Source organism: Leptosomus discolor, chromosome 16, assembly GCF_034619465.1.
Source record: "Leptosomus discolor isolate bLepDis1 chromosome 16, bLepDis1.hap2, whole genome shotgun sequence".
Taxonomy (NCBI): Eukaryota; Metazoa; Chordata; class Aves; order Leptosomiformes; family Leptosomidae; genus Leptosomus; species Leptosomus discolor.
In genome coordinates this window covers 6,028,205-6,081,597 of record NC_141406.1, presented here as the reverse complement: position 1 = coordinate 6,081,597, position 53,393 = coordinate 6,028,205, and the positions used below count along the sequence as shown (strand labels likewise).

Sequence of the window (53,393 nt, the reverse complement as noted above, 5' to 3'; positions counted from 1 at the left end):
GGGAGGGAGATGAGAGGTTTGGCTGCTCTGAGCAGAAACGAGCATGAGGAAAAGCATCGACCCACACCCTGAATTCCACAGCTTGGCTCCGGGGACAGGGGGAGGGAGAGAGGACAGGACGGGACATTGCCAGCAGACCCACGACTTGTTCGTAAAAGCCTCATCTCACCAGCCCTGCCTGCCTCCTCCCCCATCGCCTCCACCACTCACGCTGGGGTTTATTAACGCAGTCCCCCTTAGGCTAGAGGGAATCACATCCCAGAAGACATTCCAGTCTCAGCTCAGGGATCAGAGGGAGCCAAGGGTGGGGGGCGTTTCACCAGGACGTTTCATTTGTGGAGAGCTGGCAGGTCGAGAGCGCTGCAAGACAGCACTAGCAGCCTCCTTATCAGACACTGAGCAGCCGCAGGCTGGAGCCGAGTCTCTGCTCGGCTCTGTATCTCCCAGTCATTTCTGCTCTGTCCAGGCTGCTGGCTGGAAGCTCTGAACCTGCGCTCTGCCGGGTGCTGGGTTCACGTCTGGGCACAGAGAGTCTGGGCAGGGAATCTTGCCCTTTTGCTCAGGTGATGAACACAACTGTTGGTGACGTGCAGCCAGGTCCAGGCTGTCGCAGGAGCTCAGCCCAGGGTCAGCACCTTTCCCTGAACACCAACAAGGCCTCAGCCCAGGGTCAGCACCCTTCCCTGAGCACCAACAAGGCCTCAACCTCCAGCTCCTCGCAGCCGTCGCGCTCTGCACCAATCGGGGCTGACACCTCTCGCCAGGAATGGGAGCTGGCTCCCCAGCGTCTGGCTCCTCAGGTGAATTGTGGTGTGCCCTGAGCCTACGCCAGGAAAATGCCAGGAGATGAAACTCCTTCTCAGGCCAAGAGACACGAAGATGGATGTGTTTTCCTTGCCTGGCTTATCTCACAAGCAGTGCTTCCCACCGGAGCCCGGCACTGTTTGTGTGCGCTCGGCTCCTGGCACGGGGGCAGGAGATGATTAGACAACAAACACTGTGGCGTACCTCTCCCGGGACTGCAGCCTGCCCCTGCCCCGCCAAGACCATGGCCCAGCAGGGAGTTGCTTCCTGGGGGCTGAATCCCAGGGCTGGCTGCAGCTGCACTAGGGCTGCCGGATGAGAAGGGGAAGGAAGAGCAGCACAACCCCGCAGCTGCTCGGGCACCATGTGAGCTGCGGTGCGAGGGGACAGGGCTGCGGCTGCCTTAGCGGCTCCCCCAGGGACCCGCTCCTGGACCGGATCCGTGCGCAGATGCAGCGCACCTCTGCAAGGTGAGGGGCGGGACAGTCCTGCCACCATCTTGCTTCTTCCGAGGTTGGACGAGGCAGCGGTGCCAGCCCAGCAGCCCTGCAGGTAGTCGTGCACTCAGGCCAGGGGCTCTGCTCCGCTTGTGCCCCTTGGTTTCATAAGGGCAGTACACCAGGCAGATCCCAAACTCAGCAGACTCTGCCCCACTCAGCTCAACCTCAATTAAGGTCAAGGAAGTTTTTTTTTTTTTTTAAAGTAAAACCAAATCAATGCAAAATAAGTAGTAGTGGATCAAGCAAAACTTTCTGGAAGTTCACAGTGAGGCTGTTGCACTGACCTAGTTAAGCTAAGTCTAGGAAAAAAATCAAAACATTTTATTTTGGCATTTTCAAGGTGCACTGTTTGGATCTAGGACAGCCTGCGCAATTCCAGCCATTTTCATTCAGAAGATTTTAAAAAGCTAAAAAGAGCTTTCAAGCAAAGCGTTTTGCTGACCAACAGACATTCTTACACATTAATGTAATTTATGTATGACTTTACCTTTCTACTTAAGTCCAGGCCAAAGGCCAGGTTTGCCCTAACTCCATGTCCTCTTCTTGCCCCCTCCCCATGCCCATTCTTTGGGCTGCCAGCTGAGGAGGAGATCTGGGTAATTCAAGGCCTGTTCAAGAAATACTCCTGATCCCTGGTGTTTACAAGGGCAGTTCACTGTGCATGACCCCCAGCCTTGTTTGCATCTACTACCACCTGTACAAACACCCACTTTGGCTGCCCAGGAGAAAACAAGATGCCAGGGCCAAAGAAAAGGGGAATCACAAAACCAAGAAGGCGAGAACAGAGACTTGCCTGATATGGATGCATCCCTGTTTGTCACCCCCTGAGCAGTGATGCTGGAGACATTAATTCATGAGGCCATCACCTACAGAGAGAAGAAGAAAGACATTAGAGGAGAGAAATCAAAGGGGTTTCTCTGTCCTGGGGATTTGGCTCCTGGACCCTCTTCCAGCTGCTCAGGGAAATACCCAGGAGGTGTAAAGCTCCATGCTGGCTTTGCAGGGAACGTAAAACCAGGTCCCCAGCCACACAGAATACAGCTGTGAAAGTCACACCAGGGAGGTGGCAGGAAACAAAGGATTTTGGACAGACAGGCTTAATCCATTTAAACTCAATATCTCTTTCACTTCCCCCCCTTTCCCCTTAGCTCTCATCAGAGACCTCTTCCCCCATGTCCTCTCAGTCACAAGTGCCTTACAGGAATTTCACACCCAAGTGGCCCATGGACTGAAAAATTTATTCCACCCCTTTGCTGCCCATCACATAGCAGAATCAGAGCTGGTGTTCCCATCCTCCCTCTGGCACAGTCTTTCTCCAAACACCTGCTGGGGAAGGGGCTGCTAAGAGATGCGAGTCCCCACTGGTGATTCCTGTTGAGACTCACGTCACGATGCCGCTTCACCTGCCCAGGCGTTCCCAAGGTCCCTCCTTGCTGGAAGGTCTTAGGGGAGTGAAAGGAGAAGTAACGGTTGTGGCCAGAAGGACTTGGAAAACCCATGACAGCTCTGCCACTTACTAGGGCTGGAAGGCATTGAGGCAGATGCTAAGCAAGAAGAGCCACACATGGGGATGCTGTATCAGCAACATCAGTGACTGGTGGGACCTCCGGATCAGGAAGGCTTCCACTGAGCTCCTGCAGTCATCACGAGATCCCTGAACCCCAAATTTGGCTCCAGCCTGGCAGGAGCTGCAGGAAAGCAAGCAGACAGTGCCTGCACTGAGAGACATCAGGCTGTCAGTGCTCCGGGGCTGGCTGGGGTGGAAGCCCTGTGCTCCTCTGCCAGCAGCCTCTGTACTTTCAGCAAGCTGCAGACTGAGGTAGGGTGAGGGCTGCATGGACAGACAGTGGCTGAGAGAGCTCCCAGCACAGGAGCGCTAGCAAAAAGGACTTCTGCAGGCTGTGCACAGGGCCCTCTGCAGAAGTGGGCACGCAAGCCCCCAACCCACCTAATGGGCCGTTATCCTGCTGCTAAACGTCTACTTGCTTGGCTGGGAAATATCTGTAATCCCAAACACACCATGCACTTTCTTTTGTGTTAAGTGCCTTGGCAGGAGCCAGCAGTTCTCACACGCGGTCCCATCCCTGCAAGGACCGTGTTTCCCAGAACACCCCCTTCACAAGTCTCCCTTTATTAAGAAAAGCCAAACTGCCTGTCGCTGCCTCACAGGCTGCTCCCACGCTTCTCCCCGCTTCCCCAAGGCACCAGCAGGCTCCACTGGCATGGGCTGGAAGGCACTGAGCTCCCAGAGACACCAGCAGTCAAAGAAAAGACACTAAAGAAAAGAGAGACAAAGGCAGGAAAGCTTTTCTCCCTGGGACCCAGCTGTCTGGCTCAAAGCAAGGCAAGAAAGTAGGATCTGCTCTGCATTCCCAGGGCACAGCCAGAATAGCAGAAGGGTAAATTCCACAGTGTAAAGTCTGAGCCCCGTGAACACCAGCTCCTTGCTTCTTCCCTTTTGCTTTTTCCTTCCTTCGCTTTCCGCTCTTACAAGTAAGGCCTCAGAATATGCTCCAGTGCAAGGACATCTTGCTAACAGCCCGCTAGCTATGCACTGCAGCACCTTCCAAGCATGGCCACAACCAGGCTCTTTCTTCTCGCATCTGCTTACCGTACCCAGTATTTACATCTCCAGTATGGTTCCCATAAAACAAAACATGAACATCTGATCACAGACAAATAAAACAGTAATACAGTCCGGGATGTCAGGAAGCCTTACCCACTCCCTGCACACCAGCCCAGGCAGCTGGAGATCAAAGTTTTCTTATTTGCATACATTTCTTGAAACAATTTGCAGCTAAACTCAGTTTACTGAGGGGATGCTGACACAGTCCAGGCCTTCTCCCATAGAAGCAGGAACCGAGAAAACAGATCCGTGCATTGCTGCCTCCATCTCCAGGTGGCTGAGCAGATGGAGGCTTTGGCATCTCCAAAATGGGGGGCTGCTCCCTTCCTTCCTCTCCCTCAGCATCCCGCACTGGGAAAGCTTTCTTACAAGCGGGAAGGGAAGGGCTAGGCGCACACGGACGGCTTCAGCAGAGCCCTGCACAGGCAAAGCAGGGACGCAGACACATTTTGTGCGTTAAACCCAGAGATCAGTGGAGACGGAGAGGTCTCGGCGGGCACTGAGGGTCTGAGAGGACCGTGGTACCCCTACGCAGGTGAGGTGAAAGACACTTTTAGACCGCCCCGTTTAAAGCCATCCCAATCCGGACAGAAACCAGTTTGCAGGACTGGAAGCAGTGACACCCGAGCTTAGGTGACTCCAGCAGCTGATGCAAAAACCCGGCGACAAGGCAGAGTTATCCACCCCGCGGGGAGTCAGGCGCGGCTCCGGGGGGGGGACCTCCACAGCCTGCACCCGGTTACACGGAGACCAGGGGCCGGGTAGGCGCGGGAGGGGGGGGGTCCCGTCCGTCCCGCCCCGCTCCGCCCCGCCGCCCCGGCGGCGGGGCGGAGCGGGGCGGGACGGACGGGACCCCCCCCCTCCCGCGATGCCGCCGGGCCGTGTCCCCCCGGCCCGTAGAGCCGCGGCTCGGGGAGAACAAAAGGCAGGAGCGGGAGGAGGCGCGGGGAGGAGGGCAGGCGGCTACGGGGGGGGATAAAAGGCTCAGCGGGGACCCCCCTTGACTCCCCTCCGCCCCATGTCCGAGCCCGCTCCGCCGCCCGGCATGGCCCGTCCGCCGCTGCCCGCCGCCGCCGCGTTGCTGGCCGCCGCTCTGCTGCACTGCGCTCCCGCCGCTCCCGCCCGCCGACACAAGCCGGTGAGTCGGGACCACCCGGTGCTTCCCCGCCTCGGCTGTTCCGTGTCTCCAGCCGAATTCCAGCTCTTCCTTGCCCCGCCGGGTTCTCCGGTACAGCCCCGAGGGGAGCATCTCCCCTGGCAGACCCCCACGCTCCATCCCGTCGCCGCTCCGCCAAGCCGCCCTCGGGATGCCGGCAGGGGCAGCGATGCGCTGCCGGGGGTCACCGGCCAGGGGACGGCTGCCCCTGCCCCAGCGGTGCCCCCCACCCGGGCATCCTCGCTCCTCTCGGTGTGTTGGGGGAGTTTTCACAGGCGGGCGCCCTTCTGCGGAGCGAGCAAGGGAAAAACAGGGAGCGGGACGAGGAGGGTTTACGAGAGGACACGGGATCCCCCCTTCCTTTAAAGGCAGCAGAGCACTCGCTGCCTGCTAATAACACCTCCCCGCATGCTGCGCTGGCAATTCCGAGAAGTGTTAACGGGGAGACGAGACTAAAGGGATGAATCAAACGCGCAGGCAGGAGGGGAGCAGCAGGGCTCTTTCTTCCCGCACATGCCTGCCAGATCCCAGCACCTGGGATGGAGCTGCGAGCAGCAGGGACTGTCGCTGCCAGAGAAGAGCAGCGGCTTGCGAGGGATTCGGGGGACGGCAGACAGAGAGCTCCTTGTGCTGGGAATGTGTGCGTGCGTAATTGGGTTATTATATACATGCGCTTCGCTAGTGTGCCATAAAATAATGACAGAGCAAATGCCCGGTAGCAGCCCAAGGGGATTAGTTCAGGTTCTGTCGATGGTTTTATTATCAGCTCTGTCATCTGAGTACTTTCTAACTTGGCTGCTAAATACGCTGTGGGCTGGGACTTGGCACAGAGCAGCCTTGGCCCCCAAAGTGCTGGTATTATTCCAAACGAAATGTCACTGTGCTTGGCTCTGCTCTGCCTCTGAGGAAGGTGAGGCACTCAGGCGGTGGCACTCTGCACCTCCGTTATGACACTGCTTGGCAGATTTCACCCTCATTTGAACACATCAAGTGGTGGGCTGGGAGGGCAGAGCTCCACCTGTGTAAAGCTGGAAACCGCTGGTTCCTGCAGGGACATTGGCTGGGCTGGCGGGTGCCTCACACTCTGCTGTGTGCAAGCTGTGAAGCTGCTGCTCCTGGAGGGACCTGCACAGCCTCTGGTCCTGGTATTGCTGCCAGCGAGGACCTGGGCGGGATCCCTGGGGAAGGGAGAGCCAGCCTGAGTTTCACACTACCTGAACTTGGGTCTGGTCCAGCTGCGACGTGCACTGTTCATCTCATTTTGCCAGTGGCAGCAGCTGCTGACTGACTGCAGAGGTTGTTGGGGCTCATCTGCCTTGGCCAGTTCCCCTTGAATGGGGGAATACACCAAACTGCTGAAGAGCATGGAGTTAATGCAGGAGTCCAGGTCTGCTCAGGCTCCTGGTCCAGCTAATCTACCACCACACACTCGAAGAAGGTCTCCCCAGTTGGCAGTCTGCTGCCCAGAGATGGTTTCACCCTCATCCCAGGCTAATGCTCTGCATCGTCAGTGCTAATACTTTCCTCATGGCTGGAGTAACTCCAGGTGACGCTCCTACAGGTATGTTTTGCTCAGGAACGCCTTGTGCTTGTGTGTTTGACCAGCCATGTGGAGCTCAGGGTTTCAGATCGATGTATTTCATTTCGCTCAGTCTTTGCAGAGATGGTGGCTGCATTGGTTTGGGGTTGGAAATGGACAGATGATTTCCCATCCTTTCAAAGAGCAGTTCTCTCATCCCAAATAGCTGCCCTTTTGGGTTCCTTATCTGGTGTCAAGGCTTCTGAAGGTTATTCTGCTGCCTGAGGTAAAGCCAGCATCATAGTGGTTGCGCTCACACATGACATAAGTAAGTTGACAGCAGTGCACCCCATTGCTCTGCCGGTGGGGGTACGTCTGTCAGTGCAGAATGGCTGAAGTGGGATTGCTGGGCTGACGCCCGTGCATGCATTTCAGGCCTCAGCCCTTCTCTACCCTCTCTCACTAGAGAGCTCCACCATGCCATTGCATGTTCATTTCTCTGGCTACTTTGAGTCTCTCCGCACAAAGAGAGGTTTCCCTACATCTAACAGCAGCTGACTTCCTGACTGGGCACCTTTCGCTGTCAGATGATGAATGAGAAATGAGCCGAGGGGCTGAGCTGAGAAAAGAGACTCACACTCCGACAAGATAGACAACAGTGACTTCCTTGAGCTGTGCTAGTAGATGGGGTGGGCAAGGACCCCCCTAGGTGCAGCAGGGTGCTGCACTATGGCTGGCTGGTGCTCTAATAAGAAGTCACAACGGCAGTAGCGGAGAGGGGAGGGAATCAAGGGCTAAGATGCATTTTAAAGCCAGGCAACACAGGCCAAGTTGCAGAAGGACCTGTGCTCTTTGTAGCAAACCCTGTAGATCTCCTTCACTTTTACATTAATGCCTAAAGAAAGAAAGAGAAAACTGAGAGCAGAATACAGGCTGTGTCTGGTGTCCACTGTAAAACTTGAGAACAAAAGATCCGCAGTCCTCGGGGCGGTGCACGCACACGCACTGAATTCCTGCATTGCTTTCAGCTCCCCTGGGAAATTTAAGTCAGTCCATTTGCTGGGAAACTCTCTCTCAGTGGAGAAGTGACGGGCACCCTCCCAGCTGCCAGCATAATCCCTCGGGAGCTGTATCCTGCAGCTCTTGCCCTGAACCCAGCAGGTTCCCCGCTGGAAGCACGGTGCTGCCTTCCCCCGAGGCCGCCTGCCTCGCTCAGGGCGCAGACAGCTCCAGCAGGAAGGGTTTGATTTGGCTATTTAAATACTGCAGTGAGCATTGGGGTAATTTTAGGCATGTTTATCCTCTGCTCTGGGAGAGACTCAAGACACATGTAAGCAGTTATTCTCCAGCGGGTTTGTTGTGTTTGTGCTTTGACATGCAACGCACATGCAAACCCTGCAGTGTGGCAAGGCTTGGGGTGTGCAGCTGGCAAAGTGGACAGGGGAGGGAGAAGAGAGCAGGGACGAGAGAAGCACTTGGGGCAGCATCCCCCACTCCAGCTCACGCTGCACTTTACTTGCTTCCCCCATGTGTACCCTGCCCTGGCACCATAGCTTGGGGGGCTCAGCAGAGGAAGGGTGCACTGTATAGGTCTCATTTAAAAAGAATCTTCCGTGGAAAAATTGTCCTGCAGAGACTTTTCACACCAGAGACACGGTCAGCTCTTTCATACTAATCCCAAATATGCAGACAGGTAGATGAAAGTTTCCTGGATAATACTTACACTGGGGATAGCTCAGCCTGTAATGTGAATGGAAGCACTGCTGAGTCTGCATATAGCTGTCCAGCAAAATTAAAAGCAGAGCACTTCAGGGGTTCACTGAGGTACACTGACATGTTTTTAGAGGTTCCCTGAGATCCTGGTGCAGATGAGACCCACAAAGACAGACAGGTGACCAGACCTCCTCCTCTTAGTGGGATTTGGGCAGGCGAGAGACATCAGCACCTCGCAAAAGTGGCTCTGAAAATTAGCAGAGAGGGAAAAACCCCCAGACATCTCTAGGAGCTGGGCAAGGGGGACAGTGCTTGTCTTGTGGGTTTGGAGATCCCAGCCTGCACATCTGAGCAGTGTATGCTCCCTGAGGGTAGAACATCCCCCCTCAGCTCTGGAATGGGCGGCACTGTGCTAGGTGGCCGTACAAAGTGGGAGAGGTCCTGGCTGTTGTCCTTGGGCTGGGCACTGATCTCTCATTGCTCACTTTGGCTTGGATGTAATTACACAATGAACAAACCATCTCAACCCCCTTCCTCCTCTGCCTGGAGTATACCACATCCTAGAGCAGTTTCTTAGTTTCAAGGGGATTTCTAGGTCATCAGATTAGGGGCTCTTGAAACCTTTTGCTATCCCGCCACCCTGGGGCTTGTTTGCTTTTTAAGTACTCCTGTTTCTGCCAAACTGTTGCTTGGGTGACACCAGCAGCTTGCTCGTGGTGCTGTTGATGGACTAGACTCACAAACTGTCACGTAATTAAAGTGTCTGACAATAAAAATAGTCCTGCAGTGTTTATTCATTTGCTTTCTCTTGTTACATCAGAGCCTGGGTCTTCTCATTTTGTCTGTGGGCATAAACTTTTGCAGTCTGTAATGTTTCATGTTCCATGTTGCTTAGGAAAAATAAACATTTTCCTTTTTTCGTTGCCAACAACAACTACCACCAAATAATCCGGAAACAAACTGTCAGGCCCCAGGAGGTAGTGCATGATGGTGCCACGGAGTATGGGAAGTGAGTGGAGAGGAACCTCCAACTGTGCATGCACGGCCAAGCACTGCAGCACCTCCCGTTTGGCCTAAGTTTGGCCTCAGCCTTTGCGTTCTCCCTGTCTGTCTGCAGTGGGACCAGGCTGCAGCCCAGCTCAAAGGAGCCAGTCCTGTAGCTGAAGTATTTTGTGTAAGCAAAGAATTCATAGTTAGAGGGGTTGGGAGACTCTGCCGTGTTCTGGGAGAGGTAGGATCAATAAATATGGTGGCTTTGCCTGGGCATTGCTTCCACCAAGTTTCCATTGTTTCCTCTAACAGCGCCTTGACCAGGAGCACACTTGGCGCAGGGTCTGACCAGACCACAAACATCATCTGTTTCTGCTGTGAAATTTTGGCTGCAGCATTAGCACCTTCCAAGGCCAGTCTGCTTCTGGGATACAGCCTGACTAGAGTGAAGCTGGCTCCAGTTTTACCACTAACCATCAGCTGTAGCTGCACTTTCAAATCCAACCCCTGCAAATCCATGCTGGGCTGAGAGGAAGGCTGGCCAAAAAGGCCAGCCATGGTACTCTGTGCATCAGGACAACAGTGCTGATTTCAGGTGGGAACATTGCTGCAGCCTGTTAAGGGGGTTCAGAGCCCCTGGGGGGCACAGCCACCTGACAGTGGACAGAAATGGAGTGAGAGAACTGTCTTACATGAGAACTGCAGGAGAAAGCATCTCTGCTCTCCTTCACCACATGTGGAAAAAGGCAGGAGTTGCTCCAAGGTGCAGGCTCATAGGTAGGAGGAGGATAATGCTACTAGCCAAAGAGGCAACAAACACCAGGGCCTCGACAAATGCTCTGAGTAACAGGAAAAAGCAGGGAGAAATGGAAAAGTAGCAGCAGAAGGGACAGGGAGGTGGGGTGAAAGCCCATGAGCTCATCCTCTAGCAGAAGAGGAAACAGCCCCCAACGACAGGGGAAGTATCCAAGACTGATGGGATTCAGGTTGTAACTTGCCCAGTCACTCCCGTCAGATGGGGAGGGGGATCTCCTTTCATGTCTGTGCTGCAGAAGCAGGCAGGAGCCCAGGTAATTAGGTACACAACGGAGGAGACAAGTTTAAGTTCAGGGCAGGCAGCAGAGGCTGGACCCAGGCAGAGGAGAGGCCTGGGTTTGTCAGTACCAGGCACTGGCCTCACTCTTGAGGTTATTTATATACAGCGTTGCTGATACTCCACTGTAGCTGTGCTGCTCCAGCTGCTTCTCTTCCTGGGAGGCTCTGGAGGGTGAGTGCTGCCCAACACAATGAGGTTAAAGATGCTCCCGGCTCCTCAGGATGGCTGGGACACTTCCTGGGAAGCTTGGCTGGTGTTCATCTGGCCTCAGCAGACCCAAAAGTGATGGCTGTTGTATCGCAGAACTTGAGGGCTGATAAAGCTGCAAGGAACTGACTGGGCAGTCTGTACCTCCACTGTGGTTTCTGCTCTCCCGTGGGATCTGTCCTTTCCCTCCTGTTCCTTCTCAGCCTTTCAGTTACCAGGCTGCCGGAAGAGGCACTTTCTTTGCGAGGAGCTGTGGCCAGCCTGCAGCACAGCCCTCTTTCTGTGTAGCTTTGCTCCTCGACCCTTGGTTTCAGGCCTGGCTGCCCGTCTGAGCTCGTGTTGTGCAGACATTTTGCTGCTCAGTCTCTATTGCAAAGCCCTGGCATCTTCCCTTGGCTAAAAACTGTCTGTTCCCATGCACAGCAGCTACCCCTGACTGCAGGTTATAATGGCAAGGGCAGTGCAAGGGCTGCACGCACTTAGCCAGAGGCTCAGGTCTGGCTCTGCACTCAGCTGGTCTGAACACCTGCCCTGGGTTGCAGGGATTTTCCTTTGCTTTTGTCTTTGGTAATCCTTTCCCCTCTGGTTGTGGGATGGGAGGAGTGAGAATTCCCTGAAAGTTACCCAGCAGCCAGTGCCCTCCTCATCCTCTCTTCACAGGTCTGTACTAGCTTCAGAAGCAGCACAGCCCTAAACAAACCCCTAAGCATACAGTTGGGGCATTATACCACAGCTCGGGAGAACCAAGCAGGATCTCCCCAAGAGAGGGTGGCTTCAGCACTGGGTGGGAAGTATGCAGCCTTCAGCGAGAGGACACATTATCTAAGCCTTGGGAAGTGCCTGCAGTGAGGTGTGTCCAGCCAAGGAGACCAAAATCTCCAGCCTGACGTGTCTCCTGAGCATTGTTTGGCAAGTGGTTTCTGCCTGTCACATTTCCCCTTGTCGGCTGCGCCTGCAGTGGCATTTTCCAGCCCTTTCCTGCCATGGTGCTAATGTCAGTGCAGTGACGACAGGGAGAGACTCGCTGTTTGTCCAGGGGCACAGTGAACACACAGGGCAGCAGGGCAGGTCTTGCCTCCTGCCTCCACCCACAGCTGTTCACAGGGCCACGCTGTGTCCCCTCCCAGCGTCGGGTCTTGGCAGAGGGCAGGCAGGCAAGAGCAGGGAGAGTGCTGCCTAAGGCAAGGTGGGGTTTGGATGGCTGGAAGCTGGGATTCATGACCATGGCCTTAAGCTAACCAAAAAGGAAAGAGAAAACCTACCTCTGGTCTGCCTCTGAACATGGGATTCCTTGGGGTGAGAAGGAAACAGGCAGTTCCTCCTCTCTCTGCTCCTACTTGGAGGAGAGTGATAATACCCAATTTATGCCAGTGCCCCCAGCCAGTAAGGCAACAGCTGGCCTTCCCAGGAGACCGTGGGGATGTACTTAGCATAGCCAAGACAATAAAACCAGGAGTAAGCCCATCTGGGTCACCTCAACCCGCTCACCTACCTGGGTAACTCGCGAGGGTTTCCCGGTGCTCCCAGTTCCATAGCGAGGGCTGTCCTCAGGGTCCATCTCCACTCTCCCCACGGGCCTCGCAGCGGCTGTCTTGCACCTCCTGGTCCTGGGAAACCAGACACATTCATCACCCCATGTTCTCAGGCAGCAGGACCTGCCTCTGGTGGCAGCGGGTGTTCTTGAGTGCACCCAGGAACAAGGAGGCGAGCTGCCCTCCAGGCTGGGCTTTGGTAACACAGCTGCCATTGTGTGCTTGGCAGAGGGTCTCATCAAGGCTGGGAGCAAGATGTTGACCAGGACATGAACCTGATCAGCTCCTCCTGCCAGCTGTCCTTTGCAGGCACTAGCTGCCAGCCCAGGTAGGGTGTCCAGCGGCTCTTAGAGAGACAGGTACCTCTGACCTGGCAGGGCTCCAGCATTCAGCAGGAGCAGCCCGGTACAGGCTCCTCTGGGACAGGCCAGCCCATGCTCCCTCCTTCCTCTAAAGGATGGATTCTCTATGCCATGGTTGGTGGCTTGGGTAGGCTGTGCTGTTCAGGTAAACCAGCTTTCTCTCGTTGCACTTGTTGATGGTGCAGTTCCCATGGGGTGTGAAAGTGCACTGGGACACCAGGATGGCTCAATGGTTTCTAAGGCAAAGGCTGGCAGGTGCCAAGCCACCAGGGATGTCTGGCTGGCTGGGGAGTACAAGACAGCAGGCTGGAGTGGTGACAGACACACAAAAAGCTGGACACCTAAACTGCACCTTGTGTGACCTGCCTGGCTCCTTTGTCCATCTGCGCATCGCTCAGAGGCATGGGGCCACTGCAGAGTTGGGAGCTCGGTAGTGGAATTAATGCCAAGGGCTTCACACTTCATTCCAGCCTGCATGAATGGGCTCATTGTAGGGAACAGAGTGGCGGCAGCACGCGGATTACACGGCATCATGGCAGCTCTGGCATCATGCCATCCTGACCTTCATGTCCCCGGCAGGGCAGCCAGGAGACCTGGCCTGGAAGAAGGCAGCTCTTTGCAGAGGAAGGAAGGGGACCCCTAAACCTCAGGTCCTCACTCTGGAATCCTGTGGGATGGAGCCTGCCTGTCCAAGCAGAGATGCATCACTGCTGCATCTCAGCTCCTCCTGCTGCTCAAATACCTTCAAATTTGCCTGCACAGAATCAGGCAAAAAAAGTCTGTGTTTGGACCTCTGGCTTGTGCAGCTTGGTGCCACAGGGACCGAGCGCCTCTCGCCCCACATGCCTGACAGCAGGTTGGGGATTACACTTGGCTCATATTTCATGGTGGCCCCATAGTCCTGCTGTCGGGTGGGAAACCAATGGAAGTCAGCTAATTAGCATTAATTAATGTTGCCAAGAGGAACCGTGCTTTCCTAACTAAGTGTGCGTGTGCCCAGGTGATCTTATCCCCAAGTCACAGGCGCAGTGAGTCAAGGGTGTATGCTCCTGGCCCTCCCTCTGCAGAATCTGTGACCTCAGGCAGTGATAAGAGCTGCAGGGACAGTCGCTGCTGCTCTCTGCCCTGTGGGCTGGGCTAAGTCACCCCCCAGATCTGTGTGTCCTGCTCTCGAGCTTAGATGTCCCCTAGCCATGCTGAGAGCCTGCTCACCATGCCAGGACAGCAAGGGGACATGACAGAAGCAACAACGGGGAGCACAACTGTGTGCTGGGGACTAAAGGCTTCCTCCCATTAATATCACCTCTACCCGGGGCCATGAGGGATTAAAGGATGTGGGGCAAAGGGGGAGAATTTACTCCCTAGTGATTTGTTTCGTTCTTGAAGGGTCTGGTTCTCATACACAGCTTGCAAAAGCATTTCCTGCCGGCCAGCTGCCAAGGAAAAGCAGACCAAAAATAGCCCAGCGCTTAGGGGGTGCCATGGCATGACACAGTGCCTCCCAGGTGTGGCCTGGCTTCAGAGCAGCAGAGCCCAGGGAATGGAGGATGTTTGTGGGGAGCACTTTGTGCCCTGGCAGCAGGGAAACAGCCTCAGGCAGAGGTGGAACTCACCGCTACAGGACTGCTGTGGGCAGACATTCACCACTCTGCATCAGGACGCCTCCTCCCAGACGCTGAAGTCTTTGCTTTTCACTTTTAGGACATGTCTCGAAAGCATCACACCTGGAAGGAGCAGAGTCCTTGGCTGTCTTCGTTGGTGAACGCTGTGGGGACTGGTGTGCCTGCCAAAGGCTTCCCTGTGGGTATGGATGAGCAGGTGGCACGCTGGAACCCACCCCGGTGCGGCGTGCCGGACCTCCCGGTGTTGCCAGACGGTCAGAACGGGCGGAACCGGCAGAAGCGTTTCGTCCTCTCTGGTGGACGCTGGGACAAGACTGATCTCACCTACAAGTAAGAGAGGCCAAAACCAGGCGTCAGGCTGGTTTGCTTCTCCCTCCCCAAACCTCTCAGTCTGACGTTCCCTGGCGCGCGGCGTGCTGTGATGTGACCCTAAAAGCTGGAGGGCAGCCACGGGGCAGGGGAGCCTCGTGCTGAACCACCAAGATCGTACCGGCGCCTCCACATCCCCTCGTGCACACACTCCCATAAACACAGCTGCCCACCCACCCCTGCCCAAACACATATTGCATCACCCCTCGGCCTGTCCCGCACCGACACCCCCGTGCACATATGTCCGCTTCCTTACATCGAACGCCTGGCACGTGCCGAGCCAAGCCTCCACCGCCAGCCCTCTCCTGCCATGCCTCTGCCCCTACAGCTACCCCGCTGTGGGCTCACCTCACAGTTTATTTTAAAAAGACCTTTTTATTCAGCTGTTACTGATGTTCCATAAACATGACTTCAGTGTAAAGTTTCACCCAAATCACCCCACACATTCTCAGTGGTGAATCTGCCCAACAGGCTAGCGGGAGGTCTCACAAATTCTTGTGCTGTCTCCCCAGTCACCCACAGGGGCATGAGTGGAGAAGTGAGCACACTCGTATGGACCTTGACAGCATGTAAATCATCTTTTGTTTAATTAAGTGCAGGAGACAGTTCCTTATAGTGTTATGGGACTGTAGATAACAGAAAGGCTTCTTCCCTTTTTTTTTTTTTTTTTTTGTTCAACAGTGTTAAAAGAAAGAAACACAGCAGAGACAAACACACACCAACACTGTTACTGGAAGGGAAAGAAAGTTCCCTCTGTGGCAAACCTTACAGTCTGCTTATGTTACAGGAGGGCAGAAGAGGCAGCAGCTGCTCTGAGTGAGCCCAGTTTCCAGGGGCAAAAGATGCAGAGATTGAGGAAAAAATCCCATCACACCACTCCCAGGCAGCTCTGGGGGGGTGCAACTCACAGGGGAGAGACCTGGGAAACGCTGCAGCACTTCACTCCAGAAAAACACAGATCTGCAAAGCCCTCCAGAGAGCCCACCCCTGGGCCCACCAGCCAGGGGGTTTCAACACTGATGGGATTTGTCCGCTGCATATGTTGCTTGGAAGAGGGTGCCAGAGCAGTGCTTGTATGGATTGGAGATGTCCTGGTGCTGAGAGAGAGTGTCAGCCCTAGTGACGTTGATCCTACAGCTAGTGTGTTCATGACAGCAGTGTCCGTGGGACAGCGGCTGATGCTCTCCTCATCCAGTGTTTGTTGTCTCTCAGAATTATCAGGTTCCCGTGGCAACTTGTAAAAGCTAAAGTGAGAAGGACCATTGAGGAAGCCTTGAAAGTCTGGAGTGATGTGACCCCACTGACCTTCACCGAGGTGCAGGAGGGACGGGCTGACATCGTCATCGATTTCACAAGGTGAGCGTGGTGGGCAGCACTCTCCTCCTCCCAGACAAGCAACCTTGCACACAAGACCCCAAGCCTCCAGCCAGAGCAGAGAGCTGCCAGCATGCAACTTAGGCACTTAAATGGAGGATCATATTTCTGCTTTCAGACACTGGGATTTTTTTGGTTTTGGGTTTTTTTGTCAGTTGTGGGCTGCTTGGTGTAAGTGCAGCTGTTCCATGCTGGCTATGCACAGTACCCTTACTGATTGTTCATTAATTTTTCTGGTATATTTACATTTTCCTGCCCACAGGCTGTTTTCCTAAGTGTTTGTTTTGAGTTTCCAACTTCAGGTCCTCCATCCTGTCCCTTGACTGAACGACGTAACTGTCTGCCCAAAGACAAATATAGTTTTTTGGTTAAATGAATCGTGGCTCCCAGCCTGAAATTCACTTTTGGCAAAATATGCACAGGGGCAAAGACTTCCCTCTGCTGCGTGTTTGCACAGAACGAATAAAGGCAGTGGAGACCGTCCAAACAGTGATGTGATTTGCATGCTGTGTATTTGCTTGTGCCTCCCTCAGCTCTCTGAAGTGGCCACATCTCTCATGGGTTTCCTTCGTCAGTCAACAGTGGGCTTGGCTTGAGTGAGGAGCTGAGGGTTTGGCTGGGTTTGCTGCCGGCTGCCCCTCCGCATCCCCCCACCACGCAGCTATGTCAACTTAATCTTGTCTTGAGCAGTCACCTCCTTAATTCTTTAGGCTCCATGGTCAGCTTTGGGCTGGAAGCTGAACAGGGAAGGAGAGAAGCATCCCTGAGAAAACATATGAACTCCCCAGGGCTTGGTGTGACTGAGCTTTGCTTCCTCAGTGCTTGGTTTGACCAAGCTCTGCTTCCTCAGTGCTCTGATGCAGAACCGGGTTTGTGGCAAGCAGGAGGGCTCCGAGCAGTTGATCTGGGATGGTGGGATGAACTTGGGATGGGAGTGAGAGCTGCTATCCCCTTGTGGCGGCTCCCCACCTTTGGCCGTACGATGCTGTTTCACTGGAGGTACATGGCCGTTTGTCTGAGGTGCAACGTGTCCCCCCTCCAGGTACTGGCATGGAGACAACTTGCCTTTTGATGGGCCCGGAGGGATCCTGGCACACGCGTTCTTCCCCAAGACACATCGGGAGGGAGACGTCCATTTTGACTATGACGAGACCTGGACGATTGGGAACAACCTGGGTACGGTACTGTTTCAAGGGGAGCTGTGGACGCTCCAGGATGCTTATCGGTGCACTTGGAAATGATTCCTTGGTGGTGTGAACAGGGACCCTGTAAAACTGAGAGGCAACAAGCATTTTTGTGGTATGCATTGTCATCTCCCATCACTTACAAGCCTACTGTTAGTATTCAGGTCTTGTCTGGTCACCTTTCAGCCACAGCAAAGCCTGTGCCCAGCACCAAGACCCTGGCTTCCTGGTGGGCTCCTCCTGTGTTGGGGGAGCAAGACAGACAGCTCCTCTGCCCAACCACGTGCCCTGCCACTTGGGAATTGCACCCAGCATCGGCAGGAGCCATTAGAATAAAGCAGGGAAAGGATGAAGGAAAACTGAGGCTCAAGCACTGGGTGACACAGTTGTCTTTCAAAGGACAGCCTCAGCCCCAGTCTCTGCATGCACCGTTCACCGTCTGCCCTCAGACAAGTCCATAAAGGGAAACCACCCAGGCTCCAGCTCTGTCCCTGTGGCCTGGGAATGCTCTGACCATAAACAACACCACATCAACTCAAGACTTTTTTTTTTCTTTTTGCTAATAATAGACCCAAGCTCATAGCTCTCTACTCGGGCACTCAGGGTGTGGTGTCACAGTATCTCATGAGATACTGCAATACCACCTGGGACCATCTGGATCAGTGCCCAAAACATCACTTTCTGCAAGACCCACCAAAATTGACCCAGGTCAGCCCCTCCTCCTCCTTCCCAGTTTATCTGCAGGGACAAAGAAACAATCATGAAGCCCAAGTTAAACCCCTGCCTCTCTGAGGTTTCCCAAAGATTTTGCCCACATTGATGTTCAGGGCCCAGATGGGCTCGCCCACAGCCCACGTCATTGTCAGTTGTACTCCAGCTTGACTCTCTGCATGGGGCACAGGACCTCTACGTCTCTGACCCTGCTCATGCTGAACCAAAATGAGAACCGCACAGCATCAGACCTTTCTCCAGGAGCATTTTGCTCCTGAGGGAAGGGTGGGCTCTGCTGTTTTTCACCCTCTGTTGGGGTTGTTGAAGAATTTCCTACATTCTCCTACAAAAACAGTGTCAGAGGCAAATCAGGAACTGAAAACAGATGCCAGTTCCCATCAGAATCCAGCCCGATTCCATGGCCTTTTTTTCCCCGTTACATCTTCCATAAATAAATGTTGTAAAAGCTCTTTGCAGCTAATTTCCATTTAATATGCTGAAAAGAGATTTATGATATAAACATGGATAAATCCTTGACTCGGCTTTCAGTGAGACAGGGAAATCCTCAGCCTCATTTTACAGATGGGAGAACAGAAGTATGAGCAGGGCTAAGGTGTGCCCTGGGGTCACCCAGGAAGTGAGACTCCACGTGGAAGACCTTCTCTGAGGGACACAGTGATGCTCTCCAGCACAGCTCCTTCAGGCGTGGTGTTGTTCACCTCCCCTGGAGAATCTGACAATTGCACAGCAGATCTGTCAGCACTGGAAAGCATGAAGCGAGGAGCCTGCCAAGCTAAACAGAAGTGTCTGAAAGTGTGTAATAAATCACTGACATAGAAACCCCACTTTCAGCTGACCTAGATGTGTTGATTTAATTGGGTCATTGATGTGCAAATTCATCGCTTCAGTGTAAAGCTGACCAGCAGAGGAAGACAGGGGTTCACCTTCCCCTCTGGCCTTCCCAGGCGTTCCTCCCAGCTGCATCCCCCCTGTCCTGTCCCATCCCATCCTGGTGCTGAGAAGTGACTGGCTCCCCTGGAGCCAGCAGGGAAATCCTGCTTGGAGCAGCGAGGCTGGCTGACTCATATCCCTGCCTTTCTCATCACCTGGACTGCAGCACAGAGGATTTCTGGCTGAAGGCGAGTGAATGAATACACTGGGACTGGTAAACAAATGGCCTCTGCTCACAGGCTTTGTTGCTTAATGTGTTTCTCTTCCAACTTTCCCTGAAATTTATCAACTTCAAAAAGATTCCACTGGAAGCTAAACAAGACCTGCCAAATGACACGGTTTTGCATACTGAAATTCACTTTCCCCCCTCTCCTTTTCTAGATGCTCCAAGGTCATGTATTCCTAAAACATAAATCTACTTGAGTTTGGTGAAGAAGGCCCAGGCCTTGACACTGGATAATTTTTTATGGATTTCTTTCTAAAAGTCACCTTCTTGACACAGTCCACACACAAGCAATAAATGAGCTCCCTCTGCTGTCTGTGTGACAACAGCCATTAGCCAATTTTAATCCCAGTGTTCCCTCACTGATGCTGGTATCTTCCACAGTGGGTGTGATCTAAACAGGACCTGATACGCTACAGCTGTAGCCAACAACTGCTGCAAGGCTGGGTGGACAAAAACCAACCTTACCAACCCACCACCTATGTCTACGTGCCAGACTTCCTTCTCCGTGCAAATTTCTCCTTTCCAAAAGCGTGTGGAAAACCTTTTTCTTCTTGGTAGACAGTGAGGTAGAGGGGTCCCTGGCAACAAAGTTACAGATTACCAACGTGCCCAGCCTAATACCTGAGTGTATGAATTCACTCATGGTGCTCCTGAACCAGTGTATCCCTTAACTATGCCCTTTGACTCCTTAAAAAAACCACAAAACCACGCTGTAGAGCTGTGCAGGAAGAGTTTGAGAACAACTTGTGAGCACTGAGGTGGAGGCAGATGTCTCTTTCCTCGTGTTGGACTCCTACAACACACCTCAGTGCACTGTCAGTGGGTGGTAATCGGTAGAAGTGAGCCTAGGAGGCAGGCACCCTCTCTGCAGGCACAGCTCGCTCATCACACAGCAGGAGGCAAAAGCATCTCCCATCTCTTCCCTTTGCAGGCACTGACCTCCTGCAAGTGGCTGCTCACGAGTTTGGCCACGTCCTGGGCCTGCAGCACACGGCTGTCTCCAAGTCACTGATGTCTCCTTTCTACATCTTCCGCTACCCGCTAAGCCTGAGTGAGGATGACAAGCAAGGTATCCAGTACCTCTACGGGAAACCCAAACCGGATCCCGACCCAACCCCTACTCAGCCAGCAGAGCTGCCCCAGCCCGACCTTGAAACAAATGAGATCACCAACGTGGAGGTGAGTGAACAGCTTTCCGTGTCCTCCTCTAACACCACGGCTGGGACTGCCCTCACCAGGAGGCCAGCAGCAGGCTGACATGTGGTTGTGTGTCTGTGCCTTCCGCCCTGCCGTGGGGGCGCAGGTCCGGACCCCACGGCTGGCGCTGCCAGCCAGCCTGGGGTGTGCGGGGAGGGGATCTTCAGGCAGCTCGTGCCTAAACTAAACCGGCTGAAATCGGGACAGTTGCCTGGACACAGGGACTTCCCGTCCATTGAACCCAGCCTGGGCGAGGGGGGCTCCCCAGGTCCAAGCACCTGACCGGCCGTGCTTTGGCAGTCTGTGCAGCCCAACGCCTGCGACGCAGCTTTCGACGCCGCATCCACCATCCGAGGGGAGCTGTTCTTCTTCAAGTCCCGCTATGTGTGGCGGCTCCGAGCTGGAAAGCTGCAGGATGGCTACCCAGCTCTGGCCTCCCGCCACTGGCAGGGGATCCCCAGCTCCGTTGATGCCACCTTCGAGGACCCTCTGGGCAATATCTGGTTTTTCCAAGGTAAGAGCTGGACTGGGATCAGACAGCTCAGAAACGTATCTCCTTTACTTAGAGGTATTCAGGACCCAACAAGTTCCTGGGAGGATAAACCTTCTGGGCACCCTCAGCAATCCAGTGATCCTTGTTATTCGTTTCCTTCTCTGTTTAGTTTAAAAATTTTAGCAGATATTGAGGAGGGAAGAGAGAAGGAGGGGTCGCTTTTATTTTAGATACAGCCACAATATCCCATACTCCTCCTCTGGAACACAAACATTTGTTTTGAGCCTCTGCCCTGGCAATTCCGCCAGCAGAGGAGGCGGAAGAAGACACTTGTTGCATCTCCCCAGCTGTCCTGGAAAGTGCTGTGCCAGAAGACAGCCCCAGGCAGCTTCACTGGTTGTGAAACTCCTGCGCCTGTGCCCCCAAGGGCCTCCTCAGGGGACCGGCAACTTCTCTGCTCCACAGAGACCTGGATGTGGAGCTTCTGTAGTACCCCCAGACTGAATGAGCCTACAGGGAGCCTGTGTGCAGAGCCAGGCCACCTCCAGCCACCACAGGGATTAAAAACCAATCACCTGTGGCAGGGGCAAACCTCCTCCTGGCCATCTCTGGAGTTCAAGGCCAGCAATAACCCCCATTTCAGTTCCACTGTTTTCTTTAGTGCTCTTTCCAAGTGTAAATTTAATAGCAGGGATGCAGAATGACGTAGGTACCCAGCTGCCCTGGGTGTGCACGCCCCATCTGCGCACCATGAGACCGAGTGCTCCAGAAAGCACACCACGCGGCTCTGCAGGCAGTGTTCCTGCACCAACAGATTACTTAGCACCTGACCTGCACACAAGGACTTACAGTGCTAAAATTGGCAGGCTCCTACCATGAGTTAAAATGAGATAAGGGGAAAGTATTACATGCCGTAGGCTAATTACAGAGATTCCCATTTTAATCTAATCTGGAAATATACTTCCAGGCTCTATTTCAGCTTGGCTTCTTCCTGGTTTCTGTAGCTTGCTCCTTTACAGCTGAATGCCCCCTTTATGCCCGTGCATGCCCACATACGTTCTTCTCCAAGAGCTGAATTTGCAGGGTAGAGGCTGGTCCCTCCCACCAAGTTTTTTTTTTATAACTTCCACAAATAGAGAGAAGACAGCTGCTAAAATGGTCCTCCTTGTCCCAGCGCTGACACCCTCCGGGCTGGACCAAGGTGGGAAGTCAAGTCCTTGCATTGACAGCACTTTGAGCACCCGTCAGTGACAGTGTCCATGACACTGGTGGGGTTCTTGCCTCTCAGGCACAGCTTTCCCTGGGAGCTCTGCCAAGGCACTGGTTGCGCAGTTCACTGCCAAATTATCAAAGACCAAAGAGCTTCTGAACCCTCATCTCCCTTTTCTGTCTCCTCACCAGATTCTCAGTACTGGATCTACGATGGCGAGAGACGGGTATCTGGTCCTACCCCGATTGTGGAGCTGGGCCTCCCTGCATCCCCTGTGCAGGCAGCTCTGGTGTGGGGCGCTGAGAAGAACAAGATCTACATCTTCAGTGGAGGCAACTACTGGCGCTTCCACCCTCACACCCGCCAGGTGGACAACATCTACCCCCGGGCCATGGCCGACTGGCGTGGCGTCCCTCAGGAGATTGATGCAGCTTTTCAGGATGAGTTTGGTCAGTGCAGCAGGGACTTGGCCTGCTCCGGGGTGGGCACTCAGGCTGACACCACTGCCCAGCTGGAAGAACTGGGCAGATTTAGACATTCAGTAGTAGTGGACACTTCCCAGCCACCACAGCACATGCCGGTGGTGTAGCGTAGAGAGGGGGGCAGCTCCCTCCAGTGGGTAGGGAACTGAGGCTTCTCCCATAAAAGTGAGAAGTTTTATTATTATTAATTTCAGTAACAGTTAAGTGTCTGATAGAGAGAATTCAAACTCCTGACCAAGAAATGGTCACAGAGTCCTACCCAGCTGTTACCGCTCCCAACAAAGGAAGTGATGAGAACACAGCAGAAACACTGCCCACACTTCAGCCTAGGCAGCTGTTCTGAATGAACAGGCTGCTTTTGGTATTACCTTGTCCTCCCAGACGTGCCCCATGCTGAAGACAGCATGGCAGTGGCACAGAAACACTGGGGACAGCCAGGGTGCTTGGGATGACAGATGGGGTGATGGCCTGTCTCCTCCCAAAGGATGTGGTGGAATGGCTCCCCTCTGCTTTCAGAGCCTAAATCCCAGGGCAGCTTCTCCGCAGTAACAGATGCTCTGCAGCAGGTCTTCACAACCTCCCTGTCACAAGCCCTGTTCAGGTCCTAGACATCCTCTGGCCTCTCACGGCCAGGCCACTACCTGCAGACAGCATATTTAAAACCACCAGGAAGATACAATAAAATCCTGCTTACTCTTCCATCAAAATTAAAACAGTGTAAGCTACAAAACTGGGTTCAAGTGAAATGAATTCAGCAGCATCTCCTACCTCTTCCAGGCTCTCTTTTGGTACTGTGTATGCTGCAAATTGTCAACCAGAAAAAATGTTAGGAAACATGCCAGCTCTGTCTCTCCTAACCCTTCCCCTCTCACCCACAGGTTTTGCCTATTTCCTGAGAGGCCGAGATTACTGGAAGTTCGATCCAGTCCAGGTGAAAGTGCTGGAGGGCTACCCACGCCAGATCAGCCAGGACTTCTTCAGCTGTACAACTTCCTCCAACTCCTTCAGATGAGGGGGGTGATTGTGTCCTCCATACTCCCCTCTCATCACCCTTACCTCCAGCAGACACGGAGGGTTCCCTCTGCCATTCCTGGCTTTCTTCCAGGCTCAGCATCTGACACAACAGGTGTCTGTCACAAGTGACAAAGTTTGTTCCTCTCAAGTTCCAGCAGCCCCAGCTTCAGTTGCTATCAATATAAAAGCAACTGCCATGTTCTTTGCAGGCAAGAGCAGCCACTAAGCCCTTAATGTGGCCATGGTCTTCCAGCAACAGCATCCCAAAAGCCATCAAGCAAGCCTGGATCACGCTCTCCTAATTAACCTGGACCCCATCACGTAGGACAGATCCGACGGCATTTCCTATGTTTACATAGCTCACAACAGCAGCCCTTTGCTGCTCCAGACGCTGGCCTGGGAGAAGAGCTTCCGCCGAGACACCTCCCTAAGCCCTATCCCGGGGCTTTGAAGGACACTGACTGCCTGCGGAGGAGCGCAGACATGTGGCTGCGGCCAGGGTCACTTCACCGGGCGCAGTGGCGACTGCCAGGACCCTGCCACAGTCCTACTCCCTGTTTTATGTTGTATCACTAGTACGCGTTAGGATTTTATACTGATTTGTATATAGACAAGGGGCTCCCTTCCTCCCACGGTGCTGGGTGCCAGTGCTGGACACTGCCCCGTTGCTCCCCGTGCTCATACCGAGTTAGGCTCCCCATCCTGGGTTGCTCATGACTGCACTGATCGGTTTCATACCCCTGTTCCCAGTCCGCCTGGACACCAGGCCGGGGGCTGACACCATACAGCCCCGCTCCAGCTCTTTGCACACCCCCCGTTGCTCCATAACCTTATGCAAAAAAAAAAAACCCAAACCCAACCAAAGAGGCTGCGGTCGGTTTCTTCCCTTTTCACCTTTCAACCCAACCGTGCCCCTCGCTGTTGCCCGCCCCAGATGACCGGCTGGAGACACCACAGAGAGCGGGCCGAGCTGCTGCCGGCCGAGCTGCTGCCGGCCGAGCTGCTGCCGGCCCGGGGGCGCGGAGGGTGACCGGTCCCCCAGCCCCGGGGGTCTCGGTGCCAGGTTCCCCCTCACGAGCGCAGCTGTAACGGGTAGCACAGCCCTTCGGCCGCCCCGACCCCCGCGTGTGAGCACTGTCTGTGTATTTATGTACCGCCCCGCACCAATAAACCGCCTCTTTCCTAAGCACCGCCTGCTGGGCCGCTCCTCCCGCCCCTCGACGGCCGCCCCTCGGGCGGACCCTCCCTCAGCAGCGCCGGGCGGGACCGGCGGGGCGGGCGGGGGCGCGCCGGCGCATGCGCATGCGCGGAACGGCGGCTGGAGTAGGCCGCGGCGCCGCCCGTCGTTGCTCCCCTCGCTGCCGCCGCCGCTCCCCCCTCAGGACGCCGGGCGCTCCCGCCGCCCCCCTCCCGCCGCCACGATGATGATGATGGCGCTGAGCAAGACGTTCGGGCAAAAGCCCGTTAAGTTCCAGCTGGAGGAGGACGGCGAGTTCTACATGATCGGCTCCGAGGTGCGGCCCCGCGCACCACGGCCCGGGCGGGAACCGGGCCCGGGGGAGGCTGCGGGGGCGGCTGAGGGGGCAGCGGGGCGCCGGGCCGGGGGAGCTGGCGGGGGGGCTGAGCTCAGGGCGGGGAGGGGGCTGATGGGAGCCGTGTCGTGGCGGGCACCGGCCTTCCAGCCCCTGCGGGTCCCTGCTGCTCCCCGGCTTGCGGGCGCTGCTGGGGCGGCTGGCGCCCGCACTCTGCTTGGGGGCTGGACGGTGGGCGCTGTCCGAGAGCCTCAGCCGTGCTGGGACCAGTGCTCCCAGTAAGGGAGGCTCGTGGAGACGCGCATGAGTACGTAGAGACCGGATCCTCACCTGATCGCAGCCTCAGGCCTCCACACACCTAACAAATTTTTGTAGCGGAGTTGTTCAGAGTTTTGGATTATTTCACGTGCCGTGAGGTAATTAAGCCCGTACCTAGCCTCTGTGCTTAGTAACAACACCAAAATCGGCCAGCGGAGCTTCTCCAGCCTTGTGCATATAAGTCTTGCCTAAAACGCCGGGGTGCAGCGTTTTAGCACCCCAGCGTGTGTGCTGGCGCTGTGTTCTCTCATGTTGGAGAGGCTGTTCCGCCTCCCTGAAGATGAGCCTTGTTGAAAGCAAGAAACACTGGGGCTTCAGCACCAGGAAAATCATCACTGTTTGCAACAGGGGGAAAAAAAAAAAAAAAAAAAAAAAAGGTTTAGCCCCCCCCCCTTGGTGCAAAAAAGGAAATACTGGATAAGTTAAATTGCCAGCTGTATAGATAGATTGAGCAGGGGCTAAAGGCCCCTCATGCTCTTACATGAAACGTAAATTTTGAAAGAAGGACTGGAACTGCAGTCAGCTAATCTGCGAGATTGCTAAACCAGACACATGGATGGGGGAAAACCGTTGCCTTTTTTATCTGCCATTAATTTCTGTCTGTTGATGGGCACTGTAGAGCAACAGATACAATTAAAAACCACCTGAAAATAGATGTTAAGATAAAAATTAGTCTTTTCAAACAAAGAATAAAAACCTTATTGTGTGTCAGTCTTGCCAGTGTACTACCAGACGAAAAATATGATTTCAGAGCCTAGAAATAGTTCTGTTCTTTTGCAAGTCCTGCTGTAGCCTTCAGCAGAGGTGGGGATCTTGTGCTGGGAAGAACGGAACTGCTTCACAGATGTTCAGTGCATTTGAAAGAGGATTATTGGCAGTGATCACATTTTACGTGTTCAGAGGATTTAAAATGCAAGTCTCTGAGCATTTGCTGTATTCAGGCAATGTCTAGATGGCACAGAGGGTCAAAGTAAAAACTGTCAGAGCGCTGAGCGTCTGGTTTGATTTAATTCCTACTGAGCATTGTGCATTGAAACAGAAACTGCAGTAAAGAAAGGTTAGGTTGTTCAAAAAGACATGAAAATGAATGGATTTCTGTTCAGTGGATTATTGTCAATGGATGGGAGATTTTTCCTTATTGGGCTACTGAAATCAGTGCTGATAAAAAATCTTGTTTTCTGTATTGCTGCAAGAATTGTGATGCTGTGTGATGCCAAACCCAGTGCAGTCAATTGCAAAGAACAACAACAGCAATGAAAAAAATCCCTTAAGAGGTTCCTCTTATCATTACAAAGAGCTGAATTTGTTTCAGCTTCTGCTAAAGTCTCTTAAATGGAATACTAGGCCATACTGGAACACAGGCCACGTCTCCACTTTTCTTCTTGTAGGTGGGGAACTACTTGCGTATGTTTCGGGGTTCCCTGTACAAGAGATATCCCTCGCTCTGGAGGCGACTAGCCACAGTGGAAGAAAGGAAGAAGATAGTGGCCTCTTCACATGGTGAGAAGATGAGCAAACATTCCCAGTAATGTTTATCTGAAGTCTGAAATTTTGTTTTGAAAAACTGTCTCTGGCAATTCAGAAGCTTGTGCACCTCGAGGGCTGTGCGAGTCACTTCAGGTTGCCCCAGTGATGGAGCACTCTGCAGCGGTGGCACTGGTAGCTCCTGGTTCAGCCTGGCAACAAACATCAATTGACCAAAGATGTTCTAAAATCGAAACATCCATCATGGCTTTGCTGGGGTTGGCTCCATTTGTCACAGGGCAAAAGCCACGTCTCAAAATCAATACCATATTCCAGAAGAGACTTCTCTAGACAGAGAGGGGCATCTTTGTCTCTTGGCACACAGGCAGGAATGTTGTGAGGATGCCCCGCTGAAAATGTGCGTCTTTGCTTAACTTTGCTTCCGGCAGGGACTGAATGCTTGCGCCTGCTAGAATTTGTTGGGGTATATGGCTACTGGTGTGACTGCCACTGTGAGAATATAGCAGCCTCGGTATGATTTTTGGTGGGTGACTAATAACAAGCAGTTATATTTCTTAGCAGTATGACTTGTACGCTCTTTAGACTAAAGCATAATAAAAACAAATAGTTCATTTCTGGATTTATGTCTCCTTCCTCCAAGTATCCTGCTGACCTGTTGCTTTCTTTTCTTTTTTTTTTTTTTTTTTTTTTCTTTCCCTCAACAGAAAATCAGCGGTCTCACAGTCCCAGGAGATGTAAGTCTTATCTGCATGTTATTCTTAGCTGTGCTAGAGGAAGAGTCTCCCCTGTGGCCTTCGGTGCTATTACAATATATATTAACGTCTAATCCTCTTCCTCTGATCTCTCCCTGTGGTCACCCTAATTGTGCATCTGATCACATGTTGAACTCTTCTTTCTCAGAACCTTAGTGGGACTCTCAAAAGCAGGTGGTTTCTGTAATTCAGTGAGAGCTGTCCTGAGGTTTCTCCCCCTTTCTCAAGTCTTATCAGCTTTTCTATTGATCATTGACTCTATTTCCAGCCTTTAAGTCCACTGAGGATTTATTGTTTTCTGGGCTTTTTCTCCCAGAAGGCTGTGGAAGAGATTTTACGTGATTTTGGCAGATGTAGGTGTGCAGAGCTAAACCATGTGATTGCAAAAGGGCAACTCTGGGTAGGAAAGAATTGTTTTTTCTCTTCCTCTCCTTAAGTAAAAGAATGTTAGATTTAAAATTTACCTAATAAGTATAAGGATTTAAGGACTTTTTTCTGAAGTTTTGGTTTTTGTAGCATTCACTTCACAAAATATTTACAATCTTTTGTCATTTCTGTTATGAAATTTACTTGAATCTATAAATAAGTTGCACCCGGGAAGAATGAGGTTCATCCGGTGGTAGTACCTGAGGGAAGCTCATGTAATTCTAACCCTCCTTGTGTCTTGACTTTTAGTCCAAATGAAAGATGTCTTTAATATAAACAAGGTAGCTGTACAAGGTAAGGAGATAGTGATGCCTGTGGCAAATCTTTCACTACGCAGCCATTCCAGGTGTCATACTGCTTTTGTCTTTTGAATGGTATTTCTTCTCTAGGCTTTCTGGTGGGGATTGCCATGTATTAACTAAGACATTCCACCCCTGCTCCCAAGAAAGTCACATTTATTCCTGCTGTTTAGATGGATGTCAAAGCCAGATTATATTTTTTTTAGTGCCAGGCACTGTGGCTGGGCTGCTGGTCACTCCAGTGCAAGTAATCTGCCCCAGCAGCAGAGCATCCTGGTGTGTGAGGGGGAGTGGAGACTTCTGGTAACTCAGAAATGACAGTGGGAAGATTGTCATCTCCATTTATCCCATGTGTACAAAATGCCACGTCAAAACCTTTCTCGAAAATTAAATGTCTACAAGAAGATAAACAAAGCCCGAAGGACTTTTGGGGCACACACTCATACCACTTGGTAACCTGTTTTAGTCCCTCCTGCAGCGTTAGGGAGGGCTTTTCACTCTGCAGCCTGTCAATCCTGCACTGCTGTGTAGTACTTTTCCATGTTAATTATTGGCATCTTTCCTGGCAATAGATCATGGCTATACAACACTAGCCACTAGCGTGACGCTGTTAAAGGCCTCTGAAGTGGAAGAGATCTTGGATGGAAACGATGAGAAGTATAAGGCAGTGTCTATCAGCACAGAACCTCCTACCTACCTCAGGTAACCAGTGTCAGTGAAGGCCGAGGCCAGAATGGAGCTGTTTGGAAGATGTCAGCTCGGGCAGGAAGCACAAGAAATCACATAGACCCAGGCCATTGGGCAGGGGGGGGCTTGCCAGGCTGTGCTAGCAGTCGTTTGCAGTGTGGGGCAAATGAAGATCTCCAGAGTGTGAGGATTGGGTTACTGCCCACGTAAAACAGGAAGAAAAACATAAGTGTTTGATGATACAGCTCTTTTTGCAATTACTGCGTTCCAGCTGCAACAGATGTTTTGCAGAACACGCTCTCTGCACGTACTGCCTTCTGGAGACCTCACATTTCTCAGCAGTCCTTTTATAAAGCATAGATAGAAATCCAGATATGAACCTAGTATTTGTAAGTGCACCTGGATTCATATCTGACAAATAATTGTTAGCTGGAGAATGGGCTTCCCAGAGACTAGTGTGGAACATGACTTCACAGTGGAACAATATTGTTGAGGGTTCCAAAATAAAATAGCAAGAGCTCATAATAGGACTTAAAAGTTTAAAATTGTACCATTCCTTAAGTAGTAGTGGTGCTCAGGTCTGGAGTTTAACATACAGTCTCCTTCTTCAGAGAACAGAAGGCAAAGAGGAACAACCAGTGGGTGCCAACCCTGCCCAACAGCTCTCATCACCTGGATGCAGTGCCGTGCTCAACAACGATTAACAGAAATCGCATGGGCAGGGACAAGAAGAGAACATTCCCTTTGTGGTAAGACAGCTTCCTGCCTCCGAGAAGTGGAAACAGTTACCAAAATGACACACTGCCAGGGCAGTGCTGATGAGTTAATAAAATGTTGCGATTCATCACTGACAAAAGACCTACAGGTCGCTAATTTGGAGGTTCATATTTAAACTGTGTCTTGAGGCTCTTCCTTACAGCAGCCACCCTTGGCTCAGAGAGAAGGCTTTCCTTTCAACAGGAAAATAGTTCATTCTTTTCCTGATGAGTTCCTTCTACTTTCTGCTGATTTGCTGGGCAGTTCTCATTTGAGGGGCCTGCATACCCTTTCTGTGAAGGGCAGGAAGCCTCTCGCTGATATATTCCAGTAACTTTGATCTGACTTACTCAATGGAAAATGCTGCTGTGGCTCATGACTAGCTTTTCTCCATTATAAAATTTGAGGAAACCAAGATAAATGTAATCCTGGAAAGCTTCCTTGTTTTATTTTCAGGAATGTATTATGATAGATGTAATAAAAGGTGGTAAGCTGGTGTTGGTTGCCATAGCCCTGTAAGCTTGCGTTGAGGAGTCTGCCTAAAGACTGATTGGGGAGTTAGAGTGTGGGGATTGCTTCCGGTGAGGATTGCCTTCCCTCTGTGGATGCCAGATGTGTCATGTGCTAGTTGCATATACCATGTTGTTGCTCTTTGTATTAGCTTTGATGACCATGACCCAGCAGTGATCCATGAGAATGCATCCCAGCCGGAGGTTCTGGTTCCAATCAGGCTTGATATGGAGATTGATGGGCAGAAACTCAGAGATGCATTTACGTGGAACATGAATGGTATGTAGGAAAGAGAGTTTCCGGAGGCTGGAGAGAGAGTTGTATCCATCACCAGATATGAAAAGAGAACAAGCATGAGAGTGTGGGTCCTTGCCCCATGTGCACAAAGATTTAAAGCTCTCCCACTTTGGACTGTATTCAGCTCTTGCGTCTCTTAGCAAATGCTCTGCCACTTCCATGGGTTGTCATTCCTGGACACATGTCATCTGAAGAGTTTAACTGGCCTGTTCTGCTGACCCAGTTCATCAGCTCAGTGGCCCGAGACTATTCTGTTAGCTGAGATACCTTAAATACCGAGCAGTTAGTGTGTATGGCTGCTTTAGGTATGGGCATTGTTAGACCATAGCTACGCTGTCTCCATGGAGCAGGTAAAGGCAGCTGTAAGTCCCTGTGTCAGTGTGCACATCCTTACAAACCTGATACAAAACACCCTTTTAAAAGCAAAAGGTGATGCATGTGGGATTCCCTTTGTCATGCTGTGGGATTAATTTTGTGTATTCTGTAAGTGGCAGACATCGGTTTCTAAGAAAGTTAACAGTGTCTGTTCATTCCTGTCCTGTATCAGAAAAGCTAATGACCCCGGAAATGTTCTCTGAGATTCTTTGTGATGACCTGGATTTGAATCCTCTGACCTTTGTCCCTGCTATTGCCTCTGCCATCCGACAACAGATCGAGTCGTACCCAACTGACAGTATCCTAGAAGATCAGTCAGACCAACGAGTTATTATTAAGGTAATGCAGGAAGGCAGTAGAATGGGAGCTGAACCATTTGGGTTTCTCTGGTTATGTTATGGGGTAGTAAAAGAGTACAAAGGCTTCCCTCAGAGCAAAGGAGCTCTTACTTCCAGTCCTGCATCCACGTTGCATTTTGTCCTTTGTGTTGAGAACAGCATCAAGGTGGCAGATTATTAAATGTTCATGTGCCAGCCCCTGAGATGATTAAATAGTTGAGTTAAAGTATTGTCATGGTTTGTTGGTTTTGGGTTTTTTGGTTTGTTTTTTTTTTTTAAAGAACTGAGTGTTGGTGAGCAAGGCTGAGTTGTCTTCATGCTACTGGAATGAAGAATTCAGTTAAGGAGCTCTGCAGATGCAGTGAACTAGGAGTTACTGCTCCACTTTTCCAGCCCTCTGCCTCCTCAGTTAAATTACTTTTGACAAATTATTGTGAGAATGGAAACAAATGACCTGTTTCTTCCCTTGTCTCCAGCTAAACATCCACGTAGGGAACATCTCCCTTGTAGACCAGTTTGAGTGGGACATGTCAGAGAAGGAGAATTCACCAGAGAAGTTTGCCTTGAAGCTGTGCTCAGAGCTTGGCCTGGGTGGGGAGTTTGTCACTACTATTGCCTACAGCATCCGGGGACAGCTGAGTTGGCATCAGAAGACATATGCCTTCAGGTACAGAACCGTCATCTTCCTAGTACGGCTGTGGTGTGTGTTTGTACTTCATGGACGTTTGAATTGGTGAATCTTAGAAGAGCTGACTGATGCAGAAAGTTTCATTTGAAATGGGTCCTTATGGCTTGCACGCTTTCTGTCCTCCTTACAGTTTTTTGTGCTTGTACTTAACTATTTTTTTCCTGTTGAGTGTAATACATTTCAGGACCAAATATTGATGAAATGTCCGCTTTTGCTGCAGCATGAAAGGCTGTTGTAATTAACAGTGACTGAATACCTTGTGTCTCCCTCTTCTAATGTAGGCTAATGATCAGCCCCAGATACATTTCTGTTTTGTTGGCTTTGCCTGACTTGGGTCATCCACTGTCTCAAGCTTTGGTGTTTTGAACTAGGACTGATTGAAGCTGTAGCTCTCTGCCCTGGCTGACGTTAAAGTTGGCTTGATCACAGGCCCTTCTCACAGCTGGAATGCAGCAGTGTCAGGTTTGATCAGTCAACTTTAACTTGTCTGCTAAAGATAATCGTTTCCAGTTGTGCTGTGCAGTGTTCTGTGGTGAGTTACTGTACTGATGTTATCCTCAGCATGTTGCTGAGTCTGCAGGCTGCACGTATCCCTTAATGTGCACTGTGAGGTTTTTTGACCTCAGATCATGGTGACGGTCGAGGAAGTTTGAGAGTTCACAAATGATGAAATACATCATACGCACAGAGGTGAGGGAACGGTACTGCTTGACAGCAGTTTGTAGGGGTCAGTTCAAGGAAGCAGGATGACCTGCCTTGGCAGCAAAGGGAAACATGGCAGCCCTGCCCTACCTCAGGGAGAGGGCAGTGAGTAGTTGGTGTGGGGGTGAGCAAGGAGGAGCTGGTGGCTGTGGGGCAGCTAGGTGCTGCCATGAGCTCTGCTCCTTCCTCCTCCATCTGGAGGTTTCCTGTCTGGTCAGCCTTCTGTGGAAAACAGGCATTCATTGCCCTGGACCAGTTGCTCTTCCACTAGTCTCACTCTGCCTCCTCCGGAGGTTATTTTTGTATTGAAAATCTTCCACAGTAACTACTTGGTTCCAAAATGATCATCCGAGTGGTTCATATTAGAAAATGGAGAGGGACCCTTTACCACATGGGAATTAAGCTCTTCTGCTAAAACTGTTAGGTTGTGTGTCCCGTCCCTTCTCCTCACAGAGGTGGGGTGGTGATTTCCACCTTTCCATCCACGACAGCTGACTGATAGTTGCAGATCCAGCATGGGAACCTATCCAACTGAAACAACAGAACAGTGGGTGTGCGTTCCTGAGAAATGACCGGAACTTAGAGGGTGGTAGATGGGAATCTAACACCTGCAGCACTGCCGCCTCTTCCCTGCTGCTGAGTGTATTACAGCTGTGACAGAAGAGAGGTAGCGCTGTCTGTATCGTGGCCTGCAGTAGCAGAGAGTCAACATGTCCCTGCTGGTAGATGCTGTCCTTGGAGCCAGTGTGAAGTAGGCTTTAGTCTGTAGTTCAAGCTAGCTATGGCAGGGACTGAGTTCATTTCCGTAAGGTTTAGTCGGACTCCTTGTTGCCTGAGCGTGCGCAGCGGTTTGAGCTTTCTTCTTCATATCCTCATTGAAGTAGAGAGGTGGCCCTGTTCACACCATGCTGGCCAGGAAGCCCTCTTTTCTACTCACAATTTATTTACCTTCTCAGTTAATTTGCTTGAACAACTTTTTAACATACTGCCTCCCAACCCACAGGGCATCTGTTCTTAACTCTTGTTACTTGATGCATCAGAGGCAGGCTTTGTCCATGCTAAGTGTTCTCCCTCTTTCCTGTGCCACTCTATGTACGGCAGATATCAGAGTTAAGAAATTAATCTTTGTACATGTTAACTGTTGTATGGGGGGTTTATTTCTCCTTTTGCTTCCTATTGGTCTCTGTAACTTGCAGCAAGTAAAGTTTTAGTCAGTGCTGCCCAGGCTCTCTCAGATATATTAATGCCAGCTTCGCGCTATTCTCTCTAAAAGCATTTATCTGGCCGTGGTTACTAAAGAGTGCTTCCTTTTAGTTGTAGTTCAGACAGGTAGATTTTCTTCTTTAGACTGTGGCAGTATTGCAAGGGCAAGAAACAAAAACTAGGAAAGGAACCCCAACAGAACAAAGTACGTAGACATGAGCTGTTGAGGGAGGAAGAAACATCTAATTTAAACCTTGTTTTCTGTCATAGTACAAACATGTCCTCCTCTTCCCTGTTTTCTTCCAGCAAAGGAGTACTTTTGAAACTTTACAGTGATTAATGATATTTGGGTTCTGTGGTTGGTTAGTTCCTGAATTCCCAAACCACAGGAGTGGTGGTTGCTCCAAAGTCATTCCACTGATGTAAGGAAAGGGTCTGCTTTAGATGTATTGAAAGAACCTTAGTATCTCAAGGGACCGGGGGTTTGAGAAGTCATGTGCCTCTTAATCATCTGAGGGAGAGGTGAAACTGTCTTTTAGTTGATGAAAGCCAGGGCAGTTCTTTCAGCTGGCCTGCCCTGTGCAAAACAAGGACAGCCTGAAAGCCTAATGGAAGGGGCAGGACTGGAAGCGGACAGGTAACTGATGCCTGTGGGATTTTCAGGGGGATGGTGTGCTAAATGTTTCCTGCCTCAGTACTGAGTGTTTCTAGTGGTGGCACACAGCACTTCATAGCCAGAGTAATGATGGCACAGGCTCTCTCTCACAGAATCACAGAATGTGAGGGGTTGGAAGGGACCTTGAAAGATCATCTAGTCCAACCCCCCCTGCCACAGCAGGACCACCTAGAGTAGGTCACACACCAAACCTATGTGCCTGAGGAGTCCCCTGTTCCAAAAGAAGTTGTTTCCCTGCCCTGTTGGCATTCCTGTGACACTGCTCAGGCCTGGACCCTGGCAGAGGGAGTGTCTTGCTCTACTGGGAATCATGCAGCTGACCGTGCATTTCAGTCTTTCTGGCAGCAACACTGTCCTTTTCACCAGAAAATAACAGGGGAAAAGGAGCTGTCTTACTTTGGAAGTTGGGAGATGAGGGAGGATTTTTTCAGTGTATCTCTGATTCTTTGTTAAAGAAACGTGGTATCTGAGTTGGCTTGCAGTTAAGTGGTGCGCATGAAGCCGGCTTTACAACCCCCATTTAATTCTAGTGGGTCCTCAGCATTAAGCATAGTAACAAGGTAGAGACCGTGCTATCAAGTCAAAAAAGCCAGTTAAGATTAGCATTTAGCCTGGAATGTGTAGCAATCTGGGGCTAAGATGAAATTCCTGGGTTTGAGTGTTGCTTAGTGGAGGTCAGCAGTACTGGAAGTAGATTTGACTAAAGCTTCCTCCCAGGATCAGATACCAAAGGCTCTGGATTAATTTTTCATTGTAGCATTGCTTTGAAGAGTTGTTATTCTAGATTAATAGCTTTGATGCAGATGTCTGTTCCCATGGCAATTAGCATTTGAGTTCCTTCCTGGGGGAATGAGAGGGCTGCCCGTGAGCGCTGAAATCCTGTGCGTGGAGGCATGTCCCTGGGGAGGGGGCCAGATGTGTGTGCACACCTGCCGGAGGGCTCCTCTCACACACACACTTCTGCAGCTCAGGCTGAGCCACTTTCTAGAATTCAAAGCAAACATTTACATTCTGAGGCTCCTCTATATTTATGCTGAGCTTCCGGCTCCTCTGTCAATATTTGGGAAGCTACTTCTGGTCAGTTCCTGTTGACTTTTACTGGAAAGTGACTAGTGAAGCAGTAAATATTTTTGTGCGTGTGATACTACAGCTGGTTAGGGCAGAGAGATCTCTGAGGAGCAGAGCTTGTGATCTGGGGCAGAGCGTGTTTCATTGCTTGTGCAGGAAGTAGCCACAGCCTCTGGTTTCAGGTCCTAAAAGACTACTACCCTTGCCATGGCAATTAGGAGAACAATGCTTGTTCTGCTATGAGGCTCCCAGAAGGCCAGACTTTTGCCACGGAGTAGCTGTCAGAGGCGTGTGGTAGGCAAACTACAGCTCGGAAGTCAGAGTTGCAGAGCAGCAAAGCTAGACAGAGCCCTGTTAACAGTCCCTGCTCAGCTGCTGCTCTGGGAGCAGTGCTCCCAGCTCTACTAAACTGGTATGAACTTTGCCTGTGCTTACTGGGTTTGAACGCTGTCAGCCAGTAACACAGTGGCCTTTGCAGGAGAGAACTGCGTCAGCCACTGTTGCTTAGACAAACCCCTCTCCGGTGGTGAAAGGAGATGGTTGTAGTTGGTCTCCCAGAAACTTCAGGTTTCACAAGATTGTAACCATCGGCCCCCTCATGTGCTTTGGGAACCAGGCTGGACTAAGCAGGGCTAAGAATGAATGCTTAAGCCAGAAACACTGTAAATGATGCTCTGTTGTCCTTGTGTTTTGCATCTGGGACGGTAACCCAGAGGAGCGGTTTGGAACCACTGATGGATGTTGCTTTGTTGCCTTCTGCTGTGCAGCGAGAACCCTTTGCCGACTGTGGAAATTGCTATTCGCAACACGGGGGATGCTGACCAGTGGTGCCCTCTTCTGGAAACCCTCACAGATGCCGAGATGGAGAAGAAGATCAGAGACCAGGACAGAAATACAAGGTGCTGCCACTCATTCAGACAGTTCTTCTTCTGACCTGTCTCTTAAGACAGAAGTTAAAAGCTTTGATGTTTGTCTTTCTCTGCTGAGAGCCAACTGGCAGGATTTCAAACTTGCACACCACAACAGAAACTCATATCCCTTTAGCTTCAGGATATTAAACTGTTATCACCTTGCTCCACAAACATTTAAATTCTACTTTAACCATCTCCTGCTTGAAGCAAAGTTTCCTTTTTGGTTTTGTTTGGTTTTTTTTTTTTTTCTTTTCCATGGTCTCTCTACTTGAACAGAAGGATTTGTTTCCATAGGAAGGCATTCATCAAAAATATTGGAGTTTCATGCACTGTCATGCTACCTAGAATCCTGCCACAAGGCTTCCTTTTATGTAGGGTAAAGTGCTGTTTGATGTCGGAATGGGCAAGCTCCCAGCTCCAGCCTGACTGATGCTGACCTGTTTGCCAGCATGGGAGCAGTGTTGTGATTCCAGGAGGAGCTCTGCCCACCAGAGGCCTGCTAAGTGATGTTTGACAAGCAGTTGAGAGCACTTGCTCCTACTTGGTGAAATTGCTCCTGGCAGATATAAATGAACTGCTAGAATGTCTCCAAAAGAGATATTGTGGGAACAGAGAATATGCAGTCTCAGCTCTTTCCCAGGATTTTTTTTTTACTGCTTATTATCAGATTCATAATAATTTTGCTTCTCAGCTATCACTGGCTGAATAGTTTTCAGTAGTGATTGGTTCAGTCCAAGTTAGCGAGCAAAAGTGCCCTAAAAGCTGTTACTGGAAATAGTGTCTTAGCTTTATCAATAGGGGCGCTCTCAGGTGACCAAGGAAGTCTGTCTAAGCAATAAACCTGTCTGCAGAGTTCACCAAGCCATGACAGCCTCCCCAAAAGTGTTAGTTTTAATAAGATTTCACGTGACTTAACAGAGCACTTACTGTACCTTTTTCTTTCTCTCCTAGGCGCATGAGACGTTTGGCCAATACTGCTCCAGCCTGGTAATCTTCCTGTTGTGACACTGGTGCTCTTCCTACAGACTTTATCCCTACTCCTCTCCCCAAATGGATCTAGGATTGGCAGGGGTCTTTCTGTCCCTGAAGGGGACACACATTCCACTTGCCAAGAGTTCCTAGTACTGCTGACTTCTGCCCCCACCCCTTCCACCTAAATGCCACGTAGCAAAAATGCTGCGTTAGCACATGATCTAGCTGAGACCTGTGGCAGCTGTTGGAGCCCTTAAATACCTGTGTGTGGACAGTGTAAAGATTCTTTTGTATAGGTGCAACATGCACTATTAGGACAACTTTTTAAATAAAAGGAATGCATACTACTTAGGTTGAGTTCAGTAAGTTTGAATGAATAGCACAAAACATGGTGAGATTCACTATTCTGGTAACTGAGCAGTCCCAGGGCCTAATATTAATGCTTTTGGGTATAACACTGAACACTCACATGCATTCAGTGTTCCTGAAGCACGGTGGAAACAGAGTCCCTTACTTCAATGGCTACAACAGTCCGAAACCTTTTGCTGCAGGGGAAAGCGAGAATGAGACTTAAAACTAGAAGACAACAACTCTCTAAAGGACTGGTCTGTTACCACACTCAGTGCAGTCTGTGATGAACTCAGTGAGGTGTTCAGCTGGCTTCCTTGACAAGGGTAGAACAGTTTAACTGAAGTCACAAACTTAAGATTCATTTCTGTCAGCTTGGTCTGTGGTAAACCCTTTTTTCTGTGAAGACACCATCTGGAAAACAACAAAGTCTGAACTGGTACAAAAGTTGAAGCTTGCAGTCACTGAGACTGCAGCTTCTCTTCAAGTAGCTCTGCTGTGGTCATTGTCAGCACACATAGCTACAGTTATTGCAGTGCATCCAAAGCAAAGTGTGTGTCTTAATACCCTTAGCACTGCCTGACTTAGTGTCAGGACTTTGCAACCCTAGAAAGAACCTGTCTTTCCCTGGGGAGTTTAAAAACAGAAAATCCATTGAAGTGAGATTAAAAAAATTCAAGCTTGCTTAAAAACCTAATTAGAATCTCTTGCTGTTGAGGTACACCAGCTCTTTGATAGAGTTCCTGCCATTCACTGCCAGAACCGCTGAGTGTTGCAAGCAGGGCAGATTTTGCTGGCAGCCTGACACATTATGTTCAGGCCTTTATGATAAAGCCAATAGGCTTTATGATCCTTGCTGATCCACCCACACTGCTAGCACAGTCAAAAAACACTTTCCGGCCTTACTTTATCATGTTTAGACTTGAATAATAGCAGAGACAGTTCTGATTCCTGGGTGGGAGGGAACCTTTCCAGATGTTAGTCTGCAGAAACCAAAAACTTGCAATTTAGCAGTAATATTATTGCAATCTTATCCTAGGCTCCTGTGCCAGAGTGGTACTCTCTCCGTTATTCCTTATTAGAGAGGTTGAAAGGTTATTTCAGCAAGTAAAACAAAACCCGGGACTGCTGCTGCATCTTAGCCTCCCATGTAGAACACGCGTTCTGCCTCGTGGACGTAAAAGCTCCAACTCTTCTGAGAACACTTCAGCCTCTTTGTTATGATCAGGTACTTCTGCAAGCAGCCTCTTCAGGGAATTTGACCAAAACCAGCATGAAACTGCTGTAGCCTTAAACTAGCATCAGTGGTGCAATTTTTGAACTGCTGTGAAGCTTGTGGTTACCTAATCCTAAAGTTCACAACAAGTTATGGACACACAAGGAGTGCAGCTTCTGTAGCAGATTTACAAGTACCTCCCTCTGCTCCTCAAGCCCCAGACAGCCTGTAGGAATTGTCCCTCCAAGCAGCCAAGGACAAGGCAGGACAGTCCAGGGGGCCAAGTCCCAGAAAGATGAGAACTTCAGCCACCTTTCTCCATGTATTAGGACTACTAGGGAGCAGCTTTCGGGCTCTATAATCACACCTCATAGTTCAATCTAGTACTCCAGCTAGAAGTGTAGCCCAGCTTCTGCATTTCAAAGTCCCATCTCAGAAGCAGTTTAAAACAACATCTGCAGACTTTAAAGACAAATTCTTTCCAGGGATTCAAACACCAGCTCCATGTTACTAGGTCACAAGCAAAGCACACAGCAAGTACCTGTTGAGTTTGAGGCTGCTTAGCCCTTAAGTACTGTTGTGTCTTCTAGAACAAGATTACCACCTATACAGGTCTTTCATCCTTTTCCTAGAGGGAAACATAAGTGCAGCAAAATAGCTCATTCAAATGAAGTCAGATTTTTCACAAAAAGGTGTTTTCATGGGAAGCCCACAGAGGAGGTGGGAGTTGGGGGTCTATGGTTCAGTCTTCCTTGGGCACAGGGCTTCTATATCATTCTTAATCAGATGCTGGTTACTCACATTCCTCAGTAGTTTTAGTGGTAGTTTGCAAGCTCGTCTAGCTGAGGAGGCAGCAGCAGCACTACCAACGGAGCTATCCTAAGATACAGTGTTTGCAGATTTACTCCACAGGCTTTGAGGTCTGGTACAAGCACAGGTGTGTCCTGCATTAGCAAGAATGATGAAATCCCATTTAGTACAGCTGTTCCTGGCAGGGACTAGCTTATTTAGTTTTCCCCTAAAATTCAGATGTTTAAGTTTCAGAACTAAAAAATTCAGCAAGAGTGGAATTACACTGCATGTGCGGACAGCCTTTATTAGTGTCAAGTGCTACTTCCAGTCACTGCCTGGATCAAGTGTCCAGCTCTGTTCCCTATTCTTTCCCAGGCATCCCTTTCTCCAACTAGACCTCCCCCCTCCTCATGCTCTGCAGTCCTGCTGACAGAGGGGAAGGACTTCTTCCAGCTAGCCTGAACTTTGCTTTGCCCACCAAAAAAGAAAAGCCCAAGCAAGCAGCCTGGCAGTTTTGAGCAAAGTCCTGATGATTCCTGGTGAATTGCTACCTCTGCCCCTGGCAGAAATGGACACACAACTGAAAAATAAAGACTTTAATGTAAAGACTCTGGAAACAACAACAACAAAAATTAAAAGAGGTGGGGAGCTTAGAGGAAGGGAAGAGGCTGAGGTGCATTCTACCACGAAAGTAGTAGGGGGAGTACTATTTCACTGAAAGCCCACAAAGAAGTCTCACAACAGTGAGAGCTGGGAGCATTAGTCTTTGTACAGAGGGCAAGAGTGACCTGGCACACAGCAAGTCATTAACAGCAAGAGAAGGAGTAACTGGTGTAACACCCCATTTGATACTTACTCCCCACGGGGTAACTGAGGAGCCATCACAACTTCCTTTCCCTAGAACGCCTCCATAAGCATTCATCAGTTCTTACGTGCAAAGCTCTGTGGAGCCACTCTATACAAGGGGAAGATGGATTACCCATACAAACAGTGAAACATTACACATCGGAATGGCAACTGGTGTTATTCCAGTAGGATCTCTGGGCCACAGCGCAAGTCCAGCTGGAAGAGAGGAATCTGGCCACACGGAGGAGTCCCTTTTGTTACTGTGGCTGCTGCTGCTGGTTTTGCTCTTGGTCTCTAGGTTGGTTTTCTGGACGATCCTCAGGGAGAGGGTTGTAGTTGGGATCCTCTTCGGGTGTGTCAAATACCATCTTCCTGGCAAGGGACATGCCCATCCCACCAAGCAGGCAGGTTAGGAAAGTGAACGGAGGACAAATCCCCCAGCCCTCCCAGTAACATTCTAGCCCTTCACAGGGCTTGGCTGTATGGTACAGCCACCTGCCTACTGCACCAGCACTAACTGTTCTTTTGCTCAGCTCAATATGTAACGATGACAGTACCTCCTTCCTTGAACTCTAGGTCAGCTTTGAATCTCAGCATGAAGCAGAACATATTCTGCTTTCTTAAACTACAGAAATACATCAGAAATCCTACCTGCATGTAGCATTTCCACAAGCAGTAAGAACGTTCCAGTTCAACTAGCAAAGCTTAAGTAAGGCAGCGGCAACTGCTTTATGGACCCTGTGTACATATGTGTATGATGTGCAAAGCACCAGTGCTTTCTGCAGCAGAGGCATAAGCTATCAAGCTGACATGCTATCAGGATGCAATTGCGTCCTATGGTCACCCCATGCTGTCACAGACCATAGTTTGCTATGAAAGTGACCCAGGTTGGGAAACAACACAGAAAAGCCCAGAAAGAATCAGCTTTACTTACAGGAAGCTGGGAGTTAACAGCAACTTCTTTCCTCCAGGTTGGTTGGGGAAAACATCTTCCAAGAAATAATAGATGTGACCCACTGCAATTCCTGGGGAGAGATGTCAGCAAGGTCAGGCCCAGCTGTGACTCCTTTGCCAGCTGAACCACAGCTGCTGGGAGCTTAAGCAGGCGGAATCTCCAAGAATAGGGTTTCTGTGTACCCACACCCCAGCTCCCACCAGAGTCACCTGCGGTGCAGTGCCAGAGGGCCAGGCTGTTTGCTATGATCAGCACACAAGAAGGCAGGGAGCCTGTCAGCCTGAAGGCAGCACCAGACATGCAGGAGCCCAGACACAGCACAAGTGTGAGGCAGAGCTCACCACACCCAACTTCTGCCCCCGGTAAGGACACAGCAAAATGCAGGTGACAAGCACGAGCTCAGCCACGAGGCTGGCCACCCAGCAACCTCAGCCAGCTCACTTTGGGAAACCCACCATCTTAAATAAGACGAAAACAAGAGATGGTGCTAGTGCCCCAGTAGCATCTATGAAAATAGAGCGCGCTGTGGTTGCAAAGTGCCCTTGTTCCCAGCACCCACCAGCTTTGACCTACCCAGTAAGTCGATGATGATGGAGTTGCCCAGGAGCAGAGAGAATCCCATCAGGACCCAGGGCAAGAAGGGGGCCTGGAAGTTAAGAAGCCCGAAGAAGTTCATGCGGATATAAGGGTTCCTGCGACTCCACACGTACACCAGCATGATGGTGAAAGCCTGGCCCAGGAAAAACAGGCTGGCAAAGAGTCCAAATAGCTAGGAACTACCGAGTCAAGGAAGAACCTGTCCACCCTGCACACCACCTCCAGGCAGCACAGGGTGCCCTGTGACTAGGAACCCAGAACTACAGGCAGCTGATCACAGTGTGCAAGACTGCCCATGCCACCAAACCTTTCCTGGGCTGGCTATGATCTACTGACCCCTCCCTACCCCACACAGCATGTTTCCCTCCCTGCCACACCAGAACAAGGCACTCTGGAGTGGCATGTACAGACTGCTCACTCCTTAAGCTGCTGTCTACAAGCACCAGAGACTAGGGAGCTCATACAGTCACTTCTACAAAGTGATCATCAAAAGTGACCTTCAGAGAAGGGCCTTCACATTCTTACAGCACTTGGGACATGTGGCACATATTAACAACTAGCTCACATCCAGTATCTTCTACAGAAGAATTTCAGCAGTGAGATAGCTCTTGCAATTCACAGCTGTCTTCTCTATAACACAAGGAGACAGCCAGAGGCAAAAAATTGCCATGCCCTTGGTGTAGTTGGACTCCAAATCCACCTATGGCCAAAAGCGTGGCTGCTGCAGGCACCTCGACGCTGACTAGCCAAACACCCGAGGATGGCCGACAGCCATGAGAGTTCACACCGCTTCATGCAGAGCTCTGTGGGGAGAGCACTGCTCTGAAGCCATCTGCATAAGACAGCAGCAAGACATTCAGAAAAAGTTTTATGTTTGGGAGGAAAATACTTCTCCCCATCAGTCTATTTTGTCCTACAATAAAAGAACTTTCATTGTGTGACAGTATCTCCAGCCACCGACAGGTTGCAAGAACAGAGCGCTGGGGTTGCGCTGCCGGATGTGCTGACGGCAGCCAGTATGTGGGCACCCCACCCCTTGTCCTTACGGCTCCGTGTTCTTCCCTTCAGCTGCAGCTCTGTTTTCTGAGCCAGCCTCATGCCAATCGTAGCAGCACTCCAGTGTGCTCCACCCACCAGAGCTTAGACACAGTCACCCTGCTGCCACATGTCCTCTTCTGGGATCGGGCAGCCCATCCCCTTGCCAGGTGCATCAGCACTTCTGCAGACACCAATACAAGTAGAGGCAGCTTTTCCTGTACTTTGCTTCTGCTCTAAGCCTACTGGGTGAGGCACAGGCCGGGAGACAAGGGTGGGCAAGAGGAGGAGAACAAGCTGTGCCATACAGGCAGAAGCTGCCTCTCTACCACATGCTCAGCAAAGCTCCCCCAAGCCTCAGGGCACGAGGCTGGCAGGCCTGGGCCACAACGAGGCTCTCTGCCCCATGGCACCAAGAAGGTTCACAAGCCAGCTGTCCTACTCAGTAGGCAGGTACCTGCTACAGACCACACAATACAGCCGGGATACAGAGAGCTAGCAGACAAGCCCCACGTATCCACAGCATCTCAGAAGACACCAAAGAGCCGCACCCAACTCAAAAGGATACTGTCATGAGAAACCCTCCAAAGAGGAACATGAAGACAAAGTCAGCCGTCCTTCCACGGAAGGAGCCTTCTTCTAGCATGCGGCAGTACCTGTACCTGAGAGCAGGAGAGAAGGGAGGGGTTGCAGTATAGGAAATTAACACCTGGCCACCCTGTGTCCCCACAGCACGACTTCACGGGGAATAAGCCAGCTGCAAGCTCTTTCATCACAGGAAGCTGTCAGCCAGGTGTCCGAGCCCCAAAGCAGAAAGGTGCAAACTTCACCTTGTACCACTGACCCCAGGGAAAGAAAGAGGCATCTGCTGTGCTCCAGCCAGAGCTCACTTCAGGAATGGGCTTTGCTCTCCAGTGTGAGCTGCAGCAGCACTGCCAGCTTCTTCAGCCTTTTGGCAGGGGCTGCCCTGCAGCAAGCAGGGACGGAGGTGCAGGAGGTGGCCACAGTTGGTGGGGGAATGGCTTCAATTTAGACCAAAACAGCCAAGGGAAGAATCCACAGCCCTAGACTGCTGCCAAGACAAGTCAGCTTGGGGAGGAAGATGGACGGGGGAAATTGCGTCTAAGCCAAAAAAGGAGCAGAGAGCTTCACTGAGATTAAAGGATACAGAAATATCATGTTGAAAAAGAAACTGAATCCCAGGGGCCCAAAAAAGAGGAAGTTGGTGATCAGCCTCCATATCTGAAAGAGAAGAGAGAGGGGAGAGAAGCAGAGGTGGACAGACAGGTCTCTCCCCATCACGTGTACAGCAGCCCATCACCCTGTCCACTGGGGACACCCAGTCATGCACCCACCCACTCAGAACTACCCCAGGACACCAGACAGCTGCACCACCTTCACACAGGACCTCCCTCCATTGCTTACATCAGAGTATCTTGCCCTTCCAGGTGTGGGAAAGAAGATTTCTCTACTTTTCTCAAAAGGATGAACAGCCACGCTTCAGCACCCAGAGCCAAAGTAAATCACTGGTCATGCCTCTCTGCAATAAAGCCTTCCCCACCCAGGCTGACATCAGCTGGCCAAACATCTCAGTGTCACAGAAAAGGAAGAGATGGGTTTTGAGTAAAGGAAAAAAAGAAACAGTGTATGGCAGGGGAAGACTAGAAGTTGTTTCTGTCCAGCCATCTGTGACATGAGGGGACACTATGTTGGCAACGCAGCTCCCGCCAATCAGAGAAGGTTGGAGTAGTGGGAAAGACACCCCTTGGGACCATACAGCACTCTCTGACCACCCTGGGGAGCGCGACACCCAGGGCCCAGCCTGTGGCACCCACCCCTTGCTGAGAAGGGGCAAGAGGGACCCCAAAGCCCAGTAAAGGCCTCACCTGGAACTTCCTGAAGATGAGGTCGGGGTTGAAGTACAGCTGGAAGGGGGTGATGAACTCCAGCTGCTGTGAGAGACAGGCAGAGCAACTGCCACCTGCTGCCAGGCACCCGCTGCCCTCAGCCAGCCCCCCAGCTCCCCTATCCCGGCACCCCCTCAGGGACCCCGACCTCCCCGCCACAGCCTCCCCCAGCAGGGACCCATCGTGCCCTCACCACGGCGGCGGTGGTGAGCACGCAGGCGGTGGTGTAGGCCCGCGTCACGGCCGGCATGCCCAAGTACTCCTGCGCAAAGCCCTGGTAGGCCATGGTGCACAGGGACAGCGCCCAGCCGACCCGCGGCCCCTTTAACACCCCCCCCCCACGCGCTGCCGTCGTCGCCACGCCCCCGTGGGCCGCGCCCGGCCAATCCAGACGCGACAGGCGGCGCGAGCTGGCCAATCGGAGTGCGCCTCATGCCCTCGGCCTCCACCCGCCGCCAACCCGGAATGGACCCGCTGCAGCAGGTGACGGGGCCGGGAGCGGAGAGCCCCTAGGGTGCCGCCCCCTGGAGGCGGGGAGAGCCTCCGTAGCCAATGGCAGCGGGCAGTCCTAGTGACAGGTGGTTGAGGGAAGGCGAGGAAGGGAAAACACAGGTCACGTGCCTCCCAGAAGACGGCCAATCAGTGGGAGAGAAGGGTGAAACATTGGGGCGTGGCTGCGGGTGCGCGCGCTGGAGGTGGGACAGTGCGGGCTGGGGCAGTGCCCACCCCCGGCCCCGGCGCTCCAGCCCCCCATGGGACCTGCCTGGTGCCGAGGGAGCTGCGGGGCGCCCAGCCCTGGTGCCCCGCGGCAGGTGACCCTGGGGGTGTCAGCGGGTTATTCCTGCGAGCTGAGAAGACCCGGTTCCTGGGAGGGAGAGGGACACGCCTTCGCTAATGCACAAAGGGCCTTGGGTTTTTAGTAACTCGCGCTAAAGCCTCTGCTTCCTCTTGCTCGGAGCGACGAGGCGCTCCCTCGAGCTCTGCGCGATCGCACCCGGCAGCGCAAGGTCGCTGGAAGAAGCCAAGAGGCGGCGCGGTGCCGGCGGGGGCAGCTGGTCAGGCTGGGATGCCCCGGGGAATGTGGCAGCGCTTACGCTCAGCTCTCGGGGAGAGAGCGGAGCGTCTCTGCTCCCCATGTAACTGCAGATACGTTGCAGACGCCCTCCGAAAGGAGGATCTGATAGAGGCCTGCACAAACCTGGCATCCTCTGCTCCTGCCGGTTATGCTTTCCAGAGCTGTCTGCCGTGCTCAGCAGTTAAGTCTAACGTTACAGCCACCCTGGTTTCACACAGAGGAATGGGCCCAGTGTTGGGTTTCTGCAGGAGAAGGTTAAGCTGTCATCAGAGCCTTAATGAGCTCCGAGATTTCCCTTTAAACCCTCAGTTAATGGGAAATTAAATCACTGGTGGGGGAGGGAGTCTTTGTGTTTTCCACCACCTCCACCCTGACTGCCCTTTGATGAGGAACAAAACCCAGCTGGAAGATGAGGGGACGGGAGGTTAAAGAAACATCAGGGGAGACGACAAGAGACAGATGGGTACCTGTGAGACCAGGGGATGGGTTCCTGAGCACCCCGGGTGCTGCAGTGCTGAGAGCCAGCTCTGACCTGGCTGTTCTGGGGGGAAACCACTCCAGGTCAGAGCTGCACTGGGGATCCTGGGAATGGAATCAAGGGGGGAACTCAGACCTTGAACTGCAGCAGTGTGGAGGCTGTGTTGTTACAGGCTTTTGGTGGGAGCTGGGATGGATGTGAGAGCTCTGGCAGGTGAGAAGGGCTGAGCTTACAAGGAAAGACAACTCCTCATCAGGGCCAGGAGCTCTGCAAAGGGCTGCCCATATTCATGTGGCTGTTTCAGCCCAAATGCCGCGCTGCTACAGCTCGGCCCTTCGGCATGCCACAGGGCTCAGAGCGCCAGCAGAAGGGGCAGCTGAATTGAAGAACTGAGAGTGAAGAAATGAACAGCAAATTAAATAAATGAACATCCTGCTCCTTTGGATGGGGGATTAGAGGTTTGCTATCTGCTCTCACTCCTGTGGGCAATGCCAGCCAGAAGCTGAATTCAAGGACTGTGGTTCCTGACCCTTCCTTGTTTGAACCAAGGCTGGAGATGAACATTGGGAGCCTCTCTGCTGGAAGGAGGTCATCTTCCTGGAGCTCAGTTTTGCTAGCTCCTCAGAGATGAGAATCCAAAGGGAATGGTTTTGCACGTACACAGTGACAGACCGCTACTGGACCCTCCTGTTACCTCTGTTTTTGTTTTCCACATTACTGGGGTGATTTTTAGGAACATGCAAGCATTTGCCTGGGGTTGCAGGTAAGCTTAACCCTGCAACAGAAACTCAACAGCTTCCTGTCTCAGTTTCTGCAAACCAAAATGGCAAAGAGTAAGAACACAAAGAAAAAAGCTATTAACTCTCTGCATGAGTTAAACAGCTTATAAACCTCAAGAAGGCACATGAGCAAAGATAAATGGGCTGTTGCAGTTCATCTCTTTTTGTTTGTAGTAAATTATTGTGTGTAATTCATGTTTCCTGTCCATAAATGCCAGAGGAACTTGAAGACATGGAATCCATTCTAATTTAGTAAAGACAAAAACAACTCCTTCTGAGCCCATCTGGAACTTGTTTTTATCGTAATTGTTTTGGGCTCAGTAATGAGTTCAAGATCTAACTGCCCTCACTAATTGTTTCAAGAATAAACAGATGCTTTGTTTAAAGGCAGCAGCTCCCATTTTGCCCAGGACAGCACTCTCTGGGGTCTCAGGATGAAAGGAGCTGTGCGCCGTGTCAGCACAGGCCTTAACGAGCATTGGCGCCCTTGCCAGGGGTGCTCACCCCTGTCGGCAGCTGATGGGGCAGGAAAGCAGCCTTCCCCCAGCCACGCGCCTGGTGAGGGTCCAGCTGGTGACATGTGCCCTCCGCTCTTTAATGCTGTTGGCATTTTGTTTGTAAATTCATCTGCTGCAACGTGTCCTACTGTGACAAGTCATACCTGTTCTGATGGCACACCGGCACCTCCGCCAGCTGGGCTATAGGGCGCACAACAGAGTTTGTTCGTTCTCTGGCCACCTAACCCCAAGGCTGGCGTAATGCTCCATCCCCCCACAGCAGAGACCAAATTCTTTTCTTCATTTGAAAACAAAGATCCCCCCCGCCACCCACTCTGAGAGACTCCCTCCACCAGGATATGAGACCATGCTAGTTCTGCACAAGGTCTCACCCACCCTAGTGCTTCCCAGGACATGCCACGCCTGAGATCCGTTAGCCCCAGTGTAGAAGAGGTCGCTGCATGACCCATGCACTGGCAGTAGGAAGAGATTCAGAAAGAGCAGCTCTGAGCTCCCCTACAAGGGAGCCACAACAGCCCGAGGGACCTTACTGGAAGGTTATTTCAGCGCTCAGACTCAGTCCTTGGTGGCATGGACAACAGGTGCCAAGAGCTCCAGATCCACCACAGGGTAGTCACTAAGAGTTTCTGCTCCAGTTTTGGAAAAAAGGCTCCATGAACCTGCTGTGCGTAGATTAACTGTGTAATCATAACTGCCCGAGGCACTTGAAATGTTTACTTTTCAATGTTCAATGGCCATATATAAATTCTTTCTCCTTCATTGAAGGGTTTCATGTCCCAAATCAGCTAACTCCACAGTGTGATGGCTAACGTCAGGAGAAAATGAATCATACAGAATTGGATGGGGGGGGGGGTTATTTGTTTGTTTGTTAGAAAGAAACTAAAGATAGCACTTAGAGCTCAGCCCTCCAAGGACATGTGGCTTGCACAGGATTTGCTGTAAATCAAAGTTTATGTTATTTTTATTTCCTATGTTTTTTGGTTCAAAAATATAGCTTTGCATCTGGCATATCATGAGAAAGATGATCTCACCTAAATCTCCCTGAGCAGAGCCTGATCACATATCCAAATAAAGCACCTCTTCCAAAACAGCTTCTGATCATGACTTGAAGACATCAAGCAAGAAAATGTCTGTCTCTTTGCACAGTTATTTTTTTCCAGTGCTTAATCATTCTTGTTAAATTCCTCTGCCTTGTGATCTGTCCTCTACACCATAGGTCACCTCCCACAGCTGTCAGTGGGGAATATCCTTCAAGGGCCTTTATTTTGTAACATCCATTTCATAAGCACTGTGGCCAAATCAACAAGAGAACAGAAAAACAATGCTTGTTTCTTATAAAAAGATGTCTATGTTTGTCTCACAATAGCAGCACATGCACTGAGCATGCTGTCAGCTGTTGAAGACCCCTACAAGGAGTCAGAAATGGTATTTGTACTTCAGTTTTCATCAGAGGCAGGACTAAGTGTCCTAGTCCAGGTGTCTCTCAGTAAGCCAAGGGACAGCTCTAATAAAAAGCTCTCTCTGAGGTGAGTGTTGAATAAGTAACCAGGATGAGTCTGACACTCCACCACTGCTGCACGTATTTTCCTCTCCTCTGACAGGAGCATCCAGCAATATTTACTGCCATTTGGCAGAGTCTAAACGCTTTTCTCTTGCACGTAGGAACAGAGATTCTGTTCAGCCAAGCAGTTTGTTCTCTCTGGCTTTCAGGTCACCTAGTTTCAACTAACTGCCTGCATCAGTGTGTGATACAAAGAAGGAAGGAAAGGGAGTAGTTCAGCCACAGCATGACCTACAGCTCACGATGACCTGAGAAAAGGGTATTTCGATTATTTTTATTATTTTGGGCTTTCTCAATTTTCCCAGAGAACGTTCTATTGCTTATCAGGAGGATGAAAATGCAGACTGCTGATCCAATGCACAGAACATAGCGCTATTCTTCTGACATCCAAAAATCCTAGCTGGCAAGGAAAAGCAGCTAGTTCCCTTGACTGTATGAGCCCTCGTGTCCTCAGAGGACTCAGCTCCCATGTATCTCCTCTGGTCTGGAAAGCATCCCAGTGGCTCTGTGTGGCAGCAGAAGCTCTGTCAGCATTGGGTCCCTGCCCTGAGAAACCTCTGCAATGAAGCCCATTTCCTGAAGTTCTTATACAGTGTCTTGAACTTACATAAATTGTGGTTTTTTCCTAAGGAACGTTAGTGAACTGCTGGAACTGAGAATAATGGTGTCACAGCAGGGCACTCATTTCCTACAAAGAAAATACATTTTAACAGCTACCTTCCATAAACATTGCTTTCACCATAAAAACAGCAGACCTGCTGGATGTTTCCTGAGAAAGCTGCTTGTTTGTAGATGATGTTACTTGTCTTCTGTATTCTTAGTGAGTCCAGCAAGAGTCATGACAAGCAGACAGAGGTATTTCATATTTCACTGTGATGGTCCTTACAGGAAAGAGAGAAGGGTTTACAGAAAAAGCCAGGCTAGAGCTTGGGAGATAGCCAACAACCAGCCAGGGAGCAGCTCCAAATCTCTTCCGTGATTTACAGTGTAGTGTTTGTAGGGAGAATTCATCCTGTAGATCCAAGCCTCACAGATGGCAATGGGGGCCCTTTTCTTCTCTTGCAGTGTAATTGCAGTTGGTCCAGACGATCCTGGGGTAAACACACTCTAAAACATAGGAACCTCTCAGTGCGTGGCAGATCAAAGAGCATGTGTTGATCGTCTTTCCTAATGTCAGGATTACTGCTTACTCCTGCAGTCAGATAATTACAGGCAGAGACTGCCATCACATTCTCCAAATAGCTGCTTTCCCATGCTCATGGCATCATATTTCACCTTGATTATGACAGGTTTGAGTTCAGTGAAAAAGTATTTGGGGGAAGAGGGTGGTAGGACCCCATGGTTCTGCTGGAAACATGCTGGGTTTATGTGAAGGCTTCCAAAGCCAGGAGTTTGAGTAACTGCAGTGCAGCGGTTATACCCTGCTGACAGACTCCGAGCTTGGAGATTTCTCATCTAGACCAACTGCGATTCTGAAATTGTGAGAACTTATCCTAAGGGCTGAACATTGGGAATGCTGTTTTTTTAAGGTGCAGCAGGAAGCCAGTTAGAAACGCAATGAATGTGAACACCAATGTCAGCACCAAAGTGCAATCCATATAGATGCTATGTAGGAGAAAAAAATCTGTCCATCCACTCTTCATCAAGGCAGCTGTTACTAGAAAAGACAGAGGAAAACCTCCAGGAACTCCCACTTCCAGCCAGCCAATTTATGCCCCTTCTGGAACAGGGAGCCTTGTGAAAAGCCTGTGCCACAATGCACAGCATCTCACTGCCTACCCACAGGACTCCACTCAACTCTTGGAGCTGTCAGAAGCTAACCTGCTGTTTCCCCTCTCTGACCTGAGCCTGCTGTAGGCAGTTGTTTCACTTCAATGCACAGCCTGCAAGCTCTCTGGTTTAACCCCCACATAAAAGCATCAGGAATGGGTTTTGAAGAGAGAGAAGGTAGAGGTGAGATAAAGAGAGGCTTGAGGAAAGACCATTGGGAGGCCCAGCAGAAGATGAAAACACATGCCCCGACAGCACCTGCCCTTGTGCATTGGTGTCCAGTGACTCTAGGATTTCATTTGGACTGTGATGAATACTGTCTTCACCTTCTGTTAAAGAATGTGCACATATTTTGCCTCGGAAAAATAAGACAACGCAGTGGTCTAAGCAGGCAGTCCTTGACCAGAAAGATATATTTCTGTTTGACTTCAACAGAAATGAGACAGATGGATCAGATTCATGGTACTCAGGCCCAGGGAACAGATGGAGACCAGACTGCCTGGGTGAGCTGCATTCCTTTGCCTCTTACCCAACTAGAGACATGCTTTGGCGTGTTGGCCTCTGTCTAAGGAGCTAGAAATGGAATAATCTCCATCTACCTCAAAGGCTCCCGTGACACATCTCAGTGACTAGAACAACCAGGGACACTCCACCTGGCAGCTGCAGGCTGAAACGCCTTTACGCCATCACCGGAGGGGACAAAGACCTGCACTAGGTGGTCCCTGCTTATAAGACACTAGGAAAAAGGAGAAAGTTCTTGCCTAATACAGAATATGTGCTTTTCTTCCTGGAAGAGATCTACCCAAACCTGGTCTCATTCAGAATAGACAGCAGGAAGAAAGTAGAGCTTTCCTTTTTGAATGTATTGCTGTTCTTGTTACACTCTGCCTAAACTATCCATCAGTGGCTGTTAACTTGTAGAGTTAAGTGCAGCAGTTATATCTATTTCCCCAGTGAACAAGTTGTCATTTGGGAAGCTGTTAAAAGTAGTCCTCTGACGCCTGCCACACGCCACAGGCAGCAAACTGCTGGCATGTAGGATTCAGAGCCTAATACAGGAAATTTTGTACTTCTCCTGCCACTTAGTGGCTGCAGCTGATGCAGCACCACATCCCTACTTACACATTCAGAAGAGAATACTTCTGCGATGCAGACAGAACAGGTTTGTATTTCTGTTCAGGTGTAGTAGAACCGAGTAGGGACAAAGAGGCATTTTAAAAAAAATTCTCATATTTTGAATACTCTGAAATCTGTCAGGCCTCTCGCAAATTGCACTCTGCAGCATGAAAGGATATTAAAATACCATGATTACTCCTAAAGGCCAGGTATGTTGTGAAACAGCAGGTTTGCTATTATTGCTGGCAGTGCAATATGCCTCTGTGTGCTCTAGGCCCCATCTCTAAGATTTATGAGGATGCACCTGCCAGGGAGAGCCTTTCTACTTTACAGAAAGAAGCAAACCTGTCATTGCTGTTACTACTCCCTTGCTGTCTTCTGTAGTCCACATGGAAAAAAGAACCATTTCTGGAACAATAAGCAACTACTACATGAGCCAAACCCATTACACAAGGCCTGGCAGCTACTCTGTCCTGATTAAATGATGCGTAGTTAACAAGGGAAGAGTGTAAAACTCACACGCTAGTGAAAGATAAGCCAAAAGACAAAGATGAAAGGTCACTGAAGAAGCCACTATTACAGTGGGATGAAACCTTTTCAGCTCATTAGAATTTAGCTGGAGCCTCTCAGGGGTAGAGGAGGGGCTTCTACTGCATAGACTTACTTATTTTTTAACCAAAATATTAAAAAAGAACTAAGTTTCCAGGGTGTGACATAAATCCATCATACGAAGGCTCCTCCACCATGTCTCTGTGAACAACTATGGTGAAGCTCAGTTGATTCCTTGATCAGTATCTCCCAAGCACAAAACCAGTTATAGTCCTTGGTATAGTCAGCCCTCAGAAGGGCTCTTCTCTCCACCCTCTGAGGCTGTAGAGAGAACAAGGCTTAAAGAACAGCAATAATGCTGTTCAAGAGGATGTGACAACTCAAAACGAGCTAAGAACATTTTGATCAGATACTTCTTCTTCCCCTAGCAGCCTGGTCACCCTGCTCACCTCAGCACTAGGTTTACCTGCAATGCTATGTAGATATATCGTATATTATGTAATAGGCGCTTTAATATA

The 53,393-nt window shown here is 50.9% G+C and overlaps 3 protein-coding genes across 6 annotated transcripts; 2 read left to right on the top strand and 1 right to left on the bottom strand.

Moving 5' to 3' along the window:
• The first annotated feature begins 4,948 nt into the window (after window positions 1–4,948).
• MMP11 (matrix metallopeptidase 11) lies at window positions 4,949–23,336 on the top strand. 2 transcript variants are annotated; one of them, XM_086474278.1, is made up of 8 exons: window positions 4,949–5,068; window positions 14,207–14,457; window positions 15,709–15,852; window positions 16,913–17,046; window positions 19,874–20,121; window positions 20,440–20,653; window positions 22,034–22,291; window positions 23,203–23,336. In XM_086474278.1, exons 1-8 carry the CDS (start codon window positions 4,949–4,951, stop codon window positions 23,334–23,336), a joined length of 1,503 nt encoding a protein of 500 aa, XP_086330404.1. The 2 variants fall into 2 exon arrangements, with proteins under 2 accessions (XP_086330404.1, XP_086330405.1); XM_086474279.1 differs by having other exon boundaries at window positions 4,976–5,068; window positions 20,449–20,653.
• Window positions 23,337–24,732: 1,396 nt separating this feature from the next.
• SMARCB1 (SWI/SNF related BAF chromatin remodeling complex subunit B1) lies at window positions 24,733–37,680 on the top strand. 3 transcript variants are annotated; one of them, XM_086474493.1, is made up of 10 exons: window positions 24,733–24,852; window positions 26,577–26,688; window positions 28,723–28,852; window positions 29,449–29,583; window positions 30,086–30,094; window positions 30,222–30,382; window positions 30,948–31,114; window positions 31,590–31,780; window positions 36,218–36,349; window positions 37,313–37,680. In XM_086474493.1, the coding sequence occupies exons 1-10, from the start codon at window positions 24,760–24,762 to the stop codon at window positions 37,350–37,352; spliced, it is 1,170 nt and encodes a 389-aa protein (XP_086330619.1). In that variant the 5' UTR covers window positions 24,733–24,759; the 3' UTR covers window positions 37,353–37,680. The 3 variants fall into 3 exon arrangements, with proteins under 3 accessions (XP_086330619.1, XP_086330616.1, XP_086330620.1); XM_086474490.1 differs by lacking the exon at window positions 30,086–30,094 and adding an exon at window positions 27,378–27,407 and having other exon boundaries at window positions 29,449–29,586; window positions 30,255–30,382; XM_086474494.1 differs by lacking the exon at window positions 30,086–30,094 and having other exon boundaries at window positions 29,449–29,586; window positions 30,255–30,382.
• A 2,590-nt stretch (window positions 37,681–40,270) lies between these two features.
• On the bottom strand, window positions 40,271–45,315 carry LOC104350248 (derlin-2-like). Its single transcript, XM_009956018.2, has 7 exons — window positions 45,223–45,315; window positions 45,009–45,074; window positions 44,291–44,364; window positions 43,691–43,784; window positions 42,064–42,259; window positions 41,470–41,560; window positions 40,271–40,907 (listed from the first exon to the last, which is right to left on the bottom strand). Exons 1-7 carry the CDS (start codon window positions 45,313–45,315, stop codon window positions 40,793–40,795), a joined length of 729 nt encoding a protein of 242 aa, XP_009954320.2. The 3' UTR covers window positions 40,271–40,792.
• Window positions 45,316–53,393: the final 8,078 nt, after the last annotated feature.

What these genes read in the sequence shown, in the direction of transcription:
- MMP11 (XM_086474278.1), top strand. Translation starts at nt 4,949, where the DNA reads ATGTCCGAGCCCGCTCCGCCGCCCGGCATGGCCCGTCCGCCGCTGCCC. An exon ending in ATCGTCATCGATTTCACAAG is followed by an intron (nt 15,853 to 16,912) that starts GTGAGCGTGGTG and finishes TCCCCCCTCCAG; the next exon opens with GTACTGGCATGGAGACAACT. An exon ending in AGCTTTTCAGGATGAGTTTG is followed by an intron (nt 22,292 to 23,202) that starts GTCAGTGCAGCA and finishes TCTCACCCACAG; the next exon opens with GTTTTGCCTATTTCCTGAGA.
- SMARCB1 (XM_086474493.1), top strand. Translation starts at nt 24,760, where the DNA reads ATGATGATGATGGCGCTGAGCAAGACGTTCGGGCAAAAGCCCGTTAAG. An exon ending in GATAGTGGCCTCTTCACATG is followed by an intron (nt 26,689 to 28,722) that starts GTGAGAAGATGA and finishes TCCTGGCAATAG; the next exon opens with ATCATGGCTATACAACACTA. An exon ending in GACCAGGACAGAAATACAAG is followed by an intron (nt 36,350 to 37,312) that starts GTGCTGCCACTC and finishes TTTCTCTCCTAG; the next exon opens with GCGCATGAGACGTTTGGCCA.
- LOC104350248 (XM_009956018.2), bottom strand. Translation starts at nt 45,315, where the DNA reads ATGGCCTACCAGGGCTTTGCGCAGGAGTACTTGGGCATGCCGGCCGTG. An exon ending in TGCTCACCACCGCCGCCGTG is followed by an intron (nt 45,075 to 45,222) that starts GTGAGGGCACGA and finishes TGTCTCTCACAG; the next exon opens with CAGCTGGAGTTCATCACCCC. An exon ending in CTGTTAACTCCCAGCTTCCT is followed by an intron (nt 40,908 to 41,469) that starts GTAAGTAAAGCT and finishes GTCCCTTGCCAG; the next exon opens with GAAGATGGTATTTGACACAC.